The sequence below is a fragment of the Bactrocera neohumeralis genome, unplaced genomic scaffold, assembly GCF_024586455.1.
Source record: "Bactrocera neohumeralis isolate Rockhampton unplaced genomic scaffold, APGP_CSIRO_Bneo_wtdbg2-racon-allhic-juicebox.fasta_v2 cluster09, whole genome shotgun sequence".
Lineage (NCBI taxonomy): Eukaryota > Metazoa > Arthropoda > Insecta > Diptera > Tephritidae > Bactrocera > Bactrocera neohumeralis.
Window position 1 is genome coordinate 27,223,879 of NW_026089622.1, and position 72,089 is coordinate 27,295,967.

Sequence of the window (72,089 nt, forward strand, 5' to 3'; positions counted from 1 at the left end):
GATATCCTAAAAACTGAGGGACTAGTTCGTTTATATACAGACAGAGACAGAAATCGACTCAGCTCAACATACTGATCATTTATATGTATAGTATATGTATATACTCTATAGGGTCTCCGACGCTTCGTTCTGGCTGTTACAAACTTCCTGGCACACTTAATATACCCTGTCCGGAGTATAACAAATATTTCGTAAACATATGCAAATAAACAAGTGTAACTTAAGTTTCAGTTTTAACCCGCATCTCGACAGACAAAAGCTTTTTCGTGAAAAAAGATTTCATATTTTCGGACTATAATAATTGTAGCATAAATTTTATATACCAATTAAAATAATAAATTTAATATGAGCAATAATTTTTTGATTTATGCTTGTATAAGTTTATTAAATGTAAGATTTCGCTAATTCGCCAATCCATTTTGTATAATTTTTCTGCAAATTAACAATATTAAACTAAATATTAATTTCTTTGAAAAATGTAAAATGGGATGTGTTGCCTCTTCGAAATTTTCATAGAAATAATAACTGATCTGTCAAGTGACAGTTCATTGCTTTTAATATAGTATGCCATATATGAATTAGGGCAATTCACAATCTGGAGCAAATGGTCTTGCATATTTGCCCTATTGTACTCTATAAGCAATATGGAGTATCCACAGGCAATACGTACAGCAATACAGTTAGTATAAACTACATTTTTACCTGGCGAGATGCCCCATAATGTTTTTAAAGCAATTTTTTATTACTTTCGACAAAAGTGATATTTTCGATGCATCGATGTTTTTATTCAACCGTGATAAATGAACGGCTGATTCGATCAATTTAATGTAAATGATTATTTTGCATGGTTATTGCGAATTGGCGCACCTTCTGCATTCATTTTAAACAAAAACAACTGTAAGAAATCTTTATAATTTTGATAGAAATTATAAAATCTATTTAAAATTTACCTACCTCAACATTTTAACGTTAAAATATATATTTAAGTAAAATGACAGCTAAAACAGGGTTGCAATTATGTTTTTGCGTGACATTGCACGCAAATAAACATGGGTTTTGGTCTGACATATTTTAAGGGCTTACAAATATTTATTGCGTGTGTTTGTTGTTGTGCCGTTGTATTAGATGGAAAAATTTACAATTCTTGCACCGTGGAAGAGTTTTGAAAGAGCAAGAGAATACCCCTAATGTCTATTGCTGCCTAAAAGAAATCTTCCAAATTCAAGTGAGAATATTCGGAATTTAAAAATTTCAACAGTTTGTTTGGGAGTTTGATTCCTATGATCCAAATATCCCAGATATTGAAAAATGAATTATGTTTTTGTCGGAGGCAAATTATCCGAAGGCGTTCGCAAGACTCAAATAAGTTTACGATAATAAATGTTTGATATTTTTCAATATAATTTCAAATCTTTTGAGCTGCCAAATATTCCCAAGCGATGAGCTTAGGCGCGCGATGAAGTGCCGGCTGCGTATAACCCATTGCTATTACTGGACGATGAGAAACGAACTACAAATACGATAACCATACACATAGTCGTGACAAAGGTTGACACTGCCACCCGATCAAAGTGAGAAGAACGGCTGGATTACGACAAGCTACCATTGTAAAAGGATTGTGAGCCACCTTAGACGGTACCAGCACCTATCATCAGAAAGAACCTTAGGCAGCCAGCGCGAGTCACGTGAAGTCGCCTAACATGAATGCAACGAAATCAGTTTTAGTTGCTGCAAATACAAACAGCCGACGTGCCAGCAGTGTAAACCAAAGGACCACTATTTAACAGCCTGTCCCACTTTCAAAACTCTCTCTGTGCAACAGAGATTTGAGCTTGTCAAATCGGTGCACTTATGTATGCATTAATTGTTTGCGAAAGGGGCATACGGTATCCAAGTGAAGAGCGGATCGATGCCGCGCACCAATATCCCGTTTTTTTGCTGCTGAACCTCATCTGTAATTAACAACTACACACCAGTGATCAGCAGTGAATACTTGGCTTATGAATACACTCTCATATTCATGAATCACCCCCAATATTAACTCACACTTGCTCTCACTAAAAATATTATCTTCTCACAATCACATGGCTTCCTTGTGTAATAATGAGTGTGAATATGTCTCACAATCACTTATCGCTCACACTTGGCTTGGCTTGCTTCTCTGCATACAATTGTTTGAGCTATTCGTTGCTTACCATTAGATGAGTTGAAAGGCTCATGAATACATTCACTAATAAGTGGCTCATTGTTTATTCATGAATACATTCACAAATTCCGTGCCTATTCAAAATATATTTTATAACTACGCGGAGGGGTTTTAAAAGGAACGAAACGCGCGATTGTAGTGACGACAAAACTGAAACTTCTTTGTTTATTATCCTTTTATTGAATTATTTTCTTAAGCTTTATCTTACATTCTAGAAATTGGAGAGCTTCAGGTAGATGAGTCACTGAAGTTTAAACCTACGCGGAGGGGTTTTAAAAGGAACGAGTGAGTCTATTGACTTCGTAAAAACTACAAAACTGAAACTTCTTTGTTTCTTATCCTTTTATTCAATTATTTCTTAAGCCTAAATGCAAAGCTTTATCTTACATTTTAGAAAATGAAGAGCTTAGGTAGATGAGTCCCTGAAGTTTATACCTACGCGGAGGGGTTTTAAAAGGAACGAGTGAGTCTATTGACTTCGTAAAAACTACAAAACTGAAACTTCTTTGTTTCTTATCACAAATTCCATCTTCACCAATTACTTCAACATGAAATACGTCTTCACCTGCAAATGACCTGAACTTCTTTTTTCCAAATATTTCAAACATGGGCGCGCAGGAACGTATCGAAGATGAGATAGATCGATATTTTACAGAAAGAATACAATTTGATAATGACTTCGACGCAATTCAATGGTGGAAGCAACATAAAGCTATCTTACCACGCATATCAAAACTTGCACTTAAAATATTAACTATACCTGCAAGTAGTGCGGCGTCTGAACGTGTATTTTCCTTGGCAGGCAATTTAATAACTGATAAAAGAAATCGACTTGCACCCAAAACCGTAGATAAAATAATATTCCTGAATTTAATATTTAAGACTAACTAATATGGCAATAAGACCTTAGAAACTTAAAAAACAAAAATATACAGTGATATTAAGAAGTAATTTTGTGCAATACCTCAATCTTAATACATATATATTTAGAAGCTATATTTATAATATGTACTTGTATCTTTGGAGTTGAATCTTATGTATGTCCATAAATCTTGAAGTAAATTTTATGCTTATTATTTTTATTTTTTACCGAAATTAACTGAAGTTTGTTATTTAGTTTTTTGATAATAATTCATGTAATTTTTATACCATTAAACTGACGTGATTTTTATTTTTAATTTTAATTCCATTGAAAGGAACTGAATTATCATTTTATAAAATAAAATGTAATATTATAAGTGATAATATAATAATATAAGTATGTATGTATATGTGATTTTTTTTAATAATAGAGAAAATTAAAACAAAATATGAAAATCAAGTTTTTATTTTCATTATATCTAGTCATTATTAGAACCAGTTACAAAATCCTTGTTGTTATACAATAATATAATAGTAACTCTTACTAATTTCGTAATGGATTTCTTAGCCTTTGGTTCATAGCGTTACGGCTCAAGTGGCTCAAGTGGCTTGTGCACAATTGAGCTTCTTCGTATATTCACAAGTGTTTTGTATTCATGAATGTCAGAGAATCCTAAGCAAAGATTCATAAGTATTGTGAATGTATGCTTCATACAAGCTAAGCAGCTCACAAGCCAAAACTCTCTCTCTCATAATTGTAAGTGAGCAGTATTCACACTTATACTCATTCCGTGAATAATTTGCTTGCTTCATACTCAATTTTTCGCAAGTGGCTCAAAGTTGTGTTTAACTCATTCACTGCAGATCACTGCTACACACGCAATGCATACAACAGGTGTGCCTGATCGGGTAATGTTGGCAGTAGCAGTTATTCTTATCACATCCAGCCAATACTTGCCCGCAAGAGCTTTAATGAAAGCTGCGCATTCGACGGCAAAATAGGACTTTAAATAGTATAGGAATTGGAAATTCAAATACGAAAGTCAGGGCCAAATTAAGTGCGTCTGTTAAGGGGGTATTCTAGTCTAGAATTTTGAAAAAATCGATTTTTTTTTGCATATTCTTAAAGACTGCACCTTTAACCCTCCGATGTTCATATAGGTCTGGCCAGACCCATTCGATCTTTAAATGTATGTAGATCTTTTATTTTTAATATCTGAGGCTTCTTAGTCCATGACTTCCTAAAATGTAGTGTGCTAAACACAATGAAGTAGCAAAATTAAGATTTTTGCTATATTTGTTGTAAAAATAATAATTTTAAACTAATTTCGTTTATTAAGCTCACATGGGTCTGTGCAGACCCATATAAGCTTCTCATGTAAATTGGTTAACCGTTAGGTGTAAACAACTAAACTGTTAGCGGAGGCAGCGGCAGAGATAATTTTTTAGTTGATATTTGACAATTGAAGTGAACACGTGTTTTTTAATTAGTGGGAAGTGTTTTTTTTAATAAAATGGAACAAGTAAATATGGATGAAGTTGATGTGTTGACGCGTTTGCTTCGTAAGCTAAACGCAGCAAATGTGAGTCCGGAAGAACGTCAGCGACTTCAGGCACAAATTGAAGAAATTATGAGACAGGAGTCCGATCCATTTGAAACAAGTGGCGACGTAGAAGATGATGAATATTTTCCAGATGAAGATGACTTCGGTGAAGCATCAGATATAGAACAGGAAATCGAGTTAGAGGCTGTTCTGGCTGAAAACCACGATGATATTGAGGATTTGTATAGAGAAGCTATCGCCCTTGAGGCTTCAACTACAATGGAATCATGCAGCACATCTATTACCCAGGGCCTTATATACAGGTCGAAAGATGGTAGAATGTGGAATTCAAATCCTCCACCACCTGGAAGGCCTCGTTGTCACAATGTTACAACTTTTACTCGTAAAGGGCCACTACGAGGAGCGTCACCGAGTCATAAAGCTCTTTTCAAGCTATTGCTGTCTCCTGAAATCGTAAGTATCATTGTGCGGGAAACCAACAGAAAAGCCGTTGAAGCGTTTCGTCTATGGAATGAAAAGCATTCCAGTAATAAACAGCGTTCTTGGGTAATGACTGACGAAGACGAAATGTATGCTTTTTTTGGGATGCTACTTATTGCTGGTGTATTCCACTCGAATTTTCAGCCAGCGAAAGAATTGTGGGCCAGCTACAATATGTCAATTTATAAGGCAACTATGTCATTGAATCGGTTCAAGAGCTTAACTACTTTCATCCGTTTCGGTAACAGTGGTACTCGTGCTGAGAGGTTGAAGCAAAGCAAAACTGCTGCCCTGGACGATGTATAGCTCATGCTGATGGCCAATTTAGAGAAAGCATACACTCCGGATTGTCATGTAACCGTCGATGAACAGTTATTTCCATATCGTGGGCGCACTCGATTCACCCAATATATTCCGAGTAAGCCGGCAAAATATGGCATGAAAGTGTGGTGGATTTGTGACTCTGTTTCAAACTACCCTTTGAAAAGTATAATTTATACTGGAAAACCACCAGGTGGCCAGCGAGAAACGAATCAAGGTGAACGGGTCGTCATGAAATTGATGCAAAATTATATGGACAGCGGTAGGACTGTTTATGCTGACAATTTTTTTTCAACATACAACTTGGCAGAAATGTTGATGAATCGTAGAGTGGCTTTTGTCGGTACCGTAAGAAAAAATAAGACCTTCATTCCGCATGAATTGCTTAACCCGAAGCGTGATGTTAAAAGCACTTTATTTTGTTATCACAATAATAATATCGGTCTGTGCTCGTATATGGCAAAGCCGAAAAAGCCAGTAATTATGTTATCCACTGCCCATTACCGTCAAAGCACCGATCCATTGAAAGGATTCAAGCCAGATCAAATTTTGGACTACAATAAATTTAAAGCGGGGGTAGCTACAATGGATCAAATGTTGACTGGCTATTCGTGCAAACGCTCGACAAACCGTTGGCCACTGGCAATGTTTTATAATATGCTGGATATTGCCGGTTTGGCCTCATTCATCATCTATGACGAGCTGAATCCGGCAAAGCAGAGTGATAAGAGGCGCTCATTTATCATTGAATTGGCACGGCAGCTAGTTATTCCACATATGACGAAACGGGCGACTAACCCCTTAGTATGGAGGTTTGCTCATATAAGACAAGCAATGAATCTTTTCAATATCAAGGTGAGTATGAATTATATACACACCTACATATATCTCCGCGTATAAAGATATGTGTATGCATGTATTCATATTTACTAATTTAAAATAAATTATTTCGCTACTTTTAGGTACCGGAATCTTGTCCATCGACATCAGATGCAACACAGCAACAATCATATGCTCAAGTTGCTTCAAAACGGTCATCGTGCTACCATTGTGCTGCTTCTTCTTCGAAAAAGCGACGTAAAACTCGTTATAACTGCAGCAAATGTAATCGACCCATATGTCTTAATGAACATTCCATGCAACTATATAGTTGTAAACCCAATTTCCCTTCATAATTAATACTAATCCGTTCAAATAAATAAATAAAATTATTTTTAAAACCGTATTTCTTACATTATTTTTATGGGTCTGGGCAGACCCTTATGATGCACTTACCGCATCATAAGGCACCGAACATCGGAGGGTTAAGAATATATTCCCCTAAGGCATTTTTAAAATTCCTATTATTTACCGACTTATAGCTATTTTAGTGACGCAGCGTGCAACTGCCTGCAGTTAGACTCAAATCTTTAATCGCGTTTTTCTCGAAACTACTATTTTCAACACTTCTGACGTGATTTCTAAAGTTCTAATTAACCGATTAACTTGAAATTTGGTGTGGACCTTCTTTATATATCTCTCTATGGTTGGAACTAGGATTATTAAAAAAATTTGATTTTTACTATTTTTAAAAAATTTTGATCTTTGCCAAAAAACGGGCAAAAAATATCCTAGTTCAGACGATAGCGGCATTTGTACTGATTAAAATTTTTTTTTTTTTTGTCGGATCACATAAAGTGTTGGAATCGTGTCAGGAAGGGCACACCCTTATTTTCAACCCCCGCCACGCCACCACGCCGCAATTAATCAAATTCACAAAAATTTTTTTAATCAAATTATCACAAAAAAATTCTGGGCTCTGGAGGAACTTCATTCAGAAGCAAATGACAACATTCACACCAGAACAAAACGAGTGTGAACAAATTTTCGTCAATAAAACTAAAGTATATTTTTCAGGAAGGCTTCAAGTTAGAATGCCCTTTAACGATGACCGTAAGTTACTCGGTCACTACTATGAAAACGCAGTACACCGGTTTTAAGCCCTGGAGAGGAGAACGTTGAAAGAGTCAAGAATATATGTACGATTTATGAACGAGTATAAAGCGCTGCGTCACATGAGTCCAACAAATAATAATATCCCGAGTGTGCCACCCTATATCATTCCGCATCAATGCGTTTTGAGGCTGAAGGCACAACAACAAAATTTCGGATTGTCTTTGATGCGTCGATCCGTATTTCTTCATATATTTCTTTACATGCACTTTGGATGGTAGGCCGAACCATCCCCGAAGAATTCTTCTTCGTTTTCGCTAACAAAAGAACACTTTAACGCCAGACATTACTAAAATGTTCTGCTAAATAATCATGTAAGAAGAAGACAGAAATTGTCATTGTGTGGAGTGTATCCCTCAGAGCAAATTCAGTTTTTTCGACTTAACACCGTTACTTACAGCACTGCTCCTGCACCCTTTCTCGCAACTCGGTGATTACAAATGCTTAGCGATGCCAATACAACTAAGTACCCACTCAGTTCATTGGCTATTAAAAGAGACTTTTATGTTGATAACCTATTAGCAGGATCTGAAAATATTGAGCCTCTAGATCTTTTAAAAAGTGAAGTAATTAAATTATAAAACTCAGCCGGATTCTCCTTAACGAAGTGATTTTCGAACAGTAGATGCCCCGAAAAAACATTAAGCTTCAATGGCAAAAACTCAACTCAAATTATAGGAATCCATTGATTGCCGAATTAGGATTTGTTTTGTATGACAATTTTAATGATCAGCGAGCCACTAAACGATACATATTGTTAGTCTCTGCTCGCGTTTTCGAAACCTTTTTGATTGGAGTGAGTCGTTTCCATTGCGCTTTGAAACTAGCAGAATTTCAAAGCCAACATACTGCAGGTCAATTAGCATCTGCCAAATACATAACTTTTTCGACGCTTCAATAAGAGTGTACGGATGCTGCGTATACATACATGCGAAACCAATCTGCTAGTGGTATCAAACGTATGCTACTTACTACAAAGCCTAAAGTGGCTCCGTTGGAGACAAAGTCATGAGTTGCGCCAATGTTGAGTCGACGATTCGAGAAAATTACATTTTGGACAAACTTAGAAATCATATTGCATCCATCTTCATTGCAAACCGTTGTTGCAAATAGTGTCCGAAATCCAAGAACTAACTGTCAAAATACAATAGCGACATGTGAAAACAAAGCAAAATTTTGCGGACCAAGTATCTCGGGGTTGCAACAGGGATGAATTGAGTAATTCAATATGGTTTGGCGATCCACAGTTCCTCCTAGAAGACCACGCTTTATGGCCAATTAACACTTACTACCATCTCTCCCTAGATGACGACGCATTAGAGAAGAAAAAAATACTTTCACACTAGCTATAAATGTGAAAAATAATACAATATCGAACCTTATCGAAAAAATTTTCTTCTAATCAAAAATTACTTAGGGTGATCGCATATTTATTATCAGACTTCTGACATATTACACTTAAGTTTTTAGAAAATTGTTCAACATTCGGAATTTGCGAATGAATTTCAAAAACTGACTAAGGGCACCACGCTATCCGCAAACTTGCAAAAATCAATCAGTTCTTGCATAAGTACTCGGGTATGTTGCTCTCATTCAAATTAATCCGGATTATTGTAGTAGGCAGCGAAGTTCCCTAAACACTTCGCTGTGAGCGAGTTAATTTTTACATTAAGTAAAAATGAGTCAAAAGAATATATTTTGAGCTGCACAGAAATGTGTACTCTTTATTTTACTCTTAAGACTAAGTTATTACATGGTTCTTACTTCTATTTATACTAACTAATATGATACTTATTACTAGTTGATAGTTTGTTTAGAAATAATACCATATATTGTTTGTTTAGGTTTGTTTACATAAATCTTAGTGCTACTTACATACATATACTATTTAGATGCTAGTTGTTTACTAGTAAATAACTATTTGGGTTGTTATTGTTTGTTGTACTTATAGTGCACTTCTATTGTTCCAAGATAAGGTTGTTTTGATGTTTGTTTGCTTAGGATTGTTTGTTGTAGTGATAGTGCATTTCAATTGTTCCAACTCAGTGTTGTCTTGATGCATTCTGTTTACTGAAACAAAAGGTTGTTTTGAAGTTTATTACTACAAGTATTATAAGGAATACGTTCCTTAACTCGCTCAATGGGCAATGGGCTGCTCAGAAAAGCTGGGAGCACTGCTGGCCGATCCTCTATTCGAGGCCCCTTGCACCGTTGAGTCAAGATCGCATTGACGGCAAAGCAAAAGGTTATCACCGATAAAATGCTTTTCATTGACAGTAACGGTGTCACCAGCGTTATTTCGAAAGTACGGACCGATGATTTCACTAGACCAAAAACCACTGTCAATTTAGGTGAATGTAATGTTCGTCCTTTAATAATTTTAAATTTTTCTCCGCACCAGAATCGACACTAATAAGATTGAAAGTAGAGAAACAGGATAAAGAGTTTTTATTGGCTTTAATTATTGAATCCGTTTCGATCGAAAAACTTGACAATTCGATTGAAAATTATTACATTGAAATCATTGAAACCGTACCGAAACTTAAGTTTTCGAAGCAGTTGAAGTTACTTGCCGACTCGATAAAATACATTCCGTGGCTAATAGATGGCGCTAATTTCGAAATCATTGAAACCGCAAAATCGAAAATATTTGTCGAAATCTATCCGTTGATCAGTAAACTGCGTAAATTGGCAAAAATGAAGCATTTGTAAGTATTTATGTAAAAAAAAATACCTGAGAACGCATTAAATTGAGTTTTTAACATGTAATTTAGAGAGAAGAAACAAAAACACACCAACAAATTCAAATCACTCATATCCCATATGTGAGAATCATGACTACTGCCGGGATACTTAGCACAAACGTTTCGTATTTGCATCTTGTGGTCGCACACCTACATACGAAAAACATTTACTATGTATATATAGAATACTGAGTGAAAAGTTAATTTTGAAAAAGCCTAACATTCATTCTTGAGAATCCTTTGCGGTTAAAATACAGATGTTTATCTCTTGACGGTGCCATTATCTTTATGTGAGTTCCATCAACTGCCATTGTCACACCAGGAATTTTTGATTTTCCAAAAAAATATGTTTTTGCTTCTAATTCCTCGCTGGCGGTCATGTCAATGGAAATCCATATTGAATATAGAATGTACTCAAGAATGTTGAGTACTTCACCTAATACAACACAAAATGTCGATTGGACCATATTTATATTGAAGTCCTTTCCAAAACAATGTTGATAACTGCCTATGGCTAAGAAACGTAGACATGCAGAAAGTTTTATTTTTGGAGAAAGAGAACCTTGTCTTTTGTCATTTCCAAATTTATTTTCGCATTCCCCCAAAATGTATATAAATGCCCTTTTGTTGATCCGAAAATCTTTGACGAAACTGCGTATGTACATGCATACATACATACATATGTACATATGTAAATAAAAAGTTGTTTTTTTTAGCTTAAATAATTCAAGTTGGGAAGAATTTAGTATACCGTCCCAGGATTTCAAGGATAAAATTGATATGGTCGGATAGAGATTATCCAAATCAAGGATATATATGGTTATAGCCGCAGGAAGCTTATAGTTTAAGAGATATTCGCGTTTAAAATTTAAAATTTGCAATATTTTAATAACATTTTGTCTATATTTAAAATTAATTTTGCACTTATATTTTTCAATTTTATATACACTAACACATCACTAATTCGTTTGAAACATTTATTTTATATCATATATTGCAAAAATAGCTTTTATTATACATTTGAATTATTGTTGAATTATGACTATTTAATAATAACAAATTAATTTCAAACTCCTCTATCCGACCATACCAATTTTTTCCCCGAAATCCTGGGACGGTATACTAAATCCGACCTTTCAACTTACTTACAGTCATCCATTTCCAGCACGTCTTTTGAAATATTCCTCAAATTTCTGCGCTCACGACGAATGTTTACACTATTTTCACCATCACTATCACTTAAATATAATGCAATTGTATCCATTTTAAATATTTGTAAAAACGAACTAAAAAACTAAGACAATTTATTTCATTTTTCAAACTTGTCAAATGTGTTGATAACGCAGCTTGCTTAAGGTATGGTAAAGCAGGTTTTCGACGGTATCAATGATCGCATGAACATTTTCGATCGAAAATTCTTTCCGCAACGAATTCGATTTCGATGCAGAATGCATGGATGATATTCCACATTTTTAAAACTTGGTTTCATACAGTATTTGTTAAAAGAGTAAGATATGTTTTTGTTTATGCAGTGATTTCAAACTAGAATAAATTCAGATTTGTTCTATAGATGCATCGATTTTCAAATTTGTAGGTGACAGACGGCAGCTATGCGAGTTTGAAACTCTCATAAACAGCTCATTGTCCTTTTTATAATATTTTCAATGAAAATTGATAGAAGATAAACATTACAGTTGTTAGCCGACCAATTTTTACCAAACCATTTTTTATTACAAAAACATATCAACACATTATTTTTAAAACTGCATCACAACATAGAAGTTTTATTGATATTATATTGAGAATTTGATAAACAGCTGTCAGGGTTGCTTGTATTTCATTCACAATAGATGAAAATTGGCCATTTTTAACAATGTTGCCAACGAAAATCTCACAAACTCCCTAAAATTTTGAGAGTTATTTTTGGATTCAGTAATGGAGTTAGCTGTGGTAACTCCTGAATTAATCCCGAAAAATGCAATTAATCTGGTTTAACGCTGCCGTCTGTCAAACATATTTCAAAACTTCGTACATCGTACGTCGTATTCGTAGAAAAGACTCCATCAGAATAAGGTTACTTATTACTTCAACGTTACAAACACCTTATGAATGTATATATTGTTATCAAATATGTATACAAATGCTCTATGTATTACCAAAGATGTAATGTTAAGACAATAAAAAAAGGGCATACGTATGTTTGAATTTTCATTAAAAAATAAATAGACTTGTAGTATATTGTTTAAATACACGTATACTCATTAGCATGTTTCATATCACGAAAAAGTTAAGTATAACTTAAAAAAATTACAAAATTGAGCAATGTCGTATTTTCTTAACTTTATATCAAAATTTCGATAAAATTTCTTTGGTACTACGATATACATCAAGAATACAAATTTAGGAAGGAAACGACGATTACGACTACAACTTGAAAGGGGTACAGAAAACGTGATGTTTCGACCAAGATAAAGAAGATAAGAAATAAAGAATTCTGTTAGATTTACTGCTGTTCTATCTACGGTTCTATACTCAAAAAAATTATATTAAACAGTGTTGCATGAAAGATATTTCCATTTTTATTGTAATCGAAATTCGTTTATCAGAAATTGCTCTTTTTGCAAATAATATTAAAATAAAGCTTGTTTACAAGAATCACCATTAATATAAAGACCGATAATAACATTAGTTAGTAATTCCGTCAAACGCTTGGTAGATCATTATCAAATGCATTCATATTGACGCGAACCTTTTGTTGGTTACGAACTTGTTCTTTTCTTTTTAAAAATAAGTTGTAGCCTTTACTATCTATATAAAAAGGAGCAAACTTCCTTTTTTTCAAACTAATTTTATCGTCCAAAACATATTGAGTATAATCTGCAACCTCTTTTAACAAAGGACCTTTACTTGCTTTACAAGATTCTGGCTTTGAAATAATATGCGGATGTAGTCCAGTTTCATTGCGAAACTCTATTACATGTAAGTTTGTTCTTCTTGATATTTCTTCATGAGTTTTTTGCTGCAGCAATCCCAAAAACAATGCTTTGACAATGTGTTGCAAATTTGTGGATCCCTCTATTTTTGCATGTAAATTTCGAATCCCAATCACTTTACAAATAGTTTCGATCGCACGGTGACAAACAAGGCCATATCCTTCCGGTTTTCTTTGAACAAAAATTCTAGTTTTGCCAAATGCACAAGAAAAATCATGAAATACTGTATGATTATCACACAATTCAATTTTTATTACTTTCTGAGCAGCTCGATTTTTAGATTTCCTCAAAGCAGTACGAACCTCAGGAGCTTTTGCCACTGCAAAGCCAGCTAAACCTTTTTTGTTTCCTGTTATTGAAAGAACAGAGTAACGCCGCTTTCTTCCCATATTTCCTTTCATTATAAATACAATTTTATTTTCAAGCACCCTTGTGTCAAAATTTTCGAACATTTCTTCGTTTATAGCATCCGGAGGTCCTATGCTTCGGCCTGGCATTTTCGCTCCAGACCATCCACGATCAATTGAGTTCACTTTTGCGATTCGATAAGTGCCCATTAGGTCTCGAATTTTGTTTATATTTCGATCCATATTGTTAACCTCAGATAAACGCTCTTGTTGAATTAAAGTTTTCCCACGAACGATTGGTGCATTCAATCCAGGCCACACGAAATTTCTGCTTCCGACCCCTATTGTCTGCCCTCTGTTTAGATCTTTTGCCACTCTTTTACCAGATCCTTTCCCTCTTCCTCTCTTCTTGCCGGCATTGCTTACAGATGTAACTCCACGCCATATATCTTCCGCAGATACTACAAAGACAAATAAAGTTTATGTTATTAATTAGAAATATTCAATAAAAAAAATATTATCTTTAATGGATATTGTTATATTTTATTATCTTAAATGGATATTGTTTATATTTGTAAACTAAACGTAGCGTGGAAAAACTTAATAGCCTCAAACATTCATATTATAAACAATAGAGGGAATCAAAAATCCACCTTAATTAGTAAACAGTCCTATCACCCAATCCTCTGGAGCAAAGATACGAACCCGTATGTTCGCTTCGAATGCGAATAATTTGCTGTAACTAAATAAAAAGTATTGCAGTACTTAATTTTGAAATTTAACATTACGAAATTAGCTGGGAAGAGGAAAATATTTATATTTTGATAAAAAAAAAAAACTAATATCGATTAAATTCAAACTGAATTTACGAACCAAAAATGGCTTCGGTAAGATTTGTATTTATCTTTATTCAAGGAAGATGATCTAAAAATTCATCGAAAATCATTGGGGAACACGAGCAACCCTCTCGATGTGGACGGAACAATGTACTGTTTAAGAATCCACAAAAAACTCATAGTTAAACTATAATATATATAAAAATTATCTACATCGTCGATTGTCTTCGGTTTTACGTTTTTTAGTTGAAGTATGTAAAAGTAATATTTAACTAAATCGGCTGTAGATGTATCGGGTCGCCTAGAAGTACGTCTCGGCAGTGCTGAACTGCAGGTCACTGATGGCATCGATACGTCGGCATTTATTCCATTTGTGCTCGCAATGTGCAATTAGTGTTATCACAGCTTTCTCCAATGCACTGAAATGGTGCTGTTTCTTTTTGTATAGGCCTTCCAATCTAACCAAAGATTGTAAAAAATAAAGTATACAAGCTAGCTTTAAATTAACTGCTTCTAAAACAATAAAAACTACAAAAATAGCATGCTACCTTTTTCCAGCTAGAAATGTCTTTGAAAGGCGGACCAAAACACTCCCAACAGAGTTCATAGGCTATATTTTTCCAAAATGCTGCAGCTTCTTTCTTAGGAACCTCTGTAAAATCCTGAGCCACTTTTGGGTTTTGCTGTAACAGCTGAATCATAAGCGCATATTTTTGTTTGGTCATAATTCAATAAAAACTTAAATTTTTTCGATTAATTTCTCCGTTGGCATAAACTGGGCATACACAAATTCCGAGAAAATTCAAAGTTTAACCTTCCGAGTGAATGTGAATATCAGAATGCCAATTTAAACTTAAGTTTGGAATTGTTCTACAATTCGAACAATTTCAAATGATAACAAATAAAAAACAGTATACAGTATATACATATAATGGATTGCAAGACAGGGCTGAATAATTTACACGCGAGCTCGATTCACGAGATTTCGAATCGGTAAATTTTTTTTCTGTAAGCTGGTAGTAATGTTAATGACATCTAATATTCTTTAGTATTTGAGATACGCGTCGTTTTGTTAGGCTCTAAAAGTGAATTCTTCGATTTTTACTAAGTCTGAATTTATTGAACAAATATGTGTGACAATGCACCATCTCATACTGCATTGAGTATTCGTGATCATTTCGCCACATTTTCAACTAATATCGTGCCGCAACCACCGCATTCGCCAGATTTACCTTCCTGTAACTTCTGGCTGTTCAGCAAATTCACATGACCACTCCGAGGAGACCGTTTTAACTCAATTGAGAATATAAAAGCTGAATCGAAGAAGGCTCTGATGGCCATCACTTCCGAAGATTTTTCCAAGTGCTATGATGACTGGAAAATCTGTTGGTTGGTGTATTGCACCTTTCAATTTGATCACAGTAGTATGTATTGTTGAAGTTCGTCCACGAATTGTGGGAAAGTACTCTTGGCATTCCTAGGAACCATTTCCAGTTCAAGCAGGACTGCATGGATGTTTTTGGCACAAGCTTCTTTGAAAGATTTTTTGTGCCTCTGTACTTTTGGTCGCAGGTCGAATGCTTAGCGAAGGAGTACAGAATGTCGGGATTTTAGCCAACCCGATTTGAAAATCTTATATAAGTTATATGGTAGGAAGGAGTAATATTGACCCGATTTTATTTATTTTTGGCATTACTACATATTTTTAACAAAAAAAAATACGTTCTCTTGGATTCATTAAGGTTCATTCAACCTATTTCTATTCAAGACGTACCATTACTAGAAAAACACGATCGCTCGATTTTATTAAGATAACTCGCATATTAGCCGATATGCAGTATAAAGGCAGCCGGAAGTTTGAAAATATTTCTATTAAGTACATAATGGTTTGTCAAAAAAGTCTTGCGGTATTTTCATTTAATTTTTTTTTTTTATTGAATTTTTAATTATTGAATTGAAATGAATTTTTGATGACTCATGCCCAGCTCTTGACCGATGCTACGGCTGCTACTATGCCGGTCTCTTTCGACCAATTCAGCGATTTTATCGCAATTTTCGACGACAGGCCTTCCGGAGCGTGGCGCATCTTCGACCACCTCTACACCAGAACGAAAACGTTGAAACCATCGTTGTGCAGTGGAAATGGAAACTGTATCGGGTCCACAAACTGCACAAATTTTATTGGCGGCTTGAGATGCATTTTTGCCTTTATCGCAGTAGTACTGTAAAATATGCCGTATTTTCTCTTTATTTTGCTCCATGTTTGCGACGCTATAACTCACGAACGACTTAAAAGAAACGACAATCCATCAAACACGTGTTAGCGCGTGAAATGAGCTTTCCAAAAAAGTATAGCACGACCCGATGCGACGAATAAAACTAGAACTACGCGCTTTCAGCGTCAACTAGCGAAAATACCGCAAGACTTTTTTGACAACCTAATATATGGGGCTAAGGGAATTATTGGCCTGATTCCACCCATGTTTTGGCATACGAACATACTATTATCAGGAAGGGATTCTATCCAAATTTCATTTATATATCTCAGACATTGACCGATATTTTTAGTTAAAAGTTAGCCATTAGCACAGTTCACATATTCGTTCTCTGGAGGGTTGCAAAGTCACCTTCCGATTTTGACATTTTTTAGACTCGAGATGGAATACTTTTAAGGCAAAAGTATATCTCCATATAAGCATTGTTACTTTATTTGTATACTGGAAAGTGAAAGAATCAGATGGAATTTAAATTGAGTCATATTTAGTACGTGTGGTTGTTGTCCAATTTCGCCTATTTTCGTACTCTGACATAGGAAATGTACTCTATCGAATTTGTTTGAAATTTGTATAGTAAGTCCAGAGATATTTGATATCACCTAAATGTGGGCCCACGTTTATGTGTGTTGCCACGCGCATAGTACAATTTTGACACAGACTCCACCGACAAAGCCCTCTTATGCCATTTTGGGTGTAAAATCTGACAAATCTAGTAATTGACTCCTGATACTCTTTTAGTCGTTTTTAACAAAACCATTTTGATGTTTTTTAATAAACAAAATGTACATTTTTTAAACGAATAATTTTTTTTTCGATTTAGCACTCTTTTTATTCTATTTCTATATACATGCCCATGTACATATGCACTAGTAAATATGACAGAGTCCGTCAAATGTCATGTCCGTGTCAGCATGAAGAAACATACAATATATTACTCATTGTAGCTCTCTGAAGTACAGGTGTAGACAAAGTACGACATACTCCACTCACGTGCGGCGCGCAGTCTGAAATACGTCGGAAAATGACACCAGGACCTAACAGATGTACTGTTCCGTATTTCGGTCACACACAGTTTGCCCTAAGGCCCAGTAGGCCCGGGCCTAAGGCGGCCAGATATTAAGGGCGGCAAATCGTGCCAAAAAAAATCACTGATAACAACAAGATTAATTAATATTTGTAATTATCTCACGCACACGTAAAACCTGTGTTACATAGTTAAATATGGACGGAAAGAAAAGGGTAAGGTTAAGTGGGGCAGAGTATCGCAAGCGAGCTAAAGAAAAAAATGATAAACAAAAGGATACGATTAAAAAAACGCGGAAATTAGACGATTTCTTTGGAAAACCGTCTACAGATATTCAAGATCCTATTATTGACCCAACACTCGACGTTCTAAGTAGTAGTGGCGTTCCGTCAACTGATAATTCCTGCAGTGTCTAAAGTGTCTTCAAGTGAAAATACTTTGATCAATGTGACAAGTATATCGAAAGAACAAGCCGAAGATATTCCACTCGTACCAGGAGTGCAGCCCAATCCTCCGGGCCAGGAGCTCTATGAAATCAACGACGATCCAGCTAAATGGACAATCGACGAGTTCACGCGTGATCACATTTGTAAGAACGGAGCCAATCAAAACATTCAAAATGATTTTTCCCAAGAGTGAGCGAATTTACAAAGATAAAGCGCGACAGTTGTCGAGACATTTATTCGAACGTCAGCTTCTAAATGGTGAAAAAGTTCCGCGAAAGTGGCTAATTTATTCCAAAAGTACTGGATGTATTTTTTGTGGTCCTTGTTTGCTTTTTAATGGCGGGGAGAGTCAGTTCGACAAAAAATAAGGTTCCAATGACTGGAAAAATTAATATCATCTAAAGAAATAGATTACTGGAAAAACATTCTGAAAAGAGTAGTTGCATGCGTAAAAGCACTTGCATCACGTGGTTTGCCTTTCAGAGGACACGACGAAAAATTTGGATCAATCCACAATGGAAATTATTTAATGTCCTTAGAGCTTATCGCCGAGTTCGATCCGTTCTTAGCTAAACACATTACACGTTATGGAAATCCAGGCTCAGTTTTTATGAGTTATATTTCTTCAACAACATGCGAAGAGTTCATTCGACTTATGGAAAACAAAGTTTTGGAAACAATTGAAATGGAAATATGGACAGCAAAATATTTTTCCCTGATCATTGACTCGACTCCGGATATATCTCACGTAGACCAGCTCACATATGTAATCAGATTTGTCCTGCCTAATGGATCACCTGTAGAACGGTTTCTCAAGTTTATTCCAAACACAGGCCACAAATCACAACAAATGACAGATGCTGTTACTTCAACTTTAACTGAATTGGGAGTTTACATTTCAAACTGCCACGGGCAACTATATGACAACGCAACATGACTAACATGTCAGGCAATTATAACGGCCTGCAAGCTAAAATAAAGGAAATTTCACCCCTTGCCGACTATGTTCCCTGTTCAGCACACTCCCTGAATTTAGTAGGTGAATGTGCAGCTGAAAGCAGCCAAGAGGCTTGTTTGTTCTTTTCTCTACTCCAAGAGTTAAACAATTTCTTTGCAGCAACAACTCAGCGTTAGGAACTCCTTCAAACCCATTTCACCGTCAAAAGTCTATCAACGACTCGTTGGTCAGCTCGTGCAGACGCATGCAAAAGTTTACGCGAATCCTGGAATGAAATCCATAAAACGCTAGTCACCATCGAAAATGACACACAACAGCAGAGAACCGTTATATGCGAAGCAAGAGGTATTCGTTTGAAACTGGAACGTTTTGAAACGGCCTTCATGGCCGTTTTTTGGGGATGTTTACTAGATCGCATTAACGCCACAAGTAAAAAACTACAGAGTGTGGAAATTGACATTACCATTGTCATATAACTGTACGAGGCTTTAATACATTTTGTTGGCGAAACAATCGAGAATTTCGATGATTTCGAAAAAAAGCGAAAAAACTATCCTTCGTACAAGAATGCGAAAAAGATTTTCGACGCAATCGAAAGCGTAATCTGCTTCCTGGCGAGACAAATACAGGTGAAGAGATGCAACAAAAAATTGGCCGTGAAAATTTTATAATAAATACTTTTTTAGTAGTAATTGATACATTGTCAGAAGAACTGAAAAGACGTCGGGATGATGGATGAGGAGCGAAAGATTGCAGTCAGTTTGTTGAAATGGTTACGAACCGAAGGTCTTCAAACCATTTACCCAAACGTGGATATTGCTCTTCGTATGTGTCTGTGTATACCTGCCAGTAACTGTACTGGAGAAAGATCGTTTTCTTATTTGCGGAGAGTGAAAAACTATTTACGCACAACAATGACCGAGCAGAAGTTAAACGATCTTGCTTTGCTTAACATAGAAGCTTATTTTTTAAGCAAATTGGATTGCGAAGATTTGATTAATGGTTTTGCTGCGCTTAAGTGCAGACGAGTTTTGTAACAAAAAAAAACGAGTAAAACATTTATTTTATTAAAAACAAAACCTAAAACCAGTTTTAAATGTTTTATTTAAATGTCCAATCATCCCTGAAATCTCGGAAAATATAACTAGCTTTATCTGCTAGCTTTTAGTTAAACAATTTTCTGAATCAATTAAAAGTGGGAATAAAGTAAATTCATGAATTTTGTCTTTAGTCTATAATGATGGGTGCTGAGAAGGGGCGGCACATGGCCTGGGGCCTAGAGCGGCTAGGACTGCAAATCCGCCACTGGTCACACAGAACAGACTATGAATTGGTGGATGGGAATGTGTTTCTTTACAAACGAGAAACGTGTAAGTGCGTTATATTTCGAAAAAGTATTAATAGAAAAGGGTAAATTAAATGCCTTTTTTCCTTTTTTGAAGTTCACGAACATCAAAGGTGAGTGCGCTACAAAACCAGTTTTATTTGAGTCGCACCGTTTAATGCTACGTTCGTTCACTTTTGGAAGCGTCCCATTTTTTCTTTCAAAATCTTTAGACCTATTTAATCTTGAAATGTCTCGATTTGACAAACCCTCTTCATGATATGCAATAATTTGTCCCTTTTCTCTTCTTCTGCCAAATCTTTTTCGCAAGGCATTCTTTACGATTTCGAAAAAAAGTTAAAAACCCAATGACCCAATGTATTGGGGAATACAAATCACTGTATCTTGAAGTTTCAATTTGCACTCACACTCGCGAGAGTCTTTAAAATGCACAATTTATTTAAAATGATCTGTTGTTTACAGAACAATAGTTTAATCAGTTTATCGCGTCGAACTTTGTTGGATCGCTGAAAGTCGGCGCGGGTGGAACGATGTCGATCGAAGCAAGTGCGGCACAGTGTCGAAAAAGAAAGACCAAAATGGATGTTGATGTGCGAAATATAAAAAACGAATGTGTCCCCTTTCCCTTTTGACCATCCTTTTTGTTGAGTGGGTTGATTGACGTAGAAGTGTGGTGAGTTATGTTGAGTGGTAATGTATTAATGTGGTGTCATCAGATGGGGAATTGAGCTGTGCGCCAGTGGGGGCAGGCTGAACTCATTTAAACACATATAAAATTAATTAGCTAATTAAATTATTTATGCAACAATAATTAATAACTCACATTTAAGCTTATTTGTCACAACTAAGCAAACAATGTTTAATACACTGTGAGCGTCATAAATATGTAAGTAAACAGCAATTCTATCAATATTGAAGTGTTTATTCCAACGTAGTTTTTAATACAAAAATAAAAAGTTTTATTATATAATTCAAGGCTTATATTATAAGAGTTTAACTTAGTATTAATAATAAACAAAAACTAAACACAGCCAAATATAATTCACTTAAACTAAAAATACTCTCGTTTTTTTCGCGTCAAAAAAAGTAAACAGTTTTTGAGGTTACGTCGCTAAAATAACAAAAACAAGAAAAAACGTTAACTTCGGTTGCACCAAAGCTAATATACCCCTCTCAGGTGAATTTCTTTCAGTAACTATGTGTTCAGTTTGTATGGAAGCTATATGCTATAGTAATCCGATCTGAACAATTTTTTCGGAGATTACAGAAAATAATCTATACCAAATTTGGTGAAGATACATTGTCAAATGTGAAAGTTTTCCATACAAGGACTTGATTCCGATCGTTCAGTTAGTATGGTAGCTATATGCTATAGTTAACCGATCTGACCAATTTCTTCAGAGATTACATTGTTGCCTTAGAAGATAATCTATACCAAATTTGGTGAAGATACATTGTTAAATGTGAAAGTTTTCCATACAAGAACTTGATTCCGATCGTTTAGTTTGTATGGTAGCTATATGCTATAGTTTACCGATCTGAACAATTTCTTCGGAGATTACATTGTTGCCTTAGAAAATAATCTATACCAATTTGGTGAAGATACATTGTCAAATGTGAAAGTTTTTCATACAAGAACTTGATTCCGATTGTTCAGTTTATATGGCAGCTATATGTTATAGTGGTCCGATATCGGCCGTTCCGACAAACGAGCAGCTTCTTGAAGAGAAAATGACATTTGCAAAATTTCAAAAGGATATCTTAAAAACTGAGGGACTAGTTCGTATATATACAGACGGACGGACGGACAGACAGACAGACGGACATGGTTCAATCGACTCAGCTCAACATACTGATCATTTATATATATACTTCATAGGGTCTCCGACGCTTCTTTCTGGGTGTTACAAACATCGTGACAAACTTACTGTTTTGGTCAGTGCCTAATTTCTTTTTACCAACCCTAGTGAGTATATAACAAACTATTGCTAGTTAGCTGTTAATAACTTTCAATTAACTGGCAATAGTTTCGTTAAAAACTCCCGCTAGATTTCACTCAATGGCTTAGCAAGCGATTCTGCTAGTCACTTTTTTCACTTTTTCTGAAGACCTGAGAGAAACAAGACGACGTCCACCGGCCATCATCACCATTATCAAGGTAATATATGTATGTCTAATCACTTATTTTCCAATAAAGAACCAAACGTTTTTTTATATATTATATTAAACACAAAACTTGGTGTTTTACTTTAATTAACATATTTTCCTTTTTGTTTGCTATTTTCAACCGTCGACGCATCGTCCTCCTCGAGTGACTCGTCGATCGTTCGAGAATAATCATTGGTGCTATCTTGCTAATAACTTGCGCAGCATTTTCCCCGTTGTTACTGATTTATCAATTTCGCTTGTTGTGGCCTTCGCCGTCGCCGTTGCCGTGGTCAGCTTCAGCTATTACGGCTTTGGCCATTTTCAAATTTGCATTTGCTTTGAATAATTGTTTCCGTTTATTGTCGTCGCCTCACCAACATTCAAGTAGCGCTGATTTAGTCACTTTATACGCTTGTCGGAGTTGTTTGTATTTGTGCAAACAATGGATTCATTAGCGACTACGAATTGCAGCGCGGTCAGCAGCAAATACAGGCTGCTACTAAAATGTAATATACACATACACACACAAACGCTACGAGTTGCAAATTAAATAAATAAAATTGCGCTGCTTTGTAATCCTGTGCAAGTGCATGTGTGTGTGTGTGGCTTGGTGTCTGATTTGTGATGTGGACAAGCAATGAAATATATATACCTGTACATTTATATACATACATATGTAATGCATAGAAATATGTGGACCTCAACTGGTGTTTCTAAACAATACCCAGTCATCCAAAGTGCTTGTACAACTAGGCTTTACTATAAGTAGTATCTACTTGCGTACGTAGCTCCTTGTGTCCACGTGAAATCCAAAAACTTCAAACGAGTGTGTGCTTGTCTGTCATTTGTTTCTGTGTTTGATCTCAGCCCCGTACTTGGCACATAAAATATTCTAATTTGTGTTATAGAATTCCTTTGCGCCCTATTTCTGGTGTACCCAATTGCCATTAACAATACGTATCCACTTGGATATGCTTATGCATATGCAACATACTAAGTGAACGTGAAGTCTAATTTACTGAGGCGTATTAGAATGAATGCGAGAACACAGGGCAATTGTCAGTTTGTCTCGCAATGCGAACGCTTGCTTTACGGCTGACCTTGACATCATATTTAGCAATGTGCTTTGGGTCATTGTACTGTTGGAAGACCCAACTCAAGGGTATTTCTCATTTAGCATATAGAACATTACACTCTTCACAATATATTTTTAGTCATATTGATTCATAATTCCATTAATCTTATATAATGGCACAATTCCGTTAGTAGAAAAGCAATGCCGATGTAAACGGGGTTAGATATTCGAAATGGCCGGATAAAATCCGGGTCGATTCTGGTGCGTAGACCCGGTTGTTGTGGGAATTGCTATTAGGAATGCTTAACTGTTTTCTTGCAATAACGAGGATCATATCTTTTATTTATCATCATCATCCGGCTCGAAGGACCAATGATTATTCTCGAACGATCGACGAGTCACTCGAGGAGGACGATGCGTCGACGGTTGAAAATAGGAAACAAACAGGAAAATATGTTAATTAAAGTAAAAACACCAAGTTTGGTGTTTAATATAATATATAAAAAACGTTTGGTTCTTTATTGGAAAATAACTGATTATACATACATATATTACCTTGATAATGGTGATGATGGTGATCATGGCCGGTGGACGTCGTCTTGCTTCTCTCAGGTCTTCAGAAAAAGTGAAAAAAAGTGACTAGCAGAATCGCTTGCTAAGCCATTGAGTGAAATCTAGCGGGAGTTTTTAACGAAACTATTGCCAGTTGAGTGAAAGTTATTAACAGCTTACTGGCAATAGTTTGTTATATACTCACTAGGGTTGGTAAAAAGAAATTAGGCACTGGTGTTAACAATTACATTTGAATAAAAAAGGTAAATCTTTGCGCGAAATCAGAGAAATAGTTGGAAGACACTATTGCACAATAAAAAAAAAATATTGATAAACAGGGTAAACATCAGACTGTTGAAAATTTGTCACGACTGGGCCGACCAAAACGCCTTTCTGAAAATGAAGCACGATAAAAAGTACGAGAAGTAAAAAAAAATCCAGCTTCAAACGCTGTTCAAATATCAAAAGGTATAGTCTCCGCTCTCGGGTAAACCAGTAAGTGCCAGTACAATCAGGAGAACATTGCACAAAAGCGGTTTGCATGGACGAGTACTTGCCAAATGCCCTATACATCAAAGGCGCATCAACAGATATACTTGGAATTTGCAAAAAAGTATACAAATCAGGCTGAAAACTTAGGGGAAAACATTTTTTATACTGAGAAAAGCAAATTCGAAATATTTGAATCGAAAAAACCTCCCAATATATACATTTAATTATGCACTATAAACATAGAAATAAGTTCACGTTTCACTTTTATTTTGTTATATTCATTAATTTAAAAATCACTTAGCACACTCATCGTTGAAAAAGTTAGATTGTTTACAATTATGAGGAAAACGAGCGTTGCTACATCTTAAACACCAAATATGTAGGATTTTCAACGATTTTCCTTTGTTTGTATTTTCGCGTGATTCCTTTTTCTATATTAACTATAATAAAAAATACTTTCCAACATTTTATATACATTATAAGCTATAATTGAGTTGTGAAAAACTTTCCTTACACATACAGTGGGGTCATTAGCCAAATGGCTAGTTGTTCCTATTATTTAACGTTATTTTCAAAATTGCTCCGGTACTTTATGCCCTTGCGAATGGTAGGCACCTTGTCGCGGTGCAGGGGCTTAAACTGCAACACAGTAGGGCATCTTCCAACCGTCATGGGTGGTGCTGCATAGCATCTCTCCTGGGGGTTGGCAGAAGCTGCATGTGTGCAGCGACCAAGAGCTACCACCTCTTAATCCAGGGTGTTATGTGACTCCCGTGCCCATGCAGCCTGATTTGCAGCCAGGAGGTAAATTCGGCTGTATTCGAACAACACCGGGTCGCCTTGGGAAGTAACGGTGGCCTTACGGCGTCAAGGGGCTCTGGCGCGGCGGACCTTTGCGATTCCCCTTCAAAATAATAGACCAGTAGGCCCACAATGTGAGCTGAATGGTCGTAAAAACCAGATGAGCAACAACAAACCACAAACAAAAACAACAACAACGACAACCAAAACATCATCAACAACAGCGAATAGCTGCAGCAGCACGAATACCGCAAGCAAGATCGAACCAGGGGCTAGATGAAAGTTCAGCTTCCTGGACGCTCTGTCGCCGGAAGAACGTGCGCTCTTTGAGGAGCACGCGCGAGTTAATACCTAACCCTTTAACCACAACCTTATGTTTCAGTAAACATTAAAGAAAAATCATCAAAACAATTTTATCTTAGAACAAGAAAAAACGTTAAATTCGGTTGCACCGAAGCTAAATACCCTTCACAGGTGCATTTCTGTTAGTAACTATGTGTTCAGTTTGTATGGAAGCTATATGCTATAGTTAACCGATCTGATGAATTTCTTCGGAGATTACATTGTTGTTTAGAAAATAATATATACTAAATTTCGTTAATATATCTTGTCAAATGTGAAAGTTGTCCATATAAGAACTTGATTCCGATCGTTCAGTTTGTATGACAGCTATAGGCTATAGTTAATCGATCTGATCAATTTCTTCGGAGATTACATTGTTGCCTTAGAAAATAACATATACCAAATTTCGTTAATAAATCTTGTCAAATGTGAAAGTTGTCCATACAAGAACTTGATTCCGATCGTTCAGTTTGTATGGCAGCTATATGCTATAGTTAAACGATCTGAACAATTTCTTCGGAGATTACATTGTTGCCGTAGAAAATAATATATTCCAAATTTCGTTAATAAATCTTGTCAAATGTGAAAGTTGTCCATACAAGAGCTTGATTCCGATCGTTCAGTTTGTATGGCAGCTATATGCTATAGTTAACCGATCTGAACAATTTCTTCGGAGATTACATTGTTGCCTTAGAAAATAATATATTCCAAATTTCGTGAATATATCTTGTCAAATGTGAAAGTTTTCCATACAAGCATTTGATACCGATCGTTCAATTTGTATGGCAGCTATATGTTATAGCGGTCCGATATCGGCCGTTCCGACAAATGAGCAGCTTCTTGAAGAGAAAATGAGGTTTGCAAAATTTCAAAACGATATCTTAAAAACTAAGGGACTAGTTCGTATATATACAGACAGACAGACGGACATGGCTAAATCGACTCAGCTCAACATACTGATCATTTATATATATACTTTATAGGGGCTCCGACGATTCCTTCTGGGTGTTACAAACTTCGTTACAAACTTAATATACCCTGTTCAGGGTATAACAATAGAAGCACACCATCAGTACAACAAATAATAACAACCCAAATAGTTATTTACTAGTAAACAACCAGCATCTCAATAGTATGAGTAGCGATAAGCATAGCCTATATAAGCAACTGGAACAATAGCCTCGAGGTCACTTTTTCATTATAGACTGCCGAGTAACAAATTACCACTTGTAACACTAGTACAGTTTAAGTGTAATATATTCATTATTGAAATACATGTGTATACGGTGAAATATTATACAAATAAAGGATCAGTTAGAACCAATCTCATTGGCTGACTTAAAATTATATATTTATTTTATTCCTAACGAGTAAATAAATTAAGTGGCGCCCAACGTGATCATCAATAATATCCTTAGTCAGCCTGCCTGAAAGGGAAGAACCTAGTCCCTGGAAACAAAAAAAGGATTCATTTAAACCATCCAAGAAGTTTACCAGTGCATCATCCCGCACAACGTCAATCAAAAGGGATTCATATAAAAATCCTAATACGACAACATATTGAAAGGATCAATATACCATCCTTGGCAAACAACACGCTTTCATAGAAAGAATACCATATCAAGCAGCGCTCCAAGAATACAACTGGAGACCGATCTTTAGTAACATAAATCACAAATAAATCAGTAAGATGACTGAACAAGCAAATTTAATTGCATTAACCAACGCAGTCGCCGATCTGCAACGACAGTTATCCGAACTACAATTAGGAAGAAGTGCAACCATTCCACAACGAACAGAACAAATTTGTTCTTACACAAGACCAGAAGAAGTGGATCTGAATATATTTAAATCAATAACATAATTTAATGGTGATTACAACGAATACAGGAATTGGAGTAAAGTAGCAACCACATTAATGGAAGACATACGACAATTCGAAGGACATAATATATATGCCCAAGCATTAATAATGATCAGAGGAAAAATTACTGGCAAAGCAGCACAGATCCTTATCAACCACAACGTAAAGAGAAATTTCCAAGACATCATCGATAGGTTAGACGATTCCTATGCCGACAAACGACCAATATACGTTCTGGAGGAAGATATGACGAAAATACAACAAAAAGAACTACCACTGCATGTATATTATGACAATCTGAACCAAGCATTGAATGTAGTGCTATCCAAGATTGAGATGACACACAAGGAAGAACGAATAGTCCAAGGGTTGACACAAGAAATCCAAGCTAAAGCAATCAGAACATTCGAGCCTGCACAACATTAGCAGATGCCTACAGTATCGCCCGTACAATGCAACATGATTCACGCCATCAGAACCTCGAGTACATTCCACGATGCAACCATCATCAGAATCATAATTTCAGCAATCAACATCAGAATAATTATTGTTGTCAACAACAACCCCCAGTTGAACCAATGGATATCGATTCTTCCACCATATTCCGTAGACCAACGAGACAAGGTTACAACAAGAATCAGCAACAACCACCACGAAACCCGCAGCCTCGACAGAATTATCAAAATCCATTTTAGAAAGTAGCAGGACCATTGGGATACAAACGAGAACAAGATAATACAAGTCATGCTAATATACAACCGAAGAATCAGCGGATCAACCAAATTACACACGATCAACAATCAAATACAGAATATGAACAGGAAGAATATTTTTTATTCTAAGGCATGGGTTACCAACGCTTGTAAGGACCACAGAAGAAGGTAACTCAGTGTATATTTTAATTGATAGTGGTGCAGAAGAAAATTATGTAAATCCAAAATTCCCTCACGCAAAAAGGATAGAAGTAGAAAGTATAAAACAAGCCGCTACTTTACACGGTAAATCATTAATTAAAGATAAAAATAAATTGAATATAATAGGATTCAGTATGGAATTTTTAGAACTCGATACCTTACAAGATTTCGTTTTCTTGATAGGAATTAAAAGTTTAAAGCAAATGAAAGCAATGATAGATACAGAAAGAAATGTATTAATTGTGAAAAAGAATAAATTAACAAGAATAAATTATATGATAGGAGAATAAATGTATAAAAAAGAAATAAATGAATTAATGAAAAGAAATGAGCAGAGTAAAACATTACCCTACGTAACTACAGTAGAGACAGAAATCAGAACAGAAACAAGTAATCCTATTTGGGTCAGACAGTATCCATACCCCCAAGCGCATAGAGCATTTGTAGAAAATGAAATAAAAAAATTATTAGATAATGAAATAATACAGCCAAGCAAAAGCCCGTACAATTCACCCATATGGACAGTTTCTAAAAAAGGGAATAACGAGCAAGGCAACCCAAAAAGACGCATGGTTATTGACTTCCAGAAGTTAAATGCGCAAACAATCGCTGATAGATATCCCATTCCGGACATCACCATGATGCTCCAAAACTTAGGAGAAGCACGGTACTTCACGACGTTAGATTTGGAATCAGGATTTCATCAAATTAAAATAAAAAAGAAGACAGGGAAAAACAGCATTTTCAATAAATAATGCCAAATATGAATTTCTACGACTACCATTTGGACTGAAAAACGCACCGTCGACCTTTCAAAGATGCGTTGACGACATCCTCAGGCCATTCATAGAAGTATGCGCATACGTGTATATAGATGATGTCCTAATATATTCAGCTAACCCTGAACAACATATGAAAGATATCACCAATATAATACACATTTTACACGCAGCCAATATGAAAATCTCGGATGAAAAGTCAAAAATTTTTCAAAGACAGACAGAATTTTTAGGAGATAAGTATAATTAACAAGTAAGGAAGGGCTAAGTTCGGGTGTCACCGAACATTTTATACTCTCGCATGATAAAGTGATAATCACTATCCGTCATTTACATATTTTTCAAATACCGAATTTGTGTAAAGTTTTATTCCGCTATCATCATTGGTTCCTAATGTATACAGAGAAGGCATCAGATGGAATTCAAAGAAGCGTTATATTGGAAGAAGGCGTGGTTGTGAAACGATCTCACCTATATTTCGTACATGTCATCAGGGTGTTAAGAAAATATTATACAGGGTTACCCACTCGAAGTGTTACCAAATTCAAACTGCTATAACTACCACACTATTAATGACAGCGCGCTTAAATTTACACCAATAACAAATCATTCCATTGTTTACAAGCGTACAAAAACATTTTAGTCTGTGTCTTGTGAAAAAAAAGTTATACGTGATGGAATTTAAACGTAATAGTGTGATTGCTTTATATTTGGCTGGAAAATCACAAGCAGCAATTGTTCGTCAGCTAAAACATCTCGAAGTGAACAAAATGTTTGTGTATCGCACTATAAATCGTTACAATGATACTGGCAGCATCGCAAAACGCCATGGAGGTGGTCATAAGAAAACAGCAACATCACCTGAGATGATTCGAAAAGTGAAGGCTCGACTTGAACGAAATCCACGTCGAAGTGGCAATCAAATGGCTAAAGAGCTGAAAATTTCGCAAAGTTCAATGCAACGACTGTTGAAAAATGAGCTAAAGGTCAAGCCTTACAAGTTCCAAAAAGGACACAATCTTACACCGCAGCAAAAAAAGTTAGACTCGAAAGAGCGAAGGAGTTGTTACACTTGCACGAACGTGGCGAATTTCCGAACATTGTGTTTTCTGATGAGAAGAATTTCCCTATTGAGCAATTCATAAACTCTCAAAATGACCGTGTTTACTTGACCGAACGCACGTACGAGAATTTAAGCCTACGAATGGCCACCCGAAGTAATTTCCCATCGCAAGTGATGGTATGGGCTGCCGTGACCGCTGATGGGCGCTCTCCAGTCGTTTTCATCGAGCCTGGTGTCAAAGTAAATGCGACTTATTATCGTGAAAATATTTTGAAAGGTGCTTTAGAGCCGTGGGCACGTAAACACTTCGGCCGGAAAGAATGGACGTTCCAACAAGACTCGGCGCCGTTACATAAAGCGAGAATTAACCAAGAGTGGTTAAAAAATCATGTTCCACGCTTCATTTCGTCGACACAATGGCTTTCGAATTCACCAGACGCAAATCCGATGGACTTTTCCATATAGTCCATTTTAGAGAGCAAGGTGCGGACTAAAAAATACACCAGTATGGATGCGCTCAAGAAAGCGATTGTACGTGAATGGGCCAAAATACCACAAGCTCACATTCGTGCAGCATGCAACTCGTTTTTTGACCGTTTGAGGGCCATAGTCAAGGCAAAAGGTGGCCATATCGAGCTAAAGTGAGAGGATTCTAAATTTTTGATTATTTTCATACATTTTTGTCATTGGAATCAATAAAAATATTATCAAACTAAAAAATTATAGTCGTTTGAATAGGTAACACTTCGAGTGGGTAACCCGTATACCGAATTTCGTTGAAATCGGTATAGTAGTTCCTGAGATATGGTTTTTGGTCCATAAGTGGGCGAGGCCACGCCCACTTTCAATTTTTAAATAAGGCCTGGATGCAGTTTCCTTCTGCCATTTCTTCTGTAAAATTTAGTGTTTCTGACGTTTTTTCTTAGTCGGTTATCGCACTTTTAGTGATTTTCAACATAACCTATGTATAGGAGGTGGGCGTGGTTAATATCCGATTTCTTCCATTTTTGAACTGTATATGGAAATGCCTGAAGAAAACGACTCTGTAGAGTTTGGTTGACATAGCTATAGTAGTTTCCGAGATATGTACAAAAAACTTAGTAATGGGCGGGGCCACGCCCACTTTTCCAAAAAAATTACGTCCAGATATGCCCCTCCCTAATGCGATCCTTTGTGCCAAATTTTACTTTAATATCTTTATTTATAGCTTAGTTATGACACTTTATAGGTTTTCGGTTTCCGCCATTTTGTTGGCGTGGCAGTGGGCCGATTTTGCCCATCTTCGAACTTAACTTCTTATGAAGCCAAGAAATACGTGTACCAAGTTTCATCATGATATCTCAATTTTTACTCAAGTTACAGCTTGCACGGACGGACGGACAGACAGACATCCGGATTTCAACTCTACTCGTCACCCTGATCACTTTGGTATATATAACCCGATATCTGCTTCTTTTAGTTTTAGGACTTACAAACAACCGTTATGTGAACAAAACTATAATACTCTCCTTAGCAACTTTGTTGCGAGAGTATAAAAACGGTAGAATTACAGTAGATCCAGGAAAAATAGAAGCTATAGATAGGTACAAAACCCCTACAAATTTGAAAGACTTAAGATCTTTCTTGGGAATGACCTCATATTATAGAAAATTTATAAAAGGATTTGCATCCATAACGAAACCATTAACACTCTACCTACGAGGAGAGAATGGTAATATTTCAAAGAATAAAAGTAGCTCAGTACATGTAAAATTAGATGACGAAGCACTTAAAGCAGTTGAAACACTAAAAAATAAACTAAAAGAACAAATAGAATTATTCCAACCAGATTTTGGAAAAGGATTTGATTTGACTACATACTCAAGCAATCATGCGATTGGAGCTGTATTGTCACAAGGCAAGAAACCTATAGCATTCATTTCAAGTACATTTACGCGAACTGAACAAAATTACTCAACAAACGAAAAACAAATGTTAGCAATCGTTTGGGCACTCAAGAAACTTGGGAATTATCTGTATGGTCTCACTAGAAATACTACTATTTACACCGATCATCAATCCCTAATTTTTCAATATTAGAGGACACCCCAAATTCAAAATTAAAACGATGGGAAAATTTTATAGAAGAATACGGAGCAAAAATTAAATATATTAAAGGATATTTACTCATACAAATATTCCCATTTTGTAATAAACTAATGACAGATAACGAGACTATATTTAATAGCATAGCAGCAAAAGCTCTATTTCAACGGCTACATATTGAACATTCAATGACCGCAGCAAACCATTCAAAATCGAACGCTAAGTTGAACGGCTGCTTTCAACCATTCTGGAAATTACTAGAATTCGCATTAAACAAAATAAATCAACCGCGACAGAAGAACTATTCAACGCAATCAAGGAATACAATAGGACAATACATTTCGTCACAAAAAGGAAAACTATCGAATTATTTTTTGAAAGGAGCAAGACTGAAGGAATAAAAGAACTGATCGAAAATAAGGAGTATATGCTACCATACCACAATAAAAAACGAACACAAAAGGAATATAAAACAGGACAAACAGTTTATGTAACGGAGGGGAAGATCGTACACAGGGACAACCTCAGAAGTAATGACGAAAACCTTTAATATTGGGACGATTAAACAAAAAGTTATATTGCAAGAATTATACAAGGAGTTATTTGACTTAACTACGACAATTAATTTCGCGAAGAGCGGAAATTTTTATTCAGCAGCAATAAATACGGACGAGATTGAAAGGATATCAGAAAAGGAACAAACTAGTATACCGGTTATTGACATACTCGAATATGCAGACACGCATGTAGGTAGATTAGACGACACTTTCATTGTAATTTATAAATATCCAGTCATTGAAAAGAAATGCACAACATACAAAGTAACTCCATTATCCTATCGTCAAGGCATTTTGGATATGAATAAAATCGTAAGTAAATGTGAAGATAAAATAATATTAACATCTAAATGTAAAAATAATTTAAGTAAATATATTTGTAAACAAGAACCTAATGACAATTGTACAATACCATTTGAAGAACACCCAATCAAGAATATGTTCATAACTATAGAAGTACTTGTAGTCCTAGGATTAAGTATATTTGTAATATTCAAACTATATACTTATAATTTATCAAAAAACTGTATATCTGAGAAACTACAACGCTACCATAGAACGTGTAGGAATGACTCATCTACTCAAGACTCAAGTATAGATCAGGAGATCTATTTTTCACAAGAGAGGGGAGAGTTAATACTTTAACCACAACCTTATGTTTCAGTAAACATTAAAGAAAAATCATAAAACAACTTTATCTTAGAACCATAGAAGCGCACTATCAGTACAACAAATAATAACAACCCAAATAGTTATTTACTAGTAAACAACCAGCATCTCAATAGTATGAGCAGCGATAAGCATAGCCTATATAAGCAACTGGAACAATGGTTTTGAGGTCACTTTATCATTATCGACTGCCGAGTAACAAGTTACCACTTGTACAGTTTAAGTGTAATATATTCAATATTGAAGTACATGTGTATACGGTGAAATATTATACAAATAAAGGATCAGTCAGAACCAATCTCATTGGCTGACTAAAAATTATATATTTATTTTATTCCTAACGAGTAAATAAATTAACTGCTTCAAACCGTAACTGCTTAAACCGTAAATATAAGGAGGTCATGAGAAGCATCCGGATTGCGGTGGTGCCCCGCAACTACCCGGCGGAGGCCCTGGGGTCTGAAGAGCAGACGACTCTTCCAGACTGCCTGGTAAACGCCCTATTCATGGGCGATGGATACACCGGCTCCTTTAATGGTATATACTTTAAGGGAGGTATGGAGCTGGTCGACTGCCTGGATGAGAAGTCAGGTGGTCTAACACGCTCTCGGTTCTTAGGCATAGGGTGTGAAGGCTGTTCAATAAAGCCAAGCGCACAGGTAACTGGGAAGAATACCAGCAGCACCTAACAATCTACAACAAGGACATTAGGCTTGCGAGGACAAATAGTTTTAGGAAATTCTGTGACAGCGTCTTCTCGACCCCAGAGGGAGCTCGGCTTAACAAGGCGTTGTCGAGAGGTAATACGGACACGGTATTATCCATAAAAAGACAGGACGGGACCTATACGACTAGCGCGGAGGAGAGAGCAGAAACACTCCTACAAGCGCACTTTCCGGAGACGATTCAGGTTGACCTAACTCCAGCATCGGTCACACGTAGTCCGGATCGCTTGGACTGGCTGACTGCAAAGAATCTGTTCACTGAAGATTCAGTCAGTCGGGCACTGGCCTCCTTTTCGAACTATAAGTCACCGGGAGTGGATGGCATCTTCCCAGCCCTTTTGCAGCAAGGATATGGTTATTCTCCTGCCACACCTGCTAGGGCTGATGAGAGACAGCCTGGCGATGTCGTATATCCCAGAGCCATGGAAAATCGCAAAAGTAATTTTCATCCCCTAAGTAGGGAGGAGAGACTACTCGTTAGCCAAATCATTCCGGCCTATAAGTCTCGCATCCTTCATGCTAAAGTGGATGGAGAAAGCAATAGATAACCACATCAGATCGGAAGCGTTGAAGATCGCACCCCTACATGCCAGACAGCACGCGTACAGAGTGGGTAGATCCACTATCACTGCTCTGTACCTACTCACGTCTGAGTTGCAAGATTCGCTGGATAATGGCGAGGTTGCGCCTTCCTAGACATTGAGGGTGCTTTTGATAACGCATTTCACACTAGCGTGAACAAGGCACTTGAGAGAAGGAACGTAACAGCTCCGGTATGCAGATGGATAAAAGCCCTACTGCGCCAAAGGGTAGCGGAAACAACGGTGGGGGAAAGCAAGATCCGTCTTGGCACCACAAGGGGCTGCCCGCAGGACTATTCCCTCTGTTATGGAGCTTGGTAGTAGATGAGCTTCTTGAGTTGCTCACCAGTAATGGAATCCGCTGTCAAGGGTACGTGGACGACATTCTCATAATGGCGCGAGGTAGATTTGACTCTCGAAGGGATGGTGCAACACGATAGGGTTAAACATCAACCCAACAAAAACTACCGGGATCCCTTTCACTAAGCGTAGATCTCTTCCGGGTTTGAGGTCCGTAACAATTGGAGGCATGGAGGTGGAGATGTCGAAGGAGGTCAAATTCCTTGGCCTCACTTTAGACTCATCCTTACGGTGGAGTAGGCATTTGGACTTAACGCTGTCCAAAGCAACTAAAGCACTTATGATATGCAGACGCCTGGCCGGCAGATCCTGAGGATGCAAGCCAAGTATCATTAGATGGCTGTACACTATGATTGTAAGGCCTATTGTCACCTATGGAGCGGTTGCCTGGCCCGCCAAGGCAGCGCAGTCTTCGGTGGTCCGGAGACTATCAAACCTGCAAAGGCGTGCCTGTGTCTGTGCTTCGGGGACAATGCGCACATGCCTCACGGTGGCACTGGAAGTCATACTGGAGCTTACACCGCTGCAACAGGTGATAAAACAAGTAACAAAACATACCATGCTGCTAATGTCAGCAGAGGGCTGCGGAAGAGGGAAGCTAATGTCCTCTCGACAGATGGAGGCACTAGCGGAAAGCACACCGCTGGCCCTCCTCCCAAAGGACGGCACCACGAAGAGGATAAATTTTAAAAAGAACTTCAGAGTTACTCTGGGCGGCAAGAGGGAGTGGAGTGATTCCATGCTGGAAATGCTGCTGGAAGACAGTACCATCCAGTGGTACACTGACGACTCAAAAACACCCGAAGGTCTTGGGGCAGGTATTGCGGGACCGCATACTAAGCTGTCCATACCAATGGGATGCTTCCCAAGTATCTTTCAGGCTGAAGTTTTTGCATAGAGGTCAACCTCCGCCGCAACTATCGCAACCAGCGCATCGCCATTCTCAGCGGTAGTCAAGCGGCACTAAAAGCGATCTCAGCATATGAGACCAAATCGCTTTTAGAAGAGGAATGCATAGAAAGGTTAAACCGCCTATCTTTGTGCAACCGGGTGCTCCTCATCTGGGTGCCATGGCATAAAGGAAGAGAAGGAAATGAGAGGGCCGAAGAACTGGCCCGCTCTGCGGCAGCGTCCAAGATGATGGGACCAGAACCATGCATAGCGGTGGGATCCTACACTCTTAAGGAGCTGCTCCGTACGTAGGAGAGAATGGAGAGAGAACGGCATTGGCAGCAGGTATGCGCCATGCCAAGCTGCTTCTAGGGGGCTACAGCCTCTCCAGGTTCAAAGAACTAATTAAACTCCCCTGTGACAAATTCCGCCTCCTCGTCGCGATCTACACAGGCCACTGCAAGCTCAGGAAGCACTTGTCCAACATGGGCATAGTCTTCTGCGCTAACTGCCGGTTCTGCGACCTGGAACAGGAAACACCAGCACCCCTAATTCTGGATTGTACAGCGGGCACAATTCCGATTTCTTTGGCGCCGCGATTTGAAGGTACCGTTGGAAAGAGGAAGTCCTCCTGATTAAAAAATATACAGGGGTATAGGTACCGCAAACGCTTAGTTTACGAGATATTTCGACCTTAAAGTTCAAAAATTCCCAAATTCCAAACATTTCAACATGCTATTTTACCACATTAAACACACTTTACTCAAATTTTTCAATTCAAATTAATTAAATTAAACTATAAACTTATAAATAAATCCACATTTTACACTTTTAAGTCTTTTTACCGAAGAAATCTTTATTTTAAAAATTACATTTTACACTCGTAGTGAACATCATGTGTGCTAAAAATTACGACGAAATGGAGCGCTGCCATGTGATAATATGGAAATTCGCTGAAATGCCTTTTTTCCCAAAAATTCCTCTATCCATTCATGTGGATATGTTCTTTATTTAATTTAATAAAGAAATAAGTAATATTATATAGTAATATTATATATAATAATATTATATATATTGTCACCTATTATATGTACAAAACAACGTATTATCAAGAATAAATGGAAAGCGCTGACAGATATAATAACCAAAATTTAACTTGTTTATAACGTTTGGTTAGTGCAAGATAACCAAAAAATATAACCACTTCATAACGAAACTCAATATATTTTTTTATTTTAACGCAGAAAGGAGTACTACGCGAAAGTACTTCAGTCACCCCGGGTATTCGCTCGACCAGGGTTATTTTTTTAAAGCGCGACCTAAGGCCGCCAACGCAGAAAGGAATACTACGCGAAAGTACTTCAGTCACATAAATCGCATATAACACATATACATATGTAGAGAGTTTTTTTTTATAGTTAATATAAAAAAAAAAGAATCACGCGAAAAACAAAGAAAAATTGTTAAAAATCCTACATATTTACTGTTTAAGATGTGGCAGGCCTTGTTTTCCTCATAATTGTAAACAATCTAACCTTTTCAACGATGAGTGTGCTAAGTGATCTTTAAATTAATAAATTTAGGTAAAATATAGCAAAATAAAAGTGAAATGTGAACTTATTGCAATGTTTAGAGTCTATATTTAAATATACGGAGTGAAAAACGTGAAAAAGTTTAGTGAAACATAGAGAAATACCATGTGTTCTTAGAGCAAATTTTTGAACTTTTAATCGTGAATATTTTAAAAAATAAGTTATTTTTATAATATTTTTGGATATTTCTTCTCTGGAGAAGCTCCCCTATCCGCACATACCCCATTTATACGGAAATTCGGTTATTAACCCCTTCGCCAAAGTAATCGGAATCGTGCCGAAAAAAGAATCACGCGAAAAAGCAAACAAAGAAAAATGGTTTAAAATTTTACATATTTGCTGTTTAAGATGTGGCAAGGGGGAATGTTTAGTTTAGTATCTCATTTTGAAGAGGTTTTGCGCAAAGGGGGAGGGGGCTGGGGGCTTGCTACCCCCCTCATTTGAAAGGTAATGAATGGAGCTTTTGAATAATTGCACCCTTCCCCCCCTAGGACCACGGGGGGCTCTAGGGCAGCCTCCTGAAAATGGTGTAAAATCGCAGTTTTTCCATACAATTTTCACTAATTATTATAAAATGTATCTATTTTTACGCATACGCGTTTATTATTTTTATTATTTCAATGAATTAAAGTGGAAATCCACTTTATTTAAATAATAAAAACACTGAAAATTAAAAATTGTATATGTATCGGTAATACCAAGATAACCCAACCAACCATTTATACAAGACCAATATATTGAAAAGTCGGGCGATTTTTATTATATTACGCCATGGAAAAAAATAACGACGTAATATTTTGAAGTAACCCAAAATATAAGACCGCCATTTTTTATTACTGTCTTCCTTTTTGTGCTTATTATTCTTCGTCGTTTGACAGTTCAAATCATATTACATTGAAACAAACAGTATAACACGTAATTTAAAAATTTTATTTAAAAATCGCGCGATTTGCAACTTAAAATTCATAATTTATCATTAATTCAATTAAATATATTTCAAAGAATGTATGTGTGTTAAATTGGTTAAATTTTTTGCAAGCAGTGCAACAAAAACTTCAAAAGAAGAGAGCCATTGTTTGAGCAAATGTGAAAATGTGCGTTTTTTGCTTGCTTATATCTAAAAAACCAATTAACATTTAACAATAAATTTACATTTGAACCAAAGTTTAATTCATTGGCTATCCGTGCTATATAAATTTAAAAAAATTCGTGCATGCATTTAAGAGGAATAAGCAATGAAAATGAGATACTAAAGTAAACCCAACCCGTGGCAAGGCTTGTTTTCCTCATAATTGTAAAAAATCTAACCTTTTCAACGATGAGTGTGCTAAGTGATTTTTAAAGTAATAAATTTAGGTAAAATATACCAAAATAAAAGTGAAATGTGAACTTATTTCAATGTTTAGAGTGTATATTTAAATATATAGAGGGAAAAACGTGAAAAAATTTAGTAAAACATAGAGAAATACCATGTGTTATCAGTGCAAATTTTTGAACTTTTAATCGTGAATATATTAAAAAATAAAAGTTATTTTTATATTATTTTTGGATATTTCTTCTCTGGAGAAGCTCCCCTATCCGCACATACCCCATTTATACGGAAATTCGGTTTTTTTTACCCCTCCGCCAAAGTAATCGGAATCGTGCCGTTTAATTTTTGAACATTAAATGCAAATATCTCAATAACCATAAGTCAGCGGCAACTATAGGCAGAAATTTTATTGATATGGAGGTCATCCTCTATCCATACATACCCACGCTATTCTTTTACGCGAGCTTTTTAAAGCTGACCGCTAAAGAACTGCCTCTATCCGTACATACCTATTTGAACTCGGAATTCGGAGTGTGTTATTTTGAACTCCAAGCAACATACCGACTTTAACTCCGGAATCAGGTGATTCAAAAAATTGTTCAATTACATAACGTGGATTGCTGGAAAACTTGATTCTACTTAAAAAATGTCTTACAGTCCTACCATGCTTTGGTTAGAATTTTTGATTTGATTCCCAGCATTAATTGCAAATTGCAGCTTTTGTGGAAATGATACAACCTATTATTATTCAATCACGCTTAAACAGTACTATCAGGATATAATAAGCTTTATTTTACAAGAACTCACATTTGTTATAGAAACTTGTATATCGAAAGGTATTTGTCGTCACTTTCTTGCTTGGAGCTAAAATATTTCTAAGTAAATGGTTATACATACTAGTTACACTTTTACCAAAAACTCCAACCATTTTTGCTGATAATCTATAAAACTAAACAATTTGAGGAGAATGAAATATATCGATATCATTCACCCATTTGTGGGAATTACCCGGCCTTTACGCCGCGTTTCAACAGGCAATTTATAGTACTGACCAGATATGAAGGGATTGGGGATGTTCGACCAAGCAAATAACTGCGGCAATATTGCAACCCTGATGTTTTTTTGCAAATACTCAGCTGATACTTAAACAAATATTTTGCAAATATTTTGCGCGGCGTGCAGGTGCATTGAAGAAGTTTAAGAAGTCTTAAAAATTAATTTTAATCAATTTAACAGTGGATAACTTGGTGGATAGTAATTGTAGTTTGCTCCTTCAATACAAAAAAGCAAGGAAACAAAGTTTTTTGCGTAAAAAAGTGGCTTATGACTGAAATTTTAAAGAAGAGGACAAGAGTGAAATCGCAAAATTTCTTTAAAACAATTCGATTTTTTCCTCCAGATATATATATTTATCACATAATATGATGCTTTGCAATATTGCCGCAGTGATTGAGACTCGAACATCCCCATTCTCAACTTGTTCCAGTACCAGAGAGTCCCAAAAGTAATATTTTTGATATCATTTTCCATTATACCTAGATCGGACAAAATAGTACAACATAAAAGTTGACTACAAGTAGTTTCGCAGAAATCTATTCATATTCTACTTCTGGTAACAAATCCAGAAAAAAATAATTCACGCCATTTTATATTTAATTTGCAGGGATAATTAGTAATGCCACAATTCTGATTTCTTTAGCTCTGCGATCTGAAAGTACCGTTGGAAAGAGGAAGTCCTCCCGATTAAAAAATATATACAAATACAAGTAGGTACTGCAAACGCTTAGTTAACGATATATTCGACTTTAAAGTAGAAAAATTAACAAAATTCGAACATTTCAACAAACTATTTCACTACATTTAACCCACTTTATGCACATTTTTCACTACTAATTCATTTAATTAAACTGTAAATATTCAAACAAATTCACAATTTACACATTTTGCAGGTTTTATATATAAGAAATTTATAATTTTAAAATCACCTTTTACACTCGTAGTGAGCATCATTTAAGTGCTGAACACAATGCTCGCGACACGACATGGCAGCATGACAGTGAACTGAAAATGGCGTTATGACAAGTATGATAGAGAAAGAGATTACGCAATGCGCATGTTTGCTTTCAGTCAGCTGTTCTTGCTGACGTCACGATTGACTTATTATTCGCCCGCGCTTTTGAAAGTGAATTCGATTGTGTTTTCAAGTGTTGTATTAATTGTGAAATTTTATATTTTTTAAAATGCGTTGCCCAGTGTTCGGGTGTAATAATAATAATGGTAAAAATTGTGCTACAAAATGGAGATTTTTTTATTTTATTTTTTCCCTAAAGATAAAGCAGTAGTAAAACAATGGATAATTTTTGTCGTCGTACGGACAAAATTAATGCAACTTGCAGTTTAACCGTCCGGTCAATGACTGGGTACCCGGGTATCCATTCCAATCTACGTGCCAATTTTTCTTAACTCCTCCTCAAAAAAATTTTATGGCCGCCTGGATCCCCAAAATTAAAGTTATTTGACACCCATTTTCCGTCAAAATTTTTTAGAATCAACTATTTATTAAAAGTTATTAACTATCAAACTTGATACCCCCTCCGTTCAATAACCAGGTAACCGCTGAGATTTATATATATAAATGACGGGTTTACACATACTTAAGAGATTATTTATCAAAGTATTCAGATAATTATATTTTTAAATTAATAATAGACAATATAGTTTACAATTTCTTTTATTTTAACAATAATTCTTGTTATAAACAAGAACAAAAATAGTTAGAAAGAACAAAATAACTCCGTTTTTATTTATTTTAGTAATATTGTTTTCTATTTTTTTACTATTTGTTTATTTATATTGTTTTATTTATTATGATACAGTGCTATATAAGAATTAAAGTATATTAAATTATTCTGTACATCTTTCACATGTCGTGGTTGTAATACAGTGTTCATCACAAATAGGTTTCTCACATACTGAAAATATTTTTCTAGTTGTGTGACGTTTTTTGAATTCACTTTGAAGACATTCGTAGCTTACACCAGTAATCTTTTTCCTTCCAGTTGAATCGCGAAGAAGAGATTCAATCGCCACTTTCGTTGAGAAACGCCTCATAATTTTTTCATTTTTGAACAAGCATTTTATGATTCTCATAATACAGAATATATGCTGTAAGGCAGGCAATATTGAGAATATTGTAAAAAATGCTAGAAGCCATCGTTGAGTTGATCTTTTTGTAGTATATCTACCAAGCATTTTATCCATCGTCTCTACTCCAGCTTTGGACCAATTATAAAACTCGTTGATTTCGGGTTTTTCTTTTCACTATCACTAATTTTTGCTTCGTGATGCATTGATGATAGCACAATTACTACCTGGTTTTTTTTTTGGCACATAACTACATAGGGTTACTTTTTCATGAAAGCCAAACACAATGGATAATTCTTCTCGAGTTTTTGAAACAGCCATTGCTGGTGGAATGTATGCTTTATTTTTCTTCAGAGTAAGAACAATCGTCAAGTTCCAAGATAGTAAAAATTTTGATAATGGAAGAGTTGTAAAGAAATTATCCATAATGTTTATACCGGATCCTTTGTATGGTGCCACCAAGTCTTTAACAACTCTTTCACCAACATTTTTCTCACGACCATCTTTCGATTTCCCAGTGTAAAGCTGTCCAAAAAGTGGATACGAATTTTCAGCATCAAATATCCACCATACTTTAATTCCATATTTATCAGACGTTGATGGAATGTATTGAGTGAATCTAGTTCGACCTCGGTATGGATAATGTTGCTCGTCGATTGTTTGGTATTCTGCTGGTTTATAATGTTTTGCTAAATTACTATTTAACATTGTCCAAATGTCTCGTATTGGAGTAGCTTTATCACTTTCTAAGCGCTGAGCTCTAGTATTGACATCGTCAAATCGAATAAAAGGAATAATATTCCAGAAGCGATTGATACTCATTGCTGCGCAATATAATGGATACAGCTGCATTGTCAGTATTTGAATTATTTGCGCCAGAAGTTATCAAAATAGCCAAAAATGCATAAAATTCCAGCAGCTCGAGATTTTTCCACTCCAAATGTTTTTTTTTCTGGATTTTTTTCATTATATGCTATTTACGTTGAGATTGCCTTTTTATTAGTATGGTGTATAATGATAATATTTATTTTGTATATTTTTTTCACTTATCTCGGTATACTTTCTACGCTGTTCACTACGCTTGTAGAATTCCAACTGAACACGTTTCTTTCTTTTCAGCCGACATGGAAAGGGGAGGGGGACGGCTTAGGTACCTAAATATCCCTTGACCTTGGCACTCCGCTTTCGTTATTTCTACGAGAACTATAGACTATGTCCCCATATATAGTTATTTCCTATGCCATGTAGCCAACTTATACAGAAAAAAAAATTTTTTCAGTATACTAACGACTTCTACATCTGCTCCACCTGGGTACCCGGGTACCCGGTCATTGAACGAATGGTGAAAGTTTGGTCATTGACCGGACGGTTAAAACGGATAATTATAGCATTTTGATTACAATAATTTTACTTTTATAACCAAACACTCTTGCATGTTTAAGTTGGCGGAATCCAACTAAGTTAATGCCTAGCGCTTTTCCCACGTTAACCACTGCTCCTGCAGAGGCTAATGAACGGCAAAAAAGGTTCCAAAAAAGAGATGTTAACAATAATGTTGAAGAATACCGCCCTTGTTGAAGTAATTCAAGAAGACGAGGTTGGAGAGGCACCTTAAACTGCAGGAGAGGAGGTCATCGATGAGATAGACGAGAAAATACTGCATTTGGAAACAGAAATGTTAGTCCGAATTGATATTGATGAAGTATTTTTTTCTTACATAAGTTTCTGTATTTCTTATTCTTTTTAGACAAAGGCTGAATAGTGTTGTTAGAACTTTGAATAAGTGCATAAACGAGCAGTCATCAGCAGTGTGACCATTTTAGCATTTTTGCAGCTAAATTTAGCTTTTTTTTTTGTATTTAGCCGCAAAATTTTCATTTAGCATTTAGCATTTTTCTTAGCTTTTTGCGATTATTAGTTAAGCATTTTTTAGCATTATTCTATTACCAACGATCTCATACAAAAATGTGATAAAAACATGTATGATAATGATATTTCGACCGACTCTTCGGAAGTTGAGGAACAATATTCATTTGATAATGTATTTAGTTTATAATTAAAATGTATCATTTGTAAACAAATGATATTAAAAAATGTACTGAAATGCTATTAAATAGCGATTTAAATGTTTATGTTATTTTTTTTTTATATAAATATACATATACATATCGTCACCTGAAATGCAAAATAACGTAACAACATTTTCGGAAATTTACAGTGGCATGAATGAAACACGAAATAAAATGGAACATGAGTGAAACAAAATTTTGATATTGGTTAAAACTAGTTTATATTTGATCGAACCAGAAAATGTTGAACATATGTAATATTATGTAAGTATCTTGAAGTAGTGAAGCGTAATCTATAAGACATTCAATTTCGAATTTTTTGATGATACGTTATTTTGCATTTCAGGTGACGATATGTATGTATCTACAAACCAATGTGATATTGAATTGAATGATCACTTTTTCTTTTATGTTTGTAAGACTCTTTATGATTCTTTTTTATTCAATAAATAGTTTTTTTTTTGTTGTTTGCCATGGCTCAACAATACATGGTTGAATTACTACATGACATTGTTTTATTCTAATGAAATATATTTCTAAGGCAACATTGAATACAAAATTTTTAAAAAATTAACGCTTTATAGTGATCATTTTATGTAAAAAACGTTTTTATATTAAGCATTATTTTTTGGCATTTTAATATTTTTTTAGCATTTTTTAGCATTATTTTAATGCTGATTTAGCTGCAACACTTTTTTAGATCTGGTCACACTGGTCACCAGGAATTAAACGCCTTATACCATGTTCAGACCGAAAATTTAAAAGATTAGATTATATTTAAGCATTTTATAACCCAACAGTGTTCTCACTGCCGTTAGAAAGATCAAAAAACAGCTGTTATTGTCATTCAAGAATTCACATCGCTTAATATTTATCAAAGGAAAAGATTGTCACATAGTATTTTGAAATAAAAAGACGGCTTTTTTTTAAATTTTCAATATAAAGAAATAGTGGATGCATTTTTTCATTTGTTAAGTCGATTTTCAGATGAAATTAGATTCATTGCTTTAAAAAAAAAATTGTTTGCTTACATTTTTTTCCCTTTGTAGTGTCTAAATCAGCTGTGATAATGTAACAGATTTCCAGTGCTGAAAAGTAGATTGCGCAAAATCAGAGTCGCCCAGAGAGATTTAGCGTGGATAAGTTTCAAATCATTTCAATGAAGTGATTTGGAACTGTCATTTTTGTATGGCGAATTCTTGATAAATTTTTAAGGTTTGTGGGATAATCCATTCAACAGCCGAAGTTGTGTGATTAAGTGTCGGTCTGAACATGGTATTAGGATTTCCATTAAAACCTCGGAATTCGACAGAAATAATTTGGAGCAAAAACTTAGCTACATTTTCACCAACGGCCAGGTAAGTGCCAAAAAAAAATATTATAAATTATATTATACCCTCTGCGAATGGTAGGCACCTTGCCGCGGTGCAGGGGCTTAGGCGCAAGGCATACTCGGTATCCCCCAGCCGGTGTGGGTGGTGCTGAAGGGCACTGCTCAGGCAGAATGTCGGGCACCGCATGCGTGCGTCAACCAAGAGCTACCACCTCCTAATCCAGGGTGTTATGCGACTCCCGGGCCCATTGGATGATTTGCAGCCAGGAGGTAAATTCGGCTGTATTCGAACGGAGCCTCCCCAACACCGGGCCGAATTGGGGAGTAACTGTGGCCTTACCGCTTCAAGGGGCTCTGGCGTGGCGGACCTCCTAGTTCCCCATAATAATAGTAGACCCGACAGCTCACCCTGCTGAGCCAAGGGTCGTAAGACAAGGATGAACGAAAATAACAAAACCACAACAAACAACCCAACTACAAGGCAACGATCCAGGACAACGACCACGGACAAAGAGAAGGTAAGCAGCGTAGGCAAAGAGGGTCAGGGAGCTAAGCGGAAGGAGCGGGCGCTTTTTGAGGAGCATGCGAGAGAGGATGATGACGACATGCCCTCATGCAGCGGCTCTCGCCTGGCGAGAGTGCCCTCTGCCGCCGCAGCAGCTACGACCGCCGCCAAGACCCCCTTAAGTAGGCCCAGCTGTTCAGACTCGGGGGAGTCGCACCGGGCAGCGACCGGTGGCGCTCGTAGCAGGAGGAGGAGGCGCAGAAGAGGTGGGCAACGCCCTCTCCCAGCAGCTGGAAAACCCGGCGGGTGTGACGACCCGCACAGGAAGGGTATGAGTGGTGCCAGCATGAAGTGGTACCTGCGCTATCTCCGGGACGGGAAGACTCCCGAGGAGGCAGAAGCTATGGCAAGAGGACGGAAGGAAGGGAGCAATGCATCCCCAGTTAAGAAGCGCAACAGGGACCGCAAGGCGTGGCGACGGAAGGGCGGCGCCCACGGACACCCACGCCCAAACAGCGAAGCGGAAGAGCGGCCAGCTCACGCCGCAGGAGCCCCCCAGAAAACACCCGAGGAGGCAGAAGCTATGGCAAGAGGACGGAAGGAAGGGAGCAATGCATCCCCAGTTAAGAAGCGCAACAGGGACCGCAAGGCGTGGCGACGGAAGGGCGGCGCCCACGGACACCCACGCCCAAACAGCGAAGCGGAAGAGCGGCCAGCTCACGCCGCAGGAGCCCCCCAGTTCCAAAAGGATGAAGGGCGGCAGCACCAGGAAAGCCGGTAGTCAACCATCCGTACCAGCTCCACACCGAGAGGAGGAGGGGGGGGGGCGCAGATATGCGGATACTGTTAAAGTCATCCGCATGGCTGTACTTTCTCAAAACTACCCGGCGCGGTTGCTCGGATCGGAGGAACTTAACGCGCTCCAGGACATCATAATGGATGAGGTTTTCAGAGGAGACGACTACGCGGCGTCCTTCCTTGGGGTTGACTTCAAGGGAGGTATGATACAGATTGGCTGTAAGGACGAGAGATCCGCCAACTGGCTGCGGGTGTTCGCCCCAAAGCTGGAAAAAAGGCGGAGGACGTGCCAATCATGCACAGCATGACTATGTTCTCCCCCCGGTGCGGCGACAAGCCATACGAGTTCGCCCTAGGGTTGGTGAAGAACCAAAACCTGGGCCTCAGTATCGCAGCCTGGCGTGTCGTCAGCAGCGAGCTAGAGAAGCTAGGGGATATCAACGGTTGGAGATTGTACTTGTACATAGACGATGAGTCGTACAAGTACGTCCGAGCAGCTGGCTTCCGCCTGTATTACAGGAGCAACACGGTGGTAATGCGGCCTCACAAGCCGGCAGCCATCGGGAGCAAGGGAGCTGACAAGGCTGCGGCTCAGGAGAGCGGGGGCACCGCAAAACAGGCAGCGACTGTAGCAGCCCCGGAAGCAGAAAGCATGCAGGTAGATGAGGTTGCGAGTAAGCCCAGCGTGAGCAGGGATGAGCGGGCTATGCCTGCGGCAACCCCAGATAATCCGGATGTCAGTTTCTGCGGCCAAGGAGCAAAGCTACCCTCCACGCAGGAACTCCTTGAGGGGCTAGGAGACCCACTGGATGGCAGTGCGGTTGACGGCGGGGACGAGGATTTGCTCCTCCTCGAACCACTACTGTAGTGACCGTCAACACGGAAATTGCCCAGGTGAACCTGCATCACGCGGCGGCAGCGTCAGCTGTCATAGCGAGCAGGTTCACAGCGGATAAACTGGGTATCCTGCTGACGATCTGATCTGGTGGCGGTGCAAGCCAAGGACTTCGAAGGCAGGGACTCCGTACTGGCTTCAGCCTATTTTCCGGGGGAGGCATCCACGGCACCCCCGGTAGTGGTGGAAAAGCTGGTGGAGCATTGCCGAAGACACAGGCTTCCCCTCATCATTGGCTGTGATGCGAACGCCCACCACCTAGAATGGGGCAGTACAAATTGCAACACAAGAGGTGAGTCTCTTTTAGAGTACATATTAGGTAATAGCTTAGCGATAGAGAATGTAGGGTGTGAGCCCACATTCATAACTATAGGCAGGAGGGAGGTGCTGGACATCACCTTGAGCAATGAGCACGCAAACGGATTGGTCTCACAATGGAGAGTCTCAACGGAGCCCTCTTTGTCAGACCACAGGATTGTAAGGTTCAGGCAAAAGGTAGAGGTCAGACAACTTCCCGCCAGACGCAACTCTCGGAAGGCGAACTGGGATACCTTCCGAGAGATACTAAGCGAGGAATTAAGCAAGAGGGGGCAGACTGATAGAAGCGTTTCAGCCCCAGAAATTGAGAGTAGGCTAACGGAGCTGAACGGGGCTGTTATCAATGCCTATCATGGCAAGAGTGCCCACAGACAGTCGAAACTGTACCTGGTGGTCAAAGAAACTGGCAGACTTTCGGAAAAAAGTACGGAGCCTATTTAACAAGGCGAAACGTACGGGGGTCTGGGAAGAATATAGAAGCTACCTCACCTTATATAATAAGGAGATTAGGTCTGTAAAGCAGGCAAGCTTCAGAAGATTCTGCGAAAATGTCTCCTCCAAACCAGAAGCGGCTCGGCTGCATAAAGCTCTGGCTAGAGGTACAACTGACGTAGTAATAGCTATAAAAAGAGGTGACGGGACTTTTACGACCAGCGCAGAAAACAGAGCTACGGAGCTTGTGCGGGCGCACTTCCCGGGGACTAATCGGGAAGACCAGTGTCTACCCGTGATCGAACACAGGCCATCCCGCGAGGATTGGAGGATAGCCAAGCAGTTGTATACGGCGGACTCGATCAGGTGTGCAATGGCCTCGTTTGAGAGATTCAAGTCTCCGGGACTGGATGGCATCTTTCCAGCGCTGTTACAGCAGGGGGAGCAGTTTTTACTGCCATACCTGGTTCGGCTGCTGCGAGAGAGCCTCGCAATGGCGTATATCCCTGAAGTATGGAGGACAGCGAAGGTGATCTTCATACCCAAAGTAGGAAGGAAAGATTACTCATTGGCGAAATCGTTCAGGCCAATCAGTCTGACTTCTTTCCTGCTAAAAACCATGGAGAAGGTCGTGGACCATGACATAAGGTCGAAAGCGCTGGAGAGGGCACCCCTGCATGCGGCTCAGCATGCGTACAGAGCGGGCAGATCTACCAGTACTGCTCTGTACCAGCTAAGGTGATGCTTTGGGCTTTCTTGGACATCGAAGGTGCCTTTGACAACACGTCTCACAGGAGTGTTGCCAGAGCACTGGAGAATAGAAATGTGGCAGCACCGGTGCGTAGATGGATAGAAGCTGTACTACGCACCAGAATTGCTGAGACCACAGTGGGGGATAAAAGTATTCGTCTCGGCACAACAAGGGGCTGTCCACAAGGGGGTGTGTTATCACCTCTGCTGTGGAGTCTTGTCGTAGACGACCTGTTAGCAATGCTAACGGACAATGGGATCCGTTGCCAAGGGTATGCGGATGATATTGTTATTATAGCCAAAGGCAAATATGAGGACACTCTCTGCGACATGATACAAAGAGGTCTAAACCTGGCAAAGGGGTGGTGCTGGGGGCACGTGGACCTGACCTTGGTCAAAGCAACAAAGGCATGAATGGTGTGCAATCGGCTGGCGGGTAAGTCCTGGGGCTGTAAGCCAAGGATTGTTAGGTGGTTGTACACCATGATAGTGCGACCGATAATCACGTACGGGGCAGTAGCCTGGGCCTCAATAGCGTCGCAGACTTCGGTAGGAATTAAATTAACGAAGCTGCAGCAGCTAGCATGCGTCTGCATGACGGGCGCAATGCGCACCTGCCCAACGGCAGCTATGGAGGCCCTGTTTGAACTCACACCGCTTCACTTAGTTATCGGCAAGGTAGCCAAGAGCACGCTTCTGAAAATAACGGCAGAAGGGTTTGGCAAAGGAAAGCTAATCTCGTCCCAGAGGATGGAAAAGATAAGTGGCAATATACCAATCGCCCTCCTCCCGAAGAACAGCACTACCAAAACGGTTAACTTCACTAAGAAGTTTAAGGTCACACTCGAAAGCAAGGATGGGTGGAACAACTCCACCCTTGAACTACTGCTGAGGAACAGCACTTTGAGGTGGTACACCGACGGCTCAAAAATGTCGGAGGGAATTGGTGCAGGGATCGCGGGTCCACGCACCAAGATCTCCATACCTATGGGGGAGTTTCGGAGCATTTTCCAGGCGGAAGTCTTTGCCATAAGTCGGTGCATAGAGATATACCTCCATCGCAAATATCGCAATGAGCGGATAGCCATACTTGGCGATAGTATGCGAAAGCGATCTCCTCCTACGAGATCAGGTCGCTGCTAGTGCAGGAGTGCAGAGAAAGGTTGAACAAACTTGCGGAAAGAAACCAGGTGCACCTAATTTTGGTGCCAGGTCGCAAAGGAATAGCCGGTAACGAACTGGCAGATGAGCTCGCTCGCTCCGCAGCCTCCACCAAAATGGTAGGCCCTGAACCCTTTACAGGGGTGGGTCCCCGTACCATAAAGGAGCTACTTCGCAAAGAAGAGGGAGTGGGCAGAAAGATGTATTGGCAACGAACTCATGGCATGCGGCATGCCAGGTTGCTAATGGGAGGGTACAACATGAGCAGGTTCAAAGTTGTAATCAACCTCCCCAGAAATAAGCTTAGGCTCTTGGTCGCATTTTATACTGGCCACTGCAAGTTAAATAGGCATTTATATAACATGGGCCTATCTTCTTGCACTAATTGCCGGTTTTGCTACATGGAGCCTGAAACACCGGAACACCTGCTGATCGACTGCACAGCTGTCTGCAGACGCAGGATTAAGGCCCTCGGATCCATGTTTCCGGACAGGGATTGCATCGTCTCACTAGCACCCAGTAGAATGTTGGATTTCATCGATGCGCTGGGGCTAAGTGAGTCCATGTGATTTAGGAGAGGGCACAGTGCATTCCTCATAAATAAATCTAATCTAATCTAATCTATATTATAAACCTAAAACTACAGAAAACATTCTTTTATAAAAATGTATTTAAGTTAACAAATGCAAATATGTACTAACATACAAACTAAGTTTTTGCACTGTTTCTTATTTTAATTATAATAATAATCTTAACAAAGAATTTATCCCATTTATTTATACGCATGTATGAGTAACATATCTATCTCACGTACATACATATTTAACAGTAATCATCCAGGCGTTCTCACATTTCGTCTCTTATACTAAGAGATAGGAGCTCGAAGCGTGGGTGACGACATGAAAAATTAGTCTCAGTCAATCACTTTTGGTTTGTCATTCGAAGTGTAATAAAGCTAATTGTTCAAAGTACAACTAAACTTCGTTTTAATCTTTCTGGCGCAGTCGGTAGGATCTGTGAAAAAGATCCTAATAAAAAACGAACCTACATTCTCTGTGAAAAAGTGAAAATTCTTATTCCTATTTTTAAATATCCGTGCTGAAAAAGTATATTATAAACTTTGTTGAATGAACTGCCTACTATCAAAATAAATAGTACTGAATATTAAAAAAAAGCAAAAAACAAAAAACAAAAAAAAAAAAACCATTTGTACACTCGCGTCGAAAACGACCTTCATTTAATCTTCAACGTGATCTTTCCTTGCTAATTTGACTTCGGTGTGATTTTGAATTGACCTTCACAAAGAAAGTACATGAATTAAAAACAAACAACGAAATAATAACTAAAGCAACAACATTTACCATATCCACATTGTCCTTCAATTAACCTTTTCCTGCTGTGGTGAATAATTTTAGTGTAACTCTACCACAAAGCGCAACAACAAACAGTGAAGAGACAAATTCTAACTCTACAAGAAGGGCAATATAAAAGAGTAATTGATACGTAGATCACAAAAGGTGAAATGCACATAACATAAAATACGCAGCAACAAAATAAGTAGATGGACATTAATACAGAACTACAGTATTTGAGTGAAAACTTTCAAACATTGAGCATAAACTCTACAATCAATATGGCTGAGGAACAACGAAGAAGAGAACTCGTGCTGCAGAACATTAAATTAATTCAGGCCTTTGACGGCATTAGCAATTATTTGGCGCTTTACATCGACATCATTGATTCGATAATACCTCCAGTATTACCATCGTTACCAGAACAACGAGCATTTTATTTTAATAGCGTTTTACGCACTTTGCGAGGACCAGCGTTAGACGTCGTAAGAAGAGAGCAACCGGTTGACTGGGCAACACTGCGGCAACTTCTAATTGACGAGTTTGGTGTGCACACTCCAATATCAACACTTATACTGCAAGTTAGTAACATTAGGTTTAAGCACAGCGTGAGAATTTTATGTGAAGAAATAAATAACGAAATTTGTAAAATTAAAGATTGTATTAAATTAAAAACTGCAAGTAGCTCTACCAAAGAATTTCTGAACAATGAACTAGAACAAATTAGTATGAAAACTCTTAAACGAGAATTACCAAACTACTTAACAGCATTAATTAATGCAAACTTAGCCACAGACATTAAATCCGCAATTAAAATTTTAAAAGAAAATGGTGATTTTGATGATGACAGAAACATAAATAAGAATAAACAAAATAGAAGAAATAATACACTTATAAATAACCGAGCCCCTAATTATTCAAATAAAAATAGCTTTTATCGAAACGAATTTGAATACTTTTCCCAACCAGATAGAAACCATTTAGGGCAGACTTTAAATACAAATAACTATTACACGGGAGGGGTCCCATTAGGCAACAATGATTTTAGTAAAATGCAATCCAGACAGATTGATCGCGTTCAACCTCTTCAGCCAACGAATTTCAGTTCTCCGTTTAACATAAGCAACAACCGTAATACTACCAATTTATGCAATAACCTGCAGACAAATTCATTTCAGGCATCAAAAAAAGATACGACAAATTCAAATCAGTCCAGAATTCGTAGATATGGACGACCTGAGCCAATGGAACAAGATTTTTCAAATTTTCAATTAGAAGCCTCGGAACATTACCCACCATTAGATTAACAATAAACAACAAACAGATACGGACTCATCAGTTAGCCTAATTAGACCGTTTGTACTTAGTAATGAAGCTATTCAAGTTAAACCAATCGTTTTAAAAACAGCAACAGGAAAAGTTTTGTTAGACAAAGTACAAGAAGTCGTTACCTTTGGAAACCAGAATTTAAAACTTTTTGAGTTTGACTTTTCTAATAACTATGAAGGGCTTTTAGGATTTGATATATTAAAAAAACTTAACTCAAATATAAATTTAGAAAATAACACTATTATCTTAAACGACCAGATGTATAACTTCTTAGAAATGAAAAATTCAGATCAAAATTTCGATAATTTACTGAATATTAGCAGTGACGAAGAAGACGGTAATAATTTTAGACTAGACCATTTAAACTGTGAAGAATACAAAAAGCTTAATGAATTACTAAGAAAATTTAAAAATATTTTTTATAAGGAAGGAGAGCAACTCACTTTTACACACAAAATAAAACATAAAGTAAAACCCATACATGAAGACCCAATTTATGTATGTTAAATCCTACAGATACCCAGGAGTTCACAAAGCCGAAGTGAATAGCCAGATAACAGAAATGCTCAGGCAAAAAATTATTTGCCATAGCGACTCTCCATATTCCGCACCTCTCTGGGTTGTACCAAAAAAAAAGGATTCATCTGGAAGAGAGAAATGGAGAATAGTGTTTGACTTTCGAAAACTAAATACGATAACTGTAGATGATAGGTATCCTATTCCCAACATGGACGAAATTTTGGATAAATTAGGTAAATGTATGTATTTCTCTACAATAGATTTGGCACAGGGATTCCACCAAATCGAAATGGACCCTGCGGACAGAAAAAAGACCGTATTTTCCACCCAGAGTGGACACTATGAGTTTCTACGGATGCCTTTCGGGCTAAAAAACGCCCCCGCAACCTTCCAAAGGCTGATGAACACAGTTTTGGATGGGCTAGTTGGAAACATTTGTATGGTATATTTAGACGACATCGTCGTATTTAGTACATCACTTCAGGAACATATCGAATCGCTCGATAAGGTTTTTCAAAGACTAGCTGACGCTAATCTGAAAATACAGTTAACTAAAAGTGAGTTCTTAAAACACGAAACAGAGTTTTTAGGGCATGTGGTGACTCCAACAGGCATAAAAGCCAACCCAAATAAAATAAAGGTCATTATAAATTATCCTATACCTAGAACAGAGAAAGAAATAAAGCAGTTCTTAGGTCTGGCGGGATTCTATCGAAAATTCATTCAAAATTTCGCAAATATTACTAAACCTTTGACAAATTGTTTGAAGAAGGGTAATAAAGTAAATAGCGAGAATAAAGAATATCAAAACGCCATAAATACCATAAAAATATTGATTACCCAAGATCCCATATTGGTATACCCAAACTATGATAAGCCATTTACCTTACCTACAGATGCTTCTAATGTGGCTTTTGGAGCAGTTTTAAGCCAGCAAGGTCACCCTGTTTACTTCGCGAGCCGCACTTTAAACGAGCACGAGCTTAATTATTCGACCACGGAGAAAGAGCTTTTAGCAATGGTTTGGGCTACTAAGTATTTTAGGCCATATTTATATGGGAGAAAATTCATTATTAATAGCGATCACAGACCACTTCAATGGCTGCATAATTTAAAAGAGCCGAATACCAAGTTGCAAAGGTGGAAGATTCGCCTTAACGAGTATGACTTCGACGTGAAGTACATCCCGGGAAGGGAAAATCACGCCTCAAATTGCGCAACAATTCATTCCGCTGATGAAGACAACGAAAGTTTTATTCAAATAACTGAAAGGCCCTTGAATGTGTATAAAAATCAACTCAAAATAGTTAGAGGTAAGCAGAATAGTAGCAACATGAAAAAAGTTTTCGCAAATAATTTGACTTTGATTACTTATAAAGATCTAACTACAGAGTATATAAAAGAAATAATTAAAACTTACCTTTTAAAGGACAAAACAGTGATATATATGCCAGACAACTAAGGAATTGCAAAATATTTTGGAATATTCTGAATTTAAAGCTATAGTAACAGAAATACATATAAGTGCACTTCACCAGGGCATAGAGAAAGTTGCAAAATGTTTCAAGGAAAAATATTATTATCCAAAATATCTAAATGAAATTTCCAATATAATTAATTGTTGTGAACTTTGCAATCACTGCAAAAGTGATCATATTGCCAATAAGCTTCCATTCAAAGTTACACCTCCCGTGTTCGAAATACGAGATAAATTTGTGGTTGTCTTTTGGAAATGGGATAATGAATATTATTTGACATGCATTGATTTGTTTTCTAAATTTGCTATGGTAGAAAAGGTGAAGGCGCTTAACTGGCTGGAAGCAAAAAAATCATTGCTGAAGGTATTTAATGCTATGGGGCCCCCAAAAATTTTGAAAATAGACCAAGATCAAGGTTTAAACAATATAAATATCAAAGAGTGGTGTAATCAGTTAAACATAGAAGTCATAGTAACAACAGGTAAAACAGGTATTGGTGATATAGAACGGCTTCATAAAACACTCAATGAAAAATTAAGAATAATAAATACATCAGAAGATAAAGAGCTTAAATACTTAGAAATAGAGCAAACACTTTATACTTATAATCATATAAATATACATTCCACTACAGGCGAAGTTCCATATAACATTTTTTTTAATAAAAAAACTACCAGAAAATGATCCTCAATTAATCAAAGACAGAAGAATAAATAATGTGAACAAATATAGGCAAGAAAAAGAAATTGATACTAATTTTGTAAGTGCAGAAAAATCAAGAAAAAGATTGGATAAACTATGTAATCCTTATCGACAAGTAAAACTATTACAAACGGAAAAAGATGGAGAGCACCATGTAGTTAAATTTAAAAATCAAAAAGTCAGAAAATATAAAAACCAGTTCAAACGGAAAAAGAAGAATTATTAACAAAAGAAGCTTCAAAATGAATTTAACTATTTCATAGATTTAGATTATAAATATTTTATGAGATTTAACTATTTATAATAGTAAGATAATAAATCTAACCTTTTTGTCTACATGTATTTGAAATTAATTCGAAAGAAGCAAATAATGAATGTATTAGGTTATTTCTTTCATATAACTAGAGTACACTGTAATTAGTTTTAAGATATTCACTACAATGAGGGCATTGTAATTTTTAAAGATTGGAGGAGTAACATATCTATCTCACGTACATACATATTTAACAGTAATCATCCAAGCGTTCTCACATTTCGTCTCTTATACTAAGAGATAGGAGCTCGAAGCGTGGGTGACGACATGAAAAATTAGTCTAAGTCAATCACTTTTGGTTTGTCATTCGAAGTGTAATAAAGCTAATTGTTCAAAGTACAACTAAACTTCGTTTTAATCTTTCTTATGTATGTTTATTATATTTTTGCAGGTAATATTTTACAACGTGTATCAGTTGATCTAAATTCCACTGACCCAATTGAAAAAAAAATGATGACTTAGAAATTCTCAACAACGACGGAATTGAGAATTTGGCAGGGTACATCTGCCACAAACTCGATAAAGACAACCCCGAAATTTGTGCCAATTCAGAAAATATTTCGCCTTATGCTTGGGTGGATCACATTTCTGAAGGAGGACTCTCAAAACCAACAGATATGTTGATGGAGCATATGAGAGCCTTGCAAGCAGTATTTGACGATGTAAATGGTACTGATTTGCATATTTGTATGTATGTACAAATTGCGCCCATAAGCACTTAGAATTAAGTAATTTTGTAAATTGTAGCTCGAAAGTAAAAGAATTGGTTTTCAGAGCTAGAATGTATTTTAGGATTCGTTATCATCGTCATATGTATAGCAAAAAAATAAAATTAAATAAGACAATAAATTAATACTTGGTCACAAAATATTCAATATTTTTATTTGCATAAATGTATATGGTTGAAACAAACACAGCAAAGAGACCAAATTAAATAATACAATTAAAATACAATTAAATGAATATGTAGGTAAATGTTCACTATAAAATATTCACTTATATTGATATCTTTTATTAATATTCATTTATATTGATGTCAACTTTTGATGATATTCATGTTTTTGTATGCCAGCAATACAAATTTGCTTCTTATTGCAAAGAAAAACAAACTGAAAATCAGCTGATTGTACGTTGGTCAACCGTGACCTAGATGCGCAGAAAGAACAAAATTTGAATTCGTCATTGCTCAATCTTGTTTCTATCATTCTTGGCGTTGTGAATCCTACTACATGTACATTTGTGAGAAGGCAGCAACATAACAACGCACTGTGGTTGCGCCCATAGGACAAAATTAAAAAAATTCATAACAACAAAAATTTGCGAAAAGTTACCAAATCGTCTCTAAAATGTCCAAGCTTCTTCATGGCAAACCGGTTTTTACTGCAAATCTAACGGGACATTCTAAAAATAGAATGCAAAGCGTTATCAACTGTTCAATTTTGCAGCGAAACTGCGCTAAGTTAGCTTTTCGTGAAAACAAAATTGAATTTCAAAGTGGTTTGCTAGAGAGGTCGGAATTTGATTATTTAAAATGAATTTTATTGTTACAGGTATTTACTTTAATAAATTCATCTTGTGAAATTAATTTTATTGATTTATTATTTGTTGTGTATTTTTGATTGATTATACTTTTTTTGTGTATTTTTTAACGTAATTTTCATGTTTAAATAGACATTTAGTTATGTTACCCCACGATCCCCCTCTATGAGTGTTATCAGTGTAATTGTCAATGTTTTAAGGTAATACAAATGTTAGGTGTAGCTGCCGATATTTGCCCATATGTGTATATTCGTGAATAAACTTAAGCTGTCGTCTTACTGTTGCTCAAATTTGCGACGCTATCTGCTGCTCTTCCTTTGTTTTGCGATGTTTCTTTTGTATTCGTCCTTTATGTTTGTATGTAATGTTGCATATTTTTTTTTCTAATTTTTATGCTATTTATTTTTATAGGCGCTTCTTGTAACTGCGTATTTTCGCGCATGCACATTCTTAATCTTTGGTGCACAGAAGAGGGCACGAATGCGAAAAGAACTCGAAGTGTCATTGGTTTGGTAGAACAAAGCATTAAAAACAAAGGCTACGCAGTAGAGATGAGAAAACTTAACATTTGTATTGGTTACATTTGCAAAAAAATTATTGCTTATTGGACTAAATACAATCGTTGTAGATTTCAATTGTTCGATATCAATCCCCTTGGTTGAACACTGTCGAAACAATTATAATTGAGCCTGCTTGTGTTCCTGAACAAAGTTTTTCAAGTGCTGCACGCGGACGTCCCAAAATTGATTTTTCTGAGTCCTCAAAAAGAACGAAACGTCGTCGGATAGCGCTGATAGAAAAACAAGATGAGTCTGCAGCTTCTGTTTTCCGCTCATCAGATTTTCCACCGATCCTGAAGTCAACCGAAGCAAATATTGAAAAGGTTTTATCGCTTTTAATGGATACTGGAATAACGAAACACCAATACTTGCTCATTCGTGAATTTGTGAATAGTGAAGTGTCTTGCAATATATAGCCAAGCTACGAAAAAATTCTCAACTTTAAAACATCAAGATATCCAAATGGCATAACAGTAGCTGAAACATATGCAGAAGTCGAGCTGCAAAGTTTACTAGACAACACCGCTTCTAGTATTTTACAGCTCCAAAGAACTGTAATTGAAAATTGTATTGAAGGAACGGAGAACACATTAACATTAATTGGAAAATGGGGGTTTGGTGGCAGTACTGGGCACAGTGAATACAAACAAAAGTTTTCTAACTGTAATGACGATGATATATGTCTATTATTAACATCGTACGTCCCACTTCAGCTTATTACTGAAAGTGACTCCAAAATAATATGGAAAAATCCTAAATAGACTATCATCTACACGCCATTGTAGGCCAGTCAGACTTCAATTCAAAAAGGAGACCGCCACAGTATCCCTTGAGGAAGAACTGCACTTTAAAAATAAAATAGCGAACTTAATTAAGTATGCAACGCGTTAAGCAATACGTCGTCTATGAAATGCTTTATATGCGGTGCAAAACCCACCGAAATGAATGATTTAGAAAAATGTCTTACAATAAAAGTTGAGAAAAAGTATTTTTAATTCGGTTTATCACCACTTCATTCTTACATACGCTTTTTTGAGTACTTTTTGAACATTTCATACAAATTGGAAATAAAAATGTGGCAAGCAGGATCAGCAGAACAAAAGCTTAAAGTACTGCAAAGGAAAGAACAAGTCCAAGAGGAATTTCACGATAAAATGGGAATAATTGTTGATAAGCCAAGAGACGGAGCCAGTGGAAATTCCAACGATGGAAATACAGCCAGGAAATTTTTTAGTAACCCGAGTTTAGCCTCAGGATATTCTATTAATGCTAAAAAATTTGAAAGCTATGCATTGGATACTGCTAAGCAGTTGATAAAACTATATCCATGGTACTATCTTCCAGCAACAGTGCATAAAATTGGTGCAATGGCCGCATGCAGCTGTCCATTTTACATGTACACAATTTCGTTGTGGCCATACTAATACCTTGAACTTCAATGAAATTTTTATATTTTGTTCAAAGTGAAATTTTTTATGCAAAAAATAAGTAAATAGGTATATTTATTTGTTTTAAATTATCAATTGTTATTACAAATGATATAATAGAGCTATTTTATGCTTTTATTTGTAAAATAACGTCAAGTTTGTTAGGGCTTAGAATAATTTTACATTTTACATATTAGTGGCATCACCACTCTACCTCCTCTTTCTATCTTCCATTCTACTGTCAACTCTACTGTCTTCCTACTGTCGTTGGCAAATATAAGAACATATTGAAGTTAGCGAGAGCGACAACTGTCGGCCTGCAGTCGTTTAGTCGTGCAGCTCTCAAAATAACAGTGTCCATAAGAACGTGTGTATTTTAATATTTGACAGATGTCGTTTGCGGTCTGTCGCGAGCATTGTGTCCAGCACTTTATGAGGAAATGGAGCGCACCCATATGATGCCAAATATGAGCAAATCGCTGAAATTTATATTTTTCGCTATAATTCCTCTTGCTTTATTAGGTAATCTTACTTCTAATAAAAACAAGCGTCTATAAATTATATTTCAAATTGAAATGAGAATAACCAATCTTCCATGCTTATTGACATTTTCTAATTTAAATTCAATAAACAACTAAGTAATATTAAATAATAATATTTAGGGTTTTCACAAGTCTCATAAAGTTATAAGTTATAACGATTCGAAAACATAGCATTGAGAATTGTAAATGTGTAAACTCATTTTTGTATGAAATCCAACAACAAATTTTTTAAACAAGTGTAAAAATGTATAATTTTACGATTTTGCGATGCTTTACGATGGGTTGTGAGTACCCCATTTATGTAATAAAATTTTTCAATGAGTACTACGGGAAAGTGCTTCAGTCACCCCGGGTATTGGCTCGACCAGCGTTATTTTTTTAAAGCGTTGCCAAGGCCTCCAACTAGAACGAAGGTACTTCAGTCATGTCGATATGATATATATTTATAGATTTGAGTATATTAAATATAAATCACATATTAAGCATCTATATATGTATTTATAAGGAAAGTTGTTCACAACTCAATTATAGCTTGAAAAATGTTGGATAGTATTATTATAGTTAATATAGAAAAAATAATCAACCGAAAGTACAAACAAAGGAAAATCCTACATATTTGGTGTGTAAGATGTGGCAACGCTCGTTTTCCTCATTATTGTAAACAATCTGACCTTTTCAACGATGAGTGTGCTAAGTGATTTTTAAATTAATAAATGTGGTTAAAATATACCAAAACATAAGTGAAATATGAACTTATTTCAATGTTTATAGTGTATATTTGAATATAAAAAGTGAAAAATGTGAAAACATCTAGTGAAACATTGTGAAATACTAAGTGTTATTAATAAAAATTTTAAAATTTTTAATATTAAATGTTTAAAAAATATAAGTGTTAGCAACATTATTTTTGCATATTCCTTCTCTGGAGAAGCTCCCCTATCCGTATATACCTCATTTATATCGAAATTCGTGTTTTTTATCCGACCGCCAAAGCAATTGGAATCGTGCCTTAGAAATTTTCGTTGATACGAATTGAGAGATTTAAAAATTTACTAAAAGTTATTGCTCCGCATTTTGATATTCCATGCAGACCTACTGTAACATTATGGCTTAATGAAAAATATGATAACATAAAAAAAATTAAAATCAAATCTACGTACAGCTGAAAGCTTCACTTTAACTAGTGATATTTAGATGGATATATAAATGCGTATGGCTAAATGAGTCTCAGACCCCCTTCACAATATAATACTACCACACCACACACATTGCATACACCACACCATCATTACAGGGCTAGCATGGGCTACTGTGGGGTTCAGCAGGAGGCGGATAGTTGAACGGCCTCCAGATATGAAGGTTAGCTGCGAATATTCAATAAGCACCCCCGATCAAAGCAGCAGTGGTGGAGAGTGTAGCTTAAAAAGCTACTTTTGCCCGATGAAGTCTCTGTGATTTGACGAATCGACACCATACATAAAATCTCGGAAGCGTCTGACTCAGAGTGAGCGGCTTACTGGGCAGCGTCTATCTCCAGGTTATGAGGGGCTGAGCAAATCACCTTCTAGTAGGTATAAAAGGATACGGGTAGGATCCCGGTATAAATAAAAACATGTCTGCGAGTAATAAAAGTAGTAAAGTTACGGTGCAGGGTGTAAAAAGAACCGTGCCGGCGGTTGTAGGGAGTGAGCAAGCAGGCTCCCGGCCGTAGATATCCAATTACTGCATTGATACGGTGGTGGCCCAGTTGTATATACACAGTGTATCAGATAATGCTACAAGTATGGTTGATAGCGCAATAATAGACCCCTTTAAGCGAGGGTCAAAGTTAGCTCGAACCCCAGAAAAGGTTCCTTCCATGAAACGGCCTGTACGGGCAAGATCGTCACCGCTCTCGCTTCAAATAGGTAGCACGCCTCCAGTGAAAACTGTGCAAACGGGTAGAGATTATATGGAAAAGCTAGGAGACAGCTTAAAAGTTTGATGCGTTCACTTCAACGCTCCATAAATAATGGCATAAGAGCAAAATGCAAGCTCCAGAAAAGCAGATCGAGTAGCTAACGTTGCTAAAAGCGTGACAGAATCAACACCTAAAAGAATGCGCGAAGAAAAGAATGCCAATCGGAAAACGCCACCAAAAAAGAGCAAGAAATTCGATCAAGTGGAGATGGTGAAAAACAGAATTGAAGGCAAAACAGAGATGGGGCCCCTCCAATGAAAAAATACAATAAAAAAACGCCAAAGGATGGAAGCTGGATGACAGTCAAGAACAAAGGGAGGAAAGTCATCAAAGAACAAAAGAAAGTTATTCGCAGGCCCCCTCCGAAACCGGATGCGCTAGTGATTACGAAAACTGGGGACATGTCTTATAGTGAGATATCACAAGCTGTTAAAAAGAGGAAACTCTCAAAAATTTGGGCTAAAACGTGTGACGTATAAAAAAAACAGCCAAAGGAGAGATTCTGCTGGAGCTAGCGACAGATCAAAGAGGAAACAGTATTGAATACAAGGAAGAAATGTGTAAGGTTCTAGGCAACAAGGTGGAAATAAGAGTTTTAACGCATGAGAAACTAATAGAAATTCGGGACTTAGACGATATTACTACAAAGGATGATTTAGTTCAAGAAATTCGCTCGCAGCTAAAAGATCTCAATGTAGAGAAAAGATCAATTAGAAATATTAGAAAATCATATGCAGGAACACAAACAGTAGTTTTAAGCTTTCCAGAGAGAGAGGCAAGGCGTCTACTAGACGCAGGCAAAGTCAAGATTGGCTGGGTTGTTGAATATGTTGTTTATGGAATATGTTGAATATGGGAAACTGCGAACCTTAAAAAATGCTATAGATGCCTCGAATATGGCCACATAGCAGGCAAGTGCAGGGTGAAGGGTGGAGAAAAGGGACATTTTGCTAAAGCATGTGTGAAGGAACCATTTTGTATATCCTGAAAAATCTAAGGAAGGTCGAACTATCAAATGGCAGTAAAAGATGCCCAGTTTACTTAGTAGCAAGCAGCAATAGGAAATGAAAATCCTCCAAGTTGAGTGAAACCACTGCGAAGCAGCGCAGGAGCTGTTAAAGCAAACAGTGTTGCAATAATATGCGAGCAATACAAAAATCTAAAAGCAGGAACATGGGTCTCAGATAACGCAGTTAAAGTGGCAATATGGGTCTGCGGCGATAAAGCGGTGCAAGATAGAACACTGACTAGCAGATCGCTCTATGCCAGAGCAAAGGTTTGTGGTACCCACATCTCTAGTTGCTACTTGTCACCAAGTTTATCGCTAAAAGCGTACGAAAAAATTCTTAGCGAACTTGTTAGAGATGCCCAAACAACAACTCCGAATCTAATTGTAGGAGATTTCAAAGCCTGGACCTTGGAATGGGAAAGCAGAAAAACAAATCAATGGGAATGTCTTGCTCAAAGCATTATCGGTACTTGATGTGGTGCTACTAAACACGAGAACCAAGAATACATTTGAAAACAATGGATATGGCTCTATAATCGACATTGCATTTGTCAGTAGATCTCTAGGAGTAGATCAGTAGATCTAGCAGGAAAGTCGAAGTGGAAAATACGTGATATATACACGCATAGTGACCACCAAGCGATAATAAATGCCAAAAGAGAACTGGGTGGCCAAAAAAATCTCAAAGTAGAGGATGGAAAGACGAATCAATAGATGAGGACTTTTTTAAAATAATGATGGACGAAAAATTTAGCAGTTCAAATGACGCGAATAAACAAGCAAAACTATTGACTGACCATGTTAGCAGAGCTTGCGATGCTGTTTTGGTAAGCAAAATATACAACCACTGCCGAAAGCCAGTGTATTGGTGGAATGGCGAAATTGCTGTTTTGAGAAGTAACTGCAACAAAATCCGGCGGAAATACCAAAGAAGTAGAGGAACCTTGGAATTTGAGCGACTACGCGAAACGTTTAAAGCAAAACGGAAGGAACTTAGAGCAGCAATCAAGGAAAGCAAAGCTGCGTGCTTTAAAAGACTCTGCGATAAAGCGGAAGAAACAGGACAAATGCCGAGCTGCCCTATACTATTAAAGGAGGTAGTAGATGCTCTGCTTCCAAAGCAACAAACGCAAACAGTGGGACAGCTACTCCCAAGAAGCTTAGACCCACCAGTTTTTCGGCCAGTGAATGACAATGAAGTCATGAAAGCATCGGAACGTTTTGGTAATGCAAAAGCACTTGATTTGGCAGGCATTTCAAATAGGGCTTTAAAAACTGTCATCAAATATTTTACGGACTTCTTCAATAAGTGCCTGAGGGATGGAGTTTTCCCAAATAAATGAAAAATACAGCGTTTGGTTCTGCTATCCAAACCAAACAAGCCGCCAGGAGACTCAACTTCATACAGGCCTCTCTGTATGATCGATACTATGGGTAAAATCCTTGAACGGATAATAAGTGATCGGCTAGAAAAATACCTTGAAGAAGTAAACGGCTTATCTGACAAGCAGTACGGCTTTCGCAGAAGACATCCGACCACTGACGCTATCAGTTGTACGGCTCCAAAAAATATTGCGCCGTTGTCACTCTGGATATTAAAAATGCATTTAACTCCGCTAGTTGGGCTCACATAATGAAAGCACTAGAGGCCCTTAAAACGCCAACGTTCCTTCTGCGTATCATAAATAGCTACCTCTCGAACAGAGTTCTGCTGTATGACACGGATGAAGGGGTAAGGCGGTATGAAGTTACTGGTGGAGTACCACAAGGATCGGTGCTGGGCCCACTCCTATGGAACATTTTCTATGATGGAATCCTTCGACTTCTAACACCGAAGGAAGTGGAAATAATAGGGTATGCGGATGATATTGCGGTGACAATCGTGGAAAAAGAACTGCACCAAATCGAGGACTTATGCTGCAATATTGCACAAAAAATAAAGAGGCTAACAACAGCGAAGCTTCAACTGGCAGTACAAAAAACTGAAGCAGTGCTCATATCTAGCAGGAAGAAAGTGGAAGTCGTAACTTTATATATTGACGGGTATAAAATAACGTCACAGTCATACCTAAAATACTTAGGCGTCATAATTGATACGTGGATGAACTACAAAAAAAAAACATAAAGAAAGCTTGAGGAAAAGCGCGAGTTAACACGGCTTTAAGTCGAATAATGGCTAATACAGAGCCGAAGGCTATAATTGGCAAAAGTGACTCAGTCAATAGTCATGTATGCAGCACCAGTGTGGGCTAATGCGCTAAAGCAAAAAAAGGATGAGAAACCAGTAAGGCCTTTATTTCGGTTAGAGTTGCTAGCGTCTTCCGTACAGTGTGTCACGAAGCCGTAGGAGTGATTTCAAGCATAATGCCACCTGAAATAATGTCTCGTGAGTTAAAGAGAGTGTACAGTAAAAGTATAAATAAAGGCAAGCCTCTAACAGCTAGAGAGCGCAAGGAAGAAAGACAGCAGAGTCTAAAAGAATGGCAATCTATATGGGACTCAGTGCCCAAAGGACGATGGACGCACAGGTTAATTGAAAATGTGGAAACCTGAGTTATTAAGTGGCCATGGCTGTTTTAGGGAATACCTCCTCAAATATGGCCATGATGAGATAGAAATATGCTCATCTTGTGGTTATGGAAAGGAATAGAATAAAAATATGAGGAAGATAGGACGATTTTAGAAACGGAAATTTATGAAAGGGTTAGTCAAACATAAGAATAAAATCGATATTGTACAGAACTCGGAAAATGTTGACGTCTATATGATATCGGAGACGCATTTTACGTCACAAACCTATTTTAAAATTAAAAACTATGAAACTTACCATAACTAGCAATTGCGCCCGTGGCGGAAGCGCAATATTAATAAAAAATATGATTACACATTTTGAGGAATAAAAATTTGCAACTGAGTGAAAAGTCCACTCTTACTTACCTCTGTGTACAGTCCTCCAAGGCATCAAATCCAATTTGAAGAGTACAAACACTTAATAAACAAACACAGGTATGGATTCATAATGGGTGGAGACTTCAACGCAAATAACACGCTCTGGGGTTCAAGGCTTTCGGCCACAAAGGGGAGAGAACTCTATAAAGCAGTCATCCGGAAGTTACGCATTCTCGATGAACTTACCACCATATTGACAATCAGTTAATCAAAAGATTCTAGACCTGATACATTTTTTTATCGTCGGCAAAATATCCCGGAACTATTTGTCGATTAATCAGGGCTTTAACCATGAACTTAACTCGGATCATTCTCCAATCTATTTAAGCTATAGTGAAACCGTCATCTTTAAAGACAAAATAGCGGCCTTGTATAATAAACGTACAGATTTGGAATACTCCAAAACAATCATGGAATGATACGAAAGTAAATATGACTCCATATTGAAGACCAGTTGGAATCTGAAATTTTACACTTTACAACAAGTATGCAACATGCAGCTTGAGAAAGTACATCGAAATTAAAACATAAAATAAGAGAAATAACTAGTTAAAGAGAAATCTATAACGTAAGTTGTATCAAACTCGTTGCCCAGCTAATAAAGCCAACCATTCTACGATTTATCAAATCCACAGGATTACACACATTGTTGAAAAAGTCTTTGAGGAAAAAAAATTCTGTTCTGCCGTGTTTTTGGATATTGTAAAAGCGTTCGATAAAGTTTGTCGCAAAGGACTGCTTTCGAAACTGAAACAAATTTTACCGAAACAGCATTCTTCTTCTTAATTGGCGTTGACACCGCTTACGCGATTATAGCCGAGTTAACAACAGCGCGTCAGTTGTTTCTTCTTTTCGCTACCAATTGGCGCCAATTGGATATTCCAAGCGAAGCCAGGTCCTTCTCCACTTGGTCCTTCCAACGGAGTGGAGGTCTTCCTCTTTCTTTGCTTCCCCCGGCGGGTACTGCGTCGAAGACTTTCCGAGCTGGAGTGTTTTCGTCCATCGGGACAACATGACCTAGCCAGCGGAGCCGCTGTCTTCAATTCATCGTTCCATCGAATGCGATATTCGCCGTGGCCAACGCGCAAAGGACCATAAATCTTTCGAAGAACCTTTCTCTCGAAAACTCGTAACGTCGACTCATCGGTTGCTATCATCGTCCAAGCCTCCATACAGCAGGACGGGAATTATGAGCGACTTATAGAGTTTGGCTTTTGTTCGTCGAGAGAGGACTTTACTTTTCAATTGCCTACTCAGTCCGAAGTAGCACCTGTTGGCAAGAGCAATCCAGCGTTGGATTTCCAGGCTGACATTAGAGGTGGTGTTAATACTGGTTCCTAAATAGACGAAATTATCTGCAACATCAAAGTTATGACTGTCAACAGTGACGTGGGAGCCTAGTCGCGAGTGCGACGACTGTTTGTTTGATGACAGGAGATATTTCGTTTTGCCCTCGTTCACTGCCAGACCCATTTTCTGTGCTTCCTTGTCCAGCCTGGAGAAAGCAGAACTAACGGCGCGGGTGTTGAGGCCGATGATATCAATATCATCGGCATACGCGAGCAGCTGTACACTCTTATAGAAAATGGTACCTTCTCTATTTAGTTCTGCAGCTTGAACTATTTTCTCCAAAAGCAGGTTGAAGCAGTCGCACGATAGAAAGTCGCCTTGTCTGAAACCTCGTTTCGTATCGAACGGCTCGGAGAAATCCTTCCCGATCATGACGGAGCTTTTCGTGTTACTCAACTCAGTTTGCATAGCCGTATTAGTTTTGCGGGGATACCAAATTCAGACATCGCGGCATAAAGGCAGCTCCTTTTCGTGCTGTCGAAAGCAGCTTTGAAATCGACGAAGAGGTGGTGTGTGTCGATTCTCCTTTCACAGGTCTTTTCCAAGATTTGGCGCAAGTTGAATATCCGGTCGTTGTTGATTTGCCAGGTCTAAAGCCACACTGATAAGGTCCAATCAGTTTGTTGACGGTGGGCTTTAATCTTTCACACAATACGCTCGATAGAACCTTATATGCGATGTTGAGGAGGCTAATCCCACGGTAGTTGGCGCAGATTGTGGGGTCTCCATTTTTATGGATTGTGCATAGCACACTTAAATTCCAATCGTTGGGCATGCTTTCATCCGACCATATTTTACAAAGAAGCTGATGCATGCTCCTTATCAGTTCTTCGCCGCCGTGTTTGAATAGCTCGGCCGGTAATCCATCGGCCCCCGCCGCTTTGTTGTCCTTCAAACGGGTAATTGCTATTCGAACTTCTTCATGGTCGGGCAATGGAACGTCTGCTCCATCGTCATCGATTGGGGAATCGGATTCGCCTTCTCCTGGCGTTGTGCGTTCACTGCCATTCAGCAGACTGGAGAAGTGTTCCCTCCATAATTTAAGTATGCTCTGGGCATCGGTGACTAGATCACCTTTGGGGGTTGTACAAGAGTATGCATTTTCGAGCATTACCCCTGTCGGCCAGCTTATCAAGCTCTTCGTACTCACGCATTTCGGCCTCTTTCTTTTTCTGTCTGCCCTCTTCAACTCTCGTTATCTAACCCATCCCGCACGTGTTGTGGTCGATCGTAACGTTGCGAGGTAGGCAGCCTGTTTTCTCTCCGCTGCGACACGGCACTACTCGTCGTACCAGTTTTTCTTTTGCACTTTCCGAAAACCTATTTTTCGGTTGCTGCTGTACTTAAGGAGTTTGAAATTCCGTCCCACAGTTCCCTTATACCGAGTTGTTGACGAGTGCTCTCAGAGAGCAGGAGTGCAAGCCGAGTAGCAAATCGTTCGGCTGTCTGTTGTGATTGCAGCTTCTCGACGTCGAACTTTCCTTGTGTTTGTTGACGTGCGTTTTTTGCTGCACAGAGGCGGGTCCGAATCTTGGCTGCAACAAGATAGTGGTCCGAGGCGATGTTAGGACCTCGGAGCGTACGCACGTCTAGAACACTGGAGACGTGTCTTCCGTCTATCACAACATGATCGATCTGGTTGGTAGTTTTTCGATCAGGAGACAGCCAGGTAGCTTGATGTATCTTCTTGTGCTGGAATCTAGTACCACAGATAACCATATTTCGGCCCCCGGCGAAGTCTATCAGCCTCAACCCATTTGGGGAGGTTTCGTCGTTGAGGCTGAATTTACCAACCGTAGTGCCAAATATACCTTCTTGCCCACCCTGGCGTTAAAGTCGCCATGCACGATTTTGACATCGTGTGGGGGGGGGGCAGCTCTCAAAGCGCGCTCCAAGCGCTCATAGAAGGCATCTTTGGTCACATCGTCCTTCTCTTCCGTCGGGGCATGGGCGCAAATCAGCGATATGTTGAAGAACCTCGCTTTGATGAGGATTGTGGCTAGACGTTCATTCACCGGAGTGAATGATAGTACTCGGCGACGGAGTCTCTCTCCCACCACGAATCCAACACCAAACTTGCGCTCCTTTATATGGCCACTGTCCTTGACCCGTTCATCGCATTTCTTGGACGGCGGTGATGTCAGCCGGCCGATTTTTACGAGGACATCAACCAGCTGGGCAGCGGCACCTTCCCAATTAAGGGACGGACATTCCAGGTGCATGTCCTGATATCGTAGTCCTTATTTCGTTTGCCATGGTCGTCATCAAAAGGGGGTCTCTCATCCAAGGCTTGTTGTTTCTTTTCATTGGGGGTGTTTTTTACGTGGCGGGTCCCAAACCCAGCGCACAACCCTATGTGGGGGATGTTTCGCCTTCTCACTTTAACTCGCCTTCAAGCGGATGTTCTTAGACTACCCAAAGGATACTTGGTCAAAGACCGGAAGTTGTGAGCTGCTTGAGCCATGTGTTAAAGAATCGTTTCTGGACACTCCCAAGTGAATGGCGATCAGAGAACTTTCCTCACTTGCGTGAACTTCTACACATGACTCCATCCTCCAAACAGCATTATGACATCATAAAATCATATTTATCAGATCGTTTTTTTCACGTTAAACAGGGAGACAAATATTCTATTCTTATGAAAATAAAAGCAGGGGCTCCAGAAGGTAGTGTGTTGGGCCCTCTTCTTTATCTCAATACTGCCTGCCTATAGATCCCGCCTTACGATTTTTTCGAAAATTTATGAGGAAGTTTACAAGAAGTTGCTCAGCTAAATTTCAGGTTTGTAAATTTCAGCATAACTGAGATATGCGATGGGTTATAAAATACCCAATGGGCTAAGAAGGGTTCTAGTGCATCTGAAATTTAATATATGTGACAACCTGTTGATCGACTGTTCGTCAAGTGTCGTTCAAAATCAACTGTGTTACGAAGTATATGCAAGTAAAATTGCAATTGTGAAAAGTTGCGGGTGTTGATATTGTGTAATAAATATAAATATATATAAAAACGCATCAAATGTATAGACAATGAAAGTTATTAATATACAAAGAACTGCAGTCGGAAGTAGACAGCTGGAGCGACAATGATGAACCTGGATGGTATTCAAGAAAAATAAATAATAATCGAAATGGCGTCGTAATAAAAATTACAAATTTGAGATTCAACCCTATTATCAAAGTAGAAACATCAAAACACCATAACGTCAGATTCGACAACTTTTTTACGATCCATAATTCAAACAGTTCCACAGTTTCATTCTATGACTTCTTTTTGATTTTGATAATTGATGAGTATCTTTTTGGCTCATCGCCAATGTGTCAAGTTAAAAGATACGATCGGAAAATGACGATTATTGTCCAACTCTTATTAATACACGAATATAGTCAACAGATGGAAGGCGTTGACTTATTCGACAATGCTATGAACAACTACCGTAATTAAGATAAGTGGAAAGAAAAAGTACTGGCCCTTGCTTATAAATGCATCCGATGCAGCAATGGTCAATGCATGAAAACAAAAAGTTTTATGTGCAAAATATGACAACTCCAAGGTTATGAGTCAATTTGACTTCCTTGTGGAAATTGCTGAAGCATTAATAACTCAAGCCATTCCACGACGATCTGGTGGAGTGTATAATAACAATATCAGTAAACGTACATACGGTTTCATTTAATAACAAAACTGAGCAGATGTGCTCGCTGCCACCAATGTGAAGAACAAACTCAGTTTGGTTGCAGAAAAGTGATGCAATACTTCAATCAAAATAATGCTGTTTTGACTTCCATAATGGGTTACCACAAGATGAAGGAAAAATAAAAAATATTCAATAAACTTATAAAAAAAAGCTTTGGTTAGTTTTAATATGAATTAGCATTCAAGCAATTTAAAAGGTATGTGTTTAAACAAAATTGAAATTTCTATTTCACTAATTTTTCCAGCATATAGTACACATCTGCCCAATGGGTATTTCAATACCCAAGTGAGTTTATTCAGCTCCAGGATCTTAGCGGGTTAAGAATATTTTTTTCCTACAATGAAAACATTTTGAAAACAAATTTGTATGTTGTGGAATCTAAGTCGTTCGGACCGACAATGTGTGTTTTCGATGAGTTTTCACTGACATTTATCAATAGCGGCATTCTCTTGCTCTTGCAAGATTGCACGATGACACAAAATGCAAAAATCCTATACCGAAATATGCAAGGCCAAGAGAGCACCCATTGTAGAATCTAGTGATTTATGACGGCACGAAAATAAACGTGGGTTTTGGTCTGACATATTTATAGCGATAGCAAATAATTTTCTGCGTGTGTTTGCTCTTGTGCCGTTGCATCAAGAGGAAAATTCTGCAATTTCTGCACCGTGCAAGGTTTTGCAAGAGCAAGAGAATGCCCCTAATATGAGAATATCAAGCGACAGCTGTTTTTTATATGGAATTATTATTTATGGTTTTATT

General features: G+C 37.6%; 2 protein-coding genes across 4 annotated transcripts; one reads left to right on the forward strand and one right to left on the reverse strand.

Annotated features, from left to right (window-relative positions):
* Positions 1 to 4,581: 4,581 nt before the first annotated feature.
* Positions 4,582 to 6,658, forward strand: LOC126764691 (piggyBac transposable element-derived protein 4-like). Its single transcript, XM_050482343.1, has 3 exons — positions 4,582 to 4,934; positions 5,601 to 6,288; positions 6,396 to 6,658. Exons 1-3 carry the CDS (start codon positions 4,582 to 4,584, stop codon positions 6,606 to 6,608), a joined length of 1,254 nt encoding a protein of 417 aa, XP_050338300.1. The 3' UTR covers positions 6,609 to 6,658.
* Positions 6,659 to 12,725: 6,067 nt separating this feature from the next.
* On the reverse strand, positions 12,726 to 40,199 carry LOC126764077 (28S ribosomal protein S5, mitochondrial). Of its 3 annotated transcripts, XM_050481855.1 has the most exons (3): positions 40,004 to 40,174; positions 13,420 to 13,970; positions 13,249 to 13,348 (listed from the first exon to the last, which is right to left on the reverse strand). In XM_050481855.1, exons 1-3 carry the CDS (start codon positions 40,122 to 40,124, stop codon positions 13,280 to 13,282), a joined length of 741 nt encoding a protein of 246 aa, XP_050337812.1. In that variant the 5' UTR covers positions 40,125 to 40,174; the 3' UTR covers positions 13,249 to 13,279. The 3 variants fall into 3 exon arrangements, with proteins under 3 accessions (XP_050337811.1, XP_050337810.1, XP_050337812.1); XM_050481854.1 differs by having other exon boundaries at positions 12,726 to 13,970; positions 40,094 to 40,199; XM_050481853.1 differs by having other exon boundaries at positions 12,726 to 13,970; positions 40,004 to 40,173.
* Between the last annotated feature and the right edge of the window lie 31,890 nt (positions 40,200 to 72,089).

Coding starts and splice junctions, on each gene's coding strand:
- LOC126764077 (XM_050481853.1), bottom strand. CDS start 40,124: ATGGTTGGAGTTTTTGGTAAAAGTGTAACTAGTATGTATAACCATTTA. Junction 13,971..40,003: donor TACAAGTTTCTATAACAAAT/GTGAGTTCTTGT, acceptor TTGTCTTTGTAG/TATCTGCGGAAGATATATGG.
- LOC126764691 (XM_050482343.1), top strand. CDS start 4,582: ATGGAACAAGTAAATATGGATGAAGTTGATGTGTTGACGCGTTTGCTT. Junction 4,935..5,600: donor ACCCAGGGCCTTATATACAG/GTCGAAAGATGG, acceptor CCCTTTGAAAAG/TATAATTTATACTGGAAAAC. Junction 6,289..6,395: donor TGAATCTTTTCAATATCAAG/GTGAGTATGAAT, acceptor CGCTACTTTTAG/GTACCGGAATCTTGTCCATC.